Consider the following 72,089-nt stretch of genomic DNA (forward strand, 5'->3'; position numbering starts at 1 on the left):
CTGGTGGGCTACAGTCCATGGGGTTGCAAAGAGTAGGACATGACTGAAGTTCCTGAGCACGTATATATCAATAACAATCTTCCAATTTGTCCCTCCCCTTTTTACCCCATGGTAACCATAGCTGTTTTCTATATCTGTTACTCTACTTCCTGTTTTGTAACTAAGTTTATTTACACCCTTTTTAAGATTTCACATAGAAGTGATACTAAACATGCTAATCACTTAAATCACCATTTCATCCACAACCAGCACTGTGAGGTGTGGATGTCTCTTTTTTTTGGAGATAAAGTTTTCCTCTTGTCAGTTCCCAATAGCCTTCCTGATATGAAATAGAAATACACAGCTGAAGTCCTTGGTTATATCTTAGGGAAAGAGGAATTAAAGCTAAAGCAGATATCATATAGGTCTGAAACCAGGATTTTTAAAAAACAGCCTTTCACCTGTAATTAGCCTTTCTTCCATTACTGTATTGCTATCAATAATCCTTGTTTTGAGATTTTTTAAATATTAAATTATAAAACCTGCTAATTCACAGATAGTACCAGAATTAGACAAGATGAAATATAATTTTTATCATAACTGAAAACATCTAAAGATCTTGAAATAGTTATTCTTGTTTTTCAATCATATTTGACTTCACCAATAAGATTATAACATTATCAAGATCGCCCAAAGACCAATTACAAGATTCAACAGTTAAATACCACAATTACAAAGGAATTAACTATAGAAAAGCATATTAATCCTTAGTATCAATTTCACAGGGCCGTTATTAATTTTTGAGGAAAGATCAACAAATTCAACTAATCTCTAAAGTCTGGTATTTTTAGGTATCAGGACACAGGTAGCAAAATTATAGACATATGCGTGAGAAATACTGTTGTATCTCAAATTGAAAGGACAGAAAATGAGGACTTCTTGAAATGATGTACAGATTAGTTTCCTAGGAAACCGACTTTGAGACGGAGATTTGCCAAAAGAAGTCCATAGGGGAGCTTTCTGAATTAACATCTGTGGGGAGAGTGAGAGAAACTGGGTTGGGCAGAGGGTGAAACTGGTATACAGTGCAGTCACAGTAAGGGTTTCAGCTAATTTTAGGAGGTGCTCTGGAACCAGGAAGACACTTTAGACCACGAAAGTCAAAAGGCTATTTTGCCAAACATAACTATGCATCTATGCATGTAAAGTCGTCAGTTCAGTTCAGTCGCTCAGTCATGTCTGACTCTTTGTGACCCCATGAATTGCAGCATGCCAGGCCTCCCGGTCCATCACCAACTCCCGGAGTTCACTCAGACTCACGTCCATCGAGTCAGTGATGCCATCCAGCCATCTCATCCTCTGTCGTCCCCTTCTCCTCCTGCCCCCAATCCCTCCCAGCATCAGAGTCTTTTCCAATGAGTCAACTCTTCACATGAGGTAGCCAAAGTCGTGTCCAATTCTTTGCAACCTTATGGACCATTGCTTGCCAGGCTCCTCTATCCATGGGATTTTCCACGCAAGAATACTGGAGAGGGTTTCCATGCCCTCCTCCAGGGGATCTTCCTGACCCAGAGATCAAACCCACAGCTCATGTCTCCTGTGTTGACAACCAGGTTCTTTACCATTAGTGCCACCTGAGAAGCTCGGGACTTAACTATACTGAAACTCATTAGATAATGAGTGACTGTTATAGCATTCATACAGAATTTAGGTTAGGAATCATTGACCAGGTCCCCTAATATTGCAAACTGCTCTGGATTACAATTTGGAATTCATATGTGTTGCGGTTTTAGAAATTACTTGAAACTGGACTATGTACTTATTATAGTAGTTTAATATAATTTTTTCTCTGTTCACACTGCGGTTTTTTTTTTTATATAATACTTCGGCATATTTCTCTATTTCTCAAGCAAAAATCTTGGAAGTCATTGTTGTTACTTGCTTCTTTCTCATACCACATTTCAGATACTTTTAAGTTCAAAGCCTGTCAAATGTAACTCCAAAATCTCTCTTGGATTCCCTTTTCTTTGTCCCTGGTAGCTACTTCTTTAATTCAAGTCATTAACTTTTCTTGCCTGGGTTACTGAAATAATCTCCTCAAGGTTTCCTAGATTTGTATCTTCCTGGATATACACAGTGTCTGATTATCATGGTAGTTCCCCCAGCTGGAGGTTTTGAAAACAAAACAAAACTCTTTTTATAGAGTTTTTAGAAAAAACTCCCTTCTGACGTGGCATTTAGTCTCTTTACACATGCTCTTTTTCATAGCTCTTAGGTGGCAAAGAAAATGATCATATGTAAATCTAGCAGTCCATGGGGTGGCAAAGAGTTGGACACAACTTTGTGACTGAATTGATGTATGTATAAATATATAACATCTATAAAATAAGTTTAGTATAGCAAAAAAAGAAAACAGTTTAAGATATTCTGACACCCAGTTCACTATTGTACTAACTGCCATTAGGAACCAATAACAAGCCAAAAAAACACAAGGAATCCTGAGGTTTATATCTTTTCAGGGGATGTAGAATCATTGAAAACAACACTACTCTCAGTCACTGCTGGAGCTTAGAACAGAATTCACCTGAATGATCTTAAATTTGTTGAGGTAGTCTCTGTGAATTTGCTATGAAAAGACTGGGGGAAAGAGTCCAAAATAGAAAAGCAGACTCAAATTCTATAGCTAGATCTAGAGGACAGTCTGGCATGTGCTCTATGTTCCCAGACCAGGTTCCTATTCTGTTACTTCCCTTCTCTTGTTCCATCTACAGTGTGTTTCCTGATGTTGAATACCCTCCAATTCAGAGAATAAACTCTTTTCCTCTTTCACAGAATATTTCTAAATTATTTTCATTCAGAAGTGAAGTTCTTTTTGTTTTTCTATGAGTTTAATAATACAATGATTTTTTTCCCACAGATTCCAACATATACTCAAATAAAATAAGACTGAAATTGTTTATCAGAGGATATCTACTATAGATGTACTGATTTCTAATACATTCTACATCACTCATAATGATAATGATAATAATATAGTTATATTGCTTATTATATATACTAAGTAGTTTTTATGCTTAGCAATTTAGGTAATCATCAAAAAACATATGAATGAAATATTATTTTTATTTCTGAAGATGCAGTGTGTGAAATATTATTATGCCCAATTTATTGATGAGGAACTTGAAGTATAGAAAACTTAAGCAACTTAATCAAAATCACTCAGCTAGAAAGTAGTGACGTCTAAATTGAATCCAGACAGCTTGAGCTCCAGAATGAGTGCTTTGAACACTTCCATCCTGCTGCCTGTGACTGAGAGGGACTATCTTCCTATCTCATCAGGCACAAAAATTACAATAAATCAGGTCAAAACTCTAACCTTAGCCCAAATCTTAAGCAAGCACTAATCCTAATTCTTGATCACAATTTTTTTTTTTCTTTTCAAAAACGTTTGCTAGCAACTCAACATTGCTCCCTCTAAATCATCAGAAACTCTCCACTCCTATTCTTGCCATTTCACATGAGGGCATCAGTCTTACATATCCATAGGTCAACCACTGCACAAATGAATGTGCATCAAACTGCCAGTAGCTTTATTCATTGCCACCATTTATTAAAACACTTTTCATGCAAGTCCAATAGCATAGTTAACATCACTTAAACCACAGAGCAGAAAAAAGTTTATGTAAATGCACACAGCTGATATGAAAGTCCATTGATTTCCTGGGGTTACATATAATGAATTCTCATCACAAATTTTATGTTCCTGAGTTAATGAAAAGAGACTAATAGTAATGACCAGGGTCAGGGACAACACTGGGAAGAATTGCATACAGAATATTACAACATAATAATATTTTGACAACCCAATCAAGGAAGCAAAGTCAATCACCCAATGTATTGCCTTAAGATGGCACTTATTCCAGATCATATAGATTTGGAAAGAACATCAACTTCTTGTCTATTATTCTTCTAAGAAAAAAGTATGAATAGGATAAGAAAGAAAGACTGGGCATGAAACAAGCATCAATCAGAAGAAAAAAATAAATAAAAGTAATTGGGAAAACTGGTTACTCTCCCATTTTGGTATCCAGTCTGACCTAATGGAAATGTGGTTAGATGTGTGGGGAAATTACACAAGCATAGTATGGCCAGGAGTATAAGATTACTATCCAGAATAGCTCAGTTTGATTTTTAGTTACCTCTGCTTCATGTAAAACTGAAAGCTTACAGTAATGCCCTATACCTCAGTAGTTACGTATGTATATTATTTATGCATTTATATTATATAATGTATTAACTAATATCAAGTGCTCAATGCCATGACAAGAAAATAGGAATCTTTAAAAAAATCAATGCTAATTGAATTCAATTTCTTTTGGTCCTTAGGGATATTAATAGAGTCATTCTATAATAAAAAAATAAAGTTAAAACATCTTATATATTTGTAGAGCCCTAACTATTATTTGTATTTTCTATTAAGATAATTGAACTGTGTGAGATGTTATGGAGTGTAAACCATAGTGTTCAGGGTCAAATCAGGAGACAGGAACTGCAGAGTAATTTGAATAATAAATGCTTAATATAAAAGATTATTAACTAGCAACAAGGGATTAGCTGTCAAGGGGATAAAATGAAACTAAAGAGTACAGGAACAGCAGATACAGGGATCAACCTCTGCTCCATAAGACTGAAGTAGAGTACCAATTTGGGAGGGAGAGGCAGTTTCAAAGAAGGATTCCACCCCAAGGCTGAGTTTCAGACCTTGTTGTAGCAGATATGACTGTAGCCCACTTGTTCATAGAGTAATTCATTAAGATGCCACAAGCTAATATCTGCACACATGAAGCTACTCAGTGGAGTGCTGGGAAAAAACAACCACAACAACAACAACAACAAATTCACCTAGAAGCTACCTGAGGGGGACCTACTGAAATTACCAGTGTACTGTCTTGGACATCAGCATTTTTCATCAGGAACTGCCTGCATGTCCATGGAACGCCCCAGGAAGCTGCTCATTGACGAAAACGTTTTAATTCTTTGGGAGTGAATACCACTAAATGTCTGCCTTTACCTATCTTTTCCGTCTGTCTATGTTGTAGCCAAATGTTGCATAGCAAGACAAAAAGAAGATACAGTCGGACAAAGAAGAGAAGCCCCTTAACCTGTGCTGTGTCTCCATGAAAATTTAACTAAGTTAATTTAAAATTTAACTAATTCAAACATTTAAATTAAACTGAGGAGAAATGTTTAAAAGGTCTATCTTAAGTATCACAAGTAGGGAAATAAAGAGCAGAGTTTGAGCTGAGAGACACTAACTGTATACAAATGTATACATATCCATATCCTGGGGAAATGGGATATTGTTTATTGTTTGTTGGCCCTTGTAATTCAATATCAAGAATTTAAAAAGGGCTGATATTCATTTAAGAAATAGAATGAAGAGTGAAAGTGAAAGTCCCGAAGAAACTAACACGACATTGTAAATCAACTATACTTCAACATGTGCTGTGTGTGCTAAGTCACTCCAGTCGCATTTCACTCTTTGCCATGGACAGGCTCCTCTGTCCATGGGATTCTCCAGACAAGAATAGTGGAGTGGGTTGCCATTCCCTTCTCTATGGGATCTTCCTGACCCAGGGATTGAACTTGGGTCTCCTGCATGGCAGGTAGACTGTTTACCATCTGAGCCATCAGGGAAGCTAGAATAATACCATTTATGTTTAGACATCATGTACCATGTAGAGATTATGAGCAGGTGCCCAGCTACTGCCAGTTGCCTTCAGAGGTTAAAAACTGCAAGTATTGCTGGAGACAGCTGCTTCTTCTCTACAAGTTAAATCTGCAGGAAGCATCTACCTTTCATGCTTGCTTCTATGTAGTGTACTCAGTGGTTCAGTCATGTCAAACTCTTTGAGACCCTATGGACTGTAGCCCACCAGACTCCTCTGTCCATGGAATTTTCTAGGCAAGAATAGTTGAGCAGGTTGCCATTTTCTACTCTAGGGCATCTTCCCTGTCCAAGAATCGAACCTGTGTCTCTTGCATCTCCTGCATTAGCAGATGGACTCTTTACCACTGTGCCACCTGGGAAGCCCAGCCTCTAAATAGATGAAAAGCTATAAATCCTCAAGAGTGGAGGGAGAGAAATAGTGTCATTGATTTGACTTCTGGAGGAGTGATCAATTGAGAATAAGAGACTGTTTGGTGTCAACAGGCACTGCACATGTGGGGCCTTTTCCTTGGCCAAAAAGTACCCTCAGTGATATATGCATCAGGTAAACTCTCTCATCTTGCAAGTGCATGAATATATTGGCATGACTAATGTGGAGACCAATGAGCAATACATAGTAAAAATGAGGATGCACTATCCCATTGTTTGCTTAAATCTCAGAGAAACCTTACATATATATATATATATATATATATATATATATATATATATATTTAAAGATATGTACAAGAAAGTATATAATAATGTTCTTATGGTAAAAAAAATGACATTAACATAAATGCTCATTGATAGTAAAATAGATGAATAAATTGCTGTATTCTCAGACAGTGAAATATTAATAGTATAGTGTGTCAGGAACAAATTAACTAAACCCATTCATGTCAGTAGAAATGAACAGTTATCTTTAAAGAAAAAAATGTAAGTTGCAAAATAACATATATAACATTTATATAAAGTTCAAAGTAATACACATACATGGGCTTCACGGGTGTCTCAGTGGTAAAGAAGCAGCCTTCAATGCAGGAGACACAGATTTAATCCCATGATCAGGAAGATTCCTTTGAGAAGGAAATGGCAACCCATTCCAGTATTCTTGATTGGGAAATCCCATGGACAGAGGAGTCTGGTGAGCTACAGTCCATGGGGCATAAAGGAGTCAGATTTGATTTGCAACTAAAAGACAACAATACATATACACAAATGTATATATACACAGTTCAGGACTCTATGGATCAATGATAAATGTAAACAAATAGATATAAATGTTACACACAAATTTCAATAAATGGGTGCCTCTGGGAATGGAAAGAGAATGATATCAAGAATTCATAGTAATCTTTAACTTCTTATGTAGAATTTTGTATCTTCAGCTAGAGGTATATGCACTGACATTCAGTCAATGATTATTTTAATTATACACACCTTTGAAAACTTTATACTATATTTTTTAATTGAGAACATTTTACTCCGGTGTATGGTCATATATTGGTTACTATATATATAATACGCTATATATATCATATATACATCTGGTATTTATATAATATACTATATATACTGGCTACTAGAGTGTTTTAGAAAATCATGATGGAGGAATATCTTTACCCTTTCTCCTTTATCACATCTTCTATGATTATGTGCTTAGACGTCACTTACATAAGGGAAGAACAGGAAATTTGGAGAAACTTCATAGTAGAGAAACATTTCCATGTTACAGATGGGGGGTTAAGAGTCAATAATAAAATGAGAGTCTAGAATACAATCCCCAAGGAACCATGGAAGCACTTCAGAAATTAGATTAAAGGCCCAGCACTTCCTTCCTTCCAGATCTTTTTCATGGTATGACATTAAGATCTCATTAACTCTAGTTGCAAAACTTTACTGAACAAACAGATTTTATTACAGTGAATTGCATCAGTACAGGAACTCTATATAGATTTTATAGCATATGTAGCCATGAGTCAGATATTATAGCAACTATGAACTCTTCAAGAAAAGTTTTATGAAAAGATGTATAGATAGATGGGTAGATTGGTGGATGGTTGAAAATGTAATGTAGTTAAGATGTAGCTCAGAATATCAAGATATAGAGAAAAGTTTATATATAAGTACCTTCCTTATATTTTAGTTGTTAAAAACCAAAGTACAAATTTCATAAAACATATTCCATATGCAAAGTAACCCTATTTAGTAAAAAATACTTGCATTGTAGTATCATTTGTAGTTCAAACGGCTGCTGCTGCTAAGTCACTTCAGGCGTGTCCAACTCTGTGTGACCCCATGGACGGCAGGCCACCAGGCTCCCCCATCCCTGGGATTCTCCAGGCAAGAACATTGGAGTGGGTTGCCATTTCTTTCTCCAATGCATGAAAGTGAAAAGTGAAAGTGAAGTTGCTCAGTTGTGTCAACTCTTAACAACCCATGGACTGCAGCCTACTAGGCTCCTCTGTCCATGGGATTGGCCAGGCAAGAGTACTAGTTCAAATTAATTCCTTCCTTTTTTAAAATGAGAAGGAACAGATATCTCAGTAGATAAAATAGCACACATACCTAAGGGGACTTAAATTTATGCAGCAACCTAAATTTATTCCTTAGCATTCTATCTTGAAGACACAGAGTTGTTTTTTAATAACTCTGAAACAGTGGTGTTTGGGAAAATCAGTCTGAGGGAAAGTAACAAAAGTAAACAATATATGTGTCTATTTACACATATGGTTACACATAATATTTTTATATATTTAATATTATAAAAGTATAAAATTATGCTTTTATATAAAAGTATATTTTATTATTAAAGTATAATATTATAAAATATACTTATATATACTTTTATAGTCAGGGTAGGGCAGGGAATGTAAGAGATAGAGGATTTTGGTTTGCCAGGAGGAAAAATCAAAGATATTAAGATTGTATCTTTAAGTTATATCGGAATAATACATGTGTAGTCAGTGGCATGATGATAAACAGGTATGGAATTGTCAGGAATACTACTTTATAGAGATAAAGGAAGAGGAAGCCTCAAGGTGACAGAGGAATAGCCAAATAGAAGAACAAACACACAAGCATAGGCTGCAGAAACCCAGAGGCACAAGTATAAAGAAGAAGGGAGTGGCCCAGGAGGTAAATGCTCCAGATAGTGTTATAATGACTCAGAATTGTCAAGGGAATTTTCAAGTGCATTCAAGTGACCTCAACAAGACACATTGCAGACAGAACCTAAGAGACAAAAGCTGGATTTTGGCAGATTGAGATGTGGTGGGTGGAAAGGTAAAATGGTGGGAGTGGTAGCAAATGTGGTCAATTCTTGTAAGTGATTTATTAATAGCCGTGAAGGGAAGGAAGCAGGAAAATACACTTTCTTTTCAAGATTAAAGAAGTTACAGATGCTGATGATTAGAACCACCTTTATTTTTTGAACCTGTATACCTGATATTCATGTAGATTTTAGAATTTTAGAATAATTTTAAGAGTTGAAAGGAATCTTAAATGTAAATTAAAATCTTGCCCAATATGAGCATCCTTCCTATACAGGCCACCTTAGAAGATCACCCAGACTCTGCTTGCACACTTGCGTGGTAGGGAATTCACTACTTCGTAAAAGCTCTGGTTGCATTACTACACACCTCTGCCACTTCAAAAGTACCTTCTTAAAATGGCACCACCGATACAATGGACATGAACATGGGCAAACTCTGGGAGATGGTGAGGGACAGGGAAGCCTGGTGAGCGGCAGTCCGTGGGGTGGCAAAGAGTTGAACACGACTTGGAAACTGAACAACAACTAGTAAAACAACACAAGCGTGCTTTGCTCTGAGATGGAGAAGGCTTAGCCTCCTGGCATCACGTGTAGATATAACACTGTGTGTCTTTGGTTTTTCCAGTCTGTCAACCCTTCCCATCATCCAGGTTGTTCTCCTATGGGTGAATTCTAGTTTATGGATTTCCACTTACAAGAGTAGTACATCCATTAAACCATTAAAAGCAACTTTTCAACTGTTAAAAAAAAAAAAAAAAAAAAACACTGTGATTTTAAAGGTACTCATTGCTTTAAAACCTCTGTGTAGCACTCCTAAAGGTAAACTACGTCATGCCTGCAGATATGTGTTACTCATCTGATCTGACAAAATGCCATTCAGGCTACAGAATTTGCATTTGTTTTACTAACACTATCAATGTCAAACCTTGTTGGTGGGCATCTCAAACCTCCTTCACTGCTTGCCTAGTGACCAGGATTGATTTCCATAATATTCAAGGCTATACATGAGAGTGGGCTGAGAATAACATACTCTATCCTTTGTGTTATTTTTTTAGTGTTTGCTATTATACTGATACTGCTTGATTTCTTGTCTTCCTTACTTTTAACCAAAGTAAAATTTGGGTATATACTTTCTTAACAAATGAAACACTAATGATTGCTCAAGAGGTAAAATTGAGTAAGCAAGAAAAACTTAGCTATATATTAAGGTAGAGTCAAACCAAAATAAAAATAACTATCTTCTGCTATGAAATTCAGCCAAACTTGACAGGCTTAGAGCAAAAATAGAAGGAATTCTGGAGATGAATATTTTTCCCTTAAGACATTAAATTTATGGCCTAGAGATAAAATACAGCATTAGAAAATGTAATCAAAGGAAGAAGGAAAATCTTGGGCTGATTTCCAAATAGTATAAGAAAGGAAAAAAAAAAATCACAAAAAAATGTGGGAGGACTGTATCCACTTAGACTCTCAGGGACTTTACCCAGCAACCTTCACCCAACCACCATTCCACCCCTACATGACCTCATGATCAGGTTATTCAGAAAGGTAAAGAGAAGAAATTTTGCACAAAGTGTGTAGCAGATGTGGGTGGGAGAAATGCTGGCAAAACAATTAATGTTGTTGGCAAAACAATTAATTTTGTTTATGTCCATTACAAATAATATCACCACATTCTTTTCAAACAAATTGAATTCTATATATTGTGTACTAATTCAATATTTGTTGGTCAACAAGCTCATTCATTTTTGTATCTATTTATTAAGCATATACAAATTTAACAAGCATTTGGGGGGATATCTATTTTTACTAGTGATCTCTAACAATATGTGGATGTTTGAGAACAAATCAAAAGTATCCTTGGCATAAATGGAAGGAGTATGTCAATGAAGATAGCTTAAACTTTGAAAATGAGAATTATGACCAATACACTTTGGCCAGGCTTTACTTTATGGATCCTTGCCTCACCTCTCCCACTTGCTCTGAAGTTTTCACCATCTGTTAGCCTCTCCTTACTTCTTCCCACTGATATGATGATAGAAGTTGCCTGAAAATCATTAATTATTGGGTGTTGTGTGCTAAGTCACTTCAGTCATATCTGACTCTTTGCTACCCTATGGATTATAGCCTGCCAGGCTCCTCTATCCAAGGGATTCTCCAAGCAAGAATACTGCAGTGGATTGCCATTTCCTTCTCCAGGATCTTCCCAACCCAGGGATCAAACACGTGTCTCGTATGTTTCCTGCATTGGCAGGTGGGTTTTTACCACTAGCGCCACTTATTGTACAGAACATTTAAAGATTTGAAAGAATTTCAGTAATCATTAAACCACCAATTGTGTCTAAGACAGTAAATTGTCTAAGAATTAAATAAAGGACCCAATTCAAGATGTCTAGAGTATAGGATAAATTCAGAAAGCAACAGAGAAGGGATAACAACTTGCTGGAATAAAAACAGTGAATTAAATGAGAGGGGAGAACTATTAGGATGAACAACCTGCTTGTGGATTTCTAGACCAATTAATCAACTATTAGTAATACTCACATATTTGAACTTTCAAAATTAGATTCACTTCCGCATGATCTCTGTCAACATTTTCAAGTAAATTCAGATCTCCTTAATTTCTGTAGTATGTTGGAAAAAGTACCATTGGTGCCTCATTCTTTTTTTCTAATATAAATTTATTTCTTTTAATTGGAGGCTAATTACTTTATAATCTTGTAGTGGTTTTGCCATACATTGACATGAATCCACCATGGGTGTACATGTGTTCCCCATCCTGAACACCACCTCCCACCTCCTTCTCCATTCCAGCCCTCTGGGTCATACCAGTGCACCAGCCCCGAGCACCCTGTATCATGCATCGAACCTGGACTGGAGATTCATTTCATGTATGATAATATACATGTTTCAATGCCATTCTCCCAAATCATCCCACATTTGCCCTCTCCCACAGAGTCCAAAAGACTGTTCTATACATCTGTGTCTCTTTTGCTGTCTCACATACAGGGTCATCTTACCATCTTTCTAAATTCCATGTATATGCATAAGTATACTGTATTGGTGTTTTTCTTTCTGGCTTACTTCATTCTGTATAATAAGCTCCAGTTTCATCCACCTCATTATAACTGATTCAAATGTATTCTTTTTAATGGCTGAGTAATATTCCATTGTGTATATGTACCATGGCTTTCTTATCCATTTGTCTGCTGATGGACATCTAGGTTGTTTCCATGTCCTGGTTACTATAAACAGTGCTTCGATGAACATTGGGGTACATGTGTCTCTTTCAATTCTGGTTTCCTCAGTGTGTATGCACAGCAGTGGGATTGCTGGGTCATATGACAGTTTTTTAAGGAATTTCCACACTGTTCTCCATAGTGGCTGGACTAGTTTGCATGCCCACCAACATTGGAAGAGGGTTCCCTTTTCTCCACACCCTCTCCAGCATTTATTGCTTTTAGACTTTTGGATTGCAGCCATTCTGACTGGCGTGAGATGGTACCTCATTGGGATTTTGATTTGCATTTCTCTGATAATAAGTGATGTTGAGCATCTTTTCATGTGTTTGTTAGCCATCTGTATGTCTTCTTTGGAGAAATGACTGTTTAGTTCTTTGGCCCATTTTTTGATTGGTATTTTATTTTTCTGGAATTGAGCTGCAGGAGTTACTTGTATACTTTTGAGATTAATTCTTTGTCCATTGCTTCATTTGCTATTATTTTCTCCCATTCGGAAGGCTGTCTTTTCACCTTGCTTATAGTTTCCTTTGTTGTGCAGAAGCTTTTAATTTTAATTAGGTCCCATTTGTTTATTTTTGCTTTTATTTCCAATATTCTGGGAGGTGGGTCATAGAGGATCCTGCTGTGATTTATGTCGGAGAGTGTTTTGTCTGTTTTCCTCTAGGAGTTGTATAGTTTCTGGTCTTACGTTTAGATCTTTAATCTGTTTTGAGTTTATTTTTGTGTATGGTGTTAGAAAGTGCTCTAGTTTCATTCTTTTACAAGTGGTTGACCAGTTTTCCCAGCACCACTTGTTAAAGAGATTGTCTTTTCTCCATTGTATATTCTTGCCTCCTTTGTCGAAGATAAGGTGTCCAGATTTATCTCTGTGGTGCCCAATTCTTATAAACATTTATAATAGAGACTTTCTCCCACTCTCTTGGTAAAAATATTTAATGACTAAAAATTTAAAAACTTTATGTTAGAATATAAAAAATTTACATTTGTTCTTCAAATTCTATTATGATTTATTTAACAGAAAAAGAAGAAAACTGGACTAAAGTCTTTGAAGAATAAATTATGTTTCCCTAAAATTTTCTGTGATTGTGGTGTCTATAGATCTATGTTGACCAATACACATGTGGCTATGGAGAATTTTACCAGTGCCTAGTTTAAATTGACTTGCTCTAAAGTTTAAGATACACATCCAATCTTCAAAATGTAGTATAAAAAAGAAAGGATGTAAAATATCTTTTTAATAAATCTCTATGTAATTATATGTTGAAATAATATTTACATCAGTTCAGTTCAGTTCAGTTCAGTCACTCAGTCGTGTCTGAGTCTTTGCAACCCCATGAATGGCAGCATGCCAGGCCTCCCTGTCCATCACAAACTACCGGAGTCTACCCAAACTCATGTCCATCGAGTCAGTGATGCCATCCAGCCATCTCATCCTCTGTCGTCCTCTTCTCCTCCTGCCTCCAATCCTTCCCAGCATCAGGGTCTTTTCCAAGGAGTCAACTCTTCACATAAGGTGGCCAAAGTATTGGAGTTTCCGTTTTAGCATCAGTCCTTCCAATGAACACCCAGGACTGATCTCCTTTAGAATGGACTGGTTGGATCTCCTTGCAGTCCAAGGGACTCTTGTGTTAAATCAAATATATTATTAAAATTATTTTCAATTTTTCCTTGTATTTTAATGTGGCAACCAGAAGATACAAAAGTATATATGTGGTTCACATTTATGGCCCACATTATTTATTTCTTCTTCTCTTTTGTTTTAAACTTCTTATTTATCTGTCTTTATTTTTGGCTGCACTGGATCTTCATTACTTTATTCAGAATTCCTCTAGTTGCAGCAAGTGGGGGCTACTCTTAGTCTGGTGTGAGGGCTTCTCATTGTGGTGCCTTCTCTTGTTGCAGAGCACAGGCTCTAGGCACGTGGGCTTCAGTAGCTGCAGCCTACAAGCTCTAGAGCATGGGCTCAGTAATGGTGACACACAAGCTCAGCCACCCTGTGGCATGTGGAATCCTCCCTGACAAGTAATCAAATCTATTTTCTCTGCATTGGCAAGCAGACTCTTGTCCACTCTGCCAGCAGGGCAGTCTCTGTATTATTTCTGTATTGGGCAGTGCTGATATACAGAACATGTGAGCATTGTCAGTTAGGCACTGTCCCTGATTTGTTCATTGCTAAGAACATAAGTATGCCTGGTACACTGAATATATTAAACAGTTGCTGAATGAATGGGAGGAGTCAAGCTGTTTGGTCTCAACCCACTATTTGACCTTGAAAAGATTGTAAATATACTGGAGAGGACTCTGATCAAGAATTTATCTAGTGGATATTATTCTAGAAAATACTTCACAATGAAAATGTGCTCTGATCAGACTATCTTACTTCACATTTTCATATATACAAATTTCCTTCAAGTCAATATTCTTTGACACAAGACAACTGTTCAAAAAGTATAATCAGAATATTTTGTATTTCAATACTGTGATTGTTTTAAGAAAAAATACTTTGTCTCATCCTTAAATTATGCTTAAAGTAGTAAATAAAACAATATGTGGTCAACAATATGTGAACCGTGAACTTCCAGATGTTCAACTGCTAAGTCACTTCAGTTGTGTCCGACTCTGTGCAACCCCATAGATGGCAGCTCACCAGGCTCCCCTGTCCCTGGGATTCTCCAGGCAAGAACACTGGAGTGGGTTGCCATTTCCTTCCCCAATGCATGAAAGTGAAAAGTGAAAGGGAAGTTGCTCAGTCGTGTCCGACCCTCAGCGACCCCAGGGACTGCAGCCCACCGGGCTCCTCCGTCCATGGGATTTTCCAGGCAAGAGTACTGGATTGGGGTGCCATTGCCTTCTCCACCAGATGTTCAAGCTGGATTTAGAAAAGGCAGAAGAACCAAAGATCAAATTGCCAACATCTGCTGGATCACTGAAAAAGCAGGAGAGTTCCAGAAAAACATCTATTTCTGTTTTATTGACTATGCCAAGTCTTTGACTGTGTGGATCACAATAAACTACGGAAAGTTCTTAAAGAGATGGGAATACCAGACTACCTGACTTGCCTCTTGAGAAATCTATATGTAGGTCAGGAAGCAACAGTTAGAAGTGGACATGGAACAATAGACTGGTTCCAAATAGGAAAAGGAGTACGTCAAGGCTGTATATTGTCACCATGCTTATTTTACTTATATGCAGAGTACATCATGAGAAATGCTGGGCTGGATGAAGCACAAGTTGGAATCCAGATTGCTGGGAAAAATATCAATAACCTCAGATATGCAGATGATACCATCCTAATGGCAGAAAGTGAAGAAGAACTAAAGAGCCTCCTGATGACAGTGAAAGAAGAGAGTGAAAAAGTTAGCTTAAAGCTCACCATTCAGAAAACTAAGACCATGGCATCTGGTCCCATCACTTCATGGGAAATAGATGGAGAAACAGTGGAAACAGTGTCAGACTTTAATTTTTTGGGCTCCAAAATCACTGCAGATGGTGATTGCAGCCATGAAATTAAAAGACGCTTACTCCTTGGAAGGAAAGTTATGACCAACCTAGAAAACATATTAAAAAGCAGAGACATTACTTTTCCTACAAAGGTCCGTGTAGTCAAAGCTATGGTTTTTCCTGAGGTCATGTATGGATGTGAGAGTTGGACTATAAGGAAAGCTGAGTGCCGAAGAATTGATGCTTTTGAACTGTGGTGTTGGAGAAGATTCTTGAGAGTCCCTTGGACCGCAAGGATATCCAAACAATCAATCCTAAAGGAAATCAATCCTGAGTATTTATTGGAAGGACTGATGTTGAAGCTGAAACTTCAGTACTTTGGCCACCTGATGTGAAGAGCTGACTCATTTGAAAAGACCCTGATGCTGGAAAAGATTGAAGGCAGGAGAAGGGAATGACAGAGGGTGAGATGGTTGGATGGCATCACCAACTCAATGGACCTGAGTTTGAGTCAACTCCAAGAGTTGGTGATTGACAGGGAGGCCTGGCGTGCTGCAGTCCATGGGGTGGTAAACAGTCAGACCTGACTGAGAGACCAAACTGAACTGAAGTGAGCAAATAAAAATATACTCAAATTTCAGATGACTAAAAACATGTCAGAAATCTAAAAACTAGAACTGATAAATTAAAAATGGGTGCAAAAATAATAATGACTTCTAATGCTGAAATATAATGCATAGATCACAATATAGATAGTCTGGAATAAGATTGTCAAATTGCAGATCTATTATAATAAAATGATTTATACCTAAATTATGAATAATTCAAAATTCTCTTCTAAATGATGCATTGTAAAGATTATTGTAGAAGGACTTTAACTGAATACTAGACAATGCCAAATTTCGTCACTATGTAAGGTAGCATAATTAAGGTTCATTTTCTGTTAGATTCACATCTTTTATTTTTAGCACAGCAGGCAAAGACTTGCAGGTTTGAACATTAAGTATATATGTGCTTATAAAACATACGCACTGTGAGGTCTAAATGAAAAAATAGCATAATGCAGCATTCAAATGCTTATATGCTGTGCTTAGTCACTCAGTTGTGTCCATCTCTTTGTGACACTTTGGACTATAGCCCGCTAAGCTCCTGTCTGTGGGATTTCCCAGGCAAGAATACAAATACTGGAGTGGGTGCCATTTCCTACTCCAGTCAAATACTTTTAGTGGGCATAGAATGCAGGTAATATTCAGCTTAAGTGCTCCATTGTGCATTGCTATTTACTGAAGAAAAACACAGAAAATCTAAAATTTTCCCCTGAATAGGAATTTAAGAATTGAAAGAACACATAAAGTATCCTCTCTCTTCAAAAGGCAGACATGAAAAACACATAAAAGGAGTATGGCATATGGACACAAAAGCTGAATGAGAGTTTCCCAAGGCCAAAGCTGGAATGATTTGAGGAACAAAATAAATAATATAGTATTGTATTATAAACCAAAGCAGAAAATACACTGCCGTGGGTCCCCACTAGTATAAGTAAATGATTGAATGAGTGAGTACATACATACACATATAAGAACAGATGAATATTCTATGCAGATTTCCAAAAATTTGTATAGATACTCCCTGTTGAGGAGGTGGAGCATAACCTCAATCGCTTAAGTGAGAGTGCAACTCGTGACTTCACTCCAAAATTTATGATAGGGAAAGATGGGGGTGGGGGAGCAGAGTAGCTTTAGAGAGGAGAATCCTGACAGATATTTCCTTTGCCACGTGATCAAGGTCCACATCAAAAACAAGTTTATGCTGATATTGTACACCCTTGATATGATGTGGTGAGAAGGGATGTTCCTTCTGTGATATTCTTTCCAAACTCCATCACCCCAGTAAAACAATGAAAAAAAAAATCAGAAACTCATAAGACATTCTATATGTTATGAAATATCTGACCAATAACTTCTCAAAACTGTCATAAAATATAACAAAAAGCTGAGAAACTGTCAAACTTTAAGAAGTCTTAGGAAACATGATGACTAAATGTAATGTGGAATCTTGAATGGGATCCTAGAACATTAGCCACAATTAAGAAAATTTGAGTAGACTTTGAACTAATGTACCAATATTGATTCATTAGATGTGACAGGTGTACTGTGCTAACATAAATGTGAACAATAAAGGGAACTGGATGTGGGATAAATAGGAACTTTCTGTACTATCCTCATACCTTTTCCATAAATTTAATTTTTTCCAAAATTAAAAGTTAATTTTAAAAAATGATGATATGGCTGTCTATTCTTCACCATCATTTTGCAGGTAGGAAAGGTGGAAAGTAAAAGAAACAACCTGAACATACCTTGAGTTCATTTATTAAATTATAGCAATAATATTACTTTTCTCATTAGCTTGGGAAACTAAATCATGTTATCATGCCTAAAATAGTAACGATTGTACCTGACTTATACAGAATGGGCTCAAAATTATTACTGTTAATGATAGCAGCAGTAGTAGTACTCCCACTCTTCCACAACCTCCCAAAAGACTGGAATTTGCTACAAATACCTGAAGTAAGTGTTTGACAAGAACATAAAGCCAGAGTAATGGCCTATCAGCTGATGATATCAGAATGATGGTCTCCTGAGCAAGGTTACAAGGCTCTTAAAAGTCTGAGTTATATATGTTTAGTAGAAAACATATCTGATTAATAAGAACTTGAAACTTAAAAATAAAGTGATTATTAAAATAAAAATAAAATTATAAAATTATGAACTTCAAAGCACATAAGACATGGGAAAGTGACAGAGTTTCACTGAGCCAATTGTTATTTATTAAGGGCTTTCCTGGTGGCTCAGTGGTTAAGAATCTGCCTGCCAGTGCAAGAGATGCAGGAGACATGGGTTTGATTCTTGAGTTGGGAAGATCCCCTGAAGAAGGAAATGACAACCCACTCCAGGATTCTTGCCTGATAAGTCCCACGGACAGAGGAGCTTGGCGGGCTACAGTTCATGGGATCACAAAAAAAGAGTTGGACATGATTTAGCAACTAAACAACAGCAACAACAATTATTTATTAAGGTTATTGAGTTCCCAGTATTTTGTGCTAGAGTCTGTGAAGAACATATAAAGATGTGTGTGAAGATGTAGTCATCTCACAAGGAGAATTTTACTACTGGTGCATTAGGTGTTAATCTATAAATCTCCACTTTTCAGCACTAGAAAATTCAAAAGATATATAATACCCAATATATCTGGTCAATAATGTACCTTTGAGACATATGAAATGATGTCAGCATCACTAATAATTGGAGAAATGCAAATCAAAACCACAATGAGATGTCACTTCACACCTGTCAAAAAGGCTATTATCAAAATCCTGCTGCTGCTAAGTCACTTCAGTCGTGTCCAACTCTGTGCGACCCCAGAGACGGCAGCCGACCAGACTCCCCCGTCCCTGGGATTCTCCAGGCAAGAACACTCAAGTGGCTTGCCATTTCCTTCTCCAATGCATGAAAGTGAAAAGAGAAAGTGAAGTCACTCAGTCGTGTCCAACTCCTAGCGACCCCATAGACTGCAGCTTACCAGGCTCCTCCGTCCATGGGATTTTCCAGGCAAGAGTACTGGAGTGGGGTGTCATTGCCTTCTCCAATTATCAAAATATCTACAAATAAAAAATGATGGTGAAGATGTGAAAAAAAGGTAACCCTAGTACATTTTTGGTGGATATATAAATTGGTGCAGCCACTGTGAAAAACGTTATGGAAATTCTTCTAAACACTGAAAATAGAATTATTATAAAATCCAGCAATTACTTTCTGGGTATATATTTGAAGAAAACAAAAACACTAATTCAAAAAGATGTGTCCCAATTTTCATGACAACATTATTTACAATAGCAAGATATGGAAACAACCTGTGACCATCAACAGATGAACAGATAATGAAAAGAGGTATAATGGAATATTACTCAGCCACAATAAAGGATGAAATTTTGCCATTTGCAATGCATTTGGACCTAGAGGATACTATGCTTGGTGAAATAAGTGAGGCAGAGGAAGACAAATACTCTATGTTACCATTTACCTTTAGAATCTAAAAAGTAAAGCAAACAAATGAATGTAACAAAGGAGAAGCAGACTCATAGGCATATGGAATAAACCAGTGGTCACCCAGGAGGAGAGGCAAGGGGGAAGGGACAAGACCGGGGTAGAGGGTTAATAAGTACAAACTACTATATATAAAATAAATAAGCTACAAGAATATATTGTACAGCACAGAGAAATATTGTCATTATTTTATAATAATTTTAAATAGTGTATTCTATAAAAAATTGAATCACTGTCATTCCCTTGAAACTACTTGTAATATTGCAAATCAACTATAACTTAATTTTAAAAAAACTAATGTGCCTGAGAAATATTTACAGACTGGAATATGCTGTTTCCAGGAACTCTGATAGTTTGAGTGATTCATGTTTAGATTATGTCAATGCAATGAACCTCTATCCACAATAAAGTCCTTATTTAATCTGTTTGCCTATAGGCCTTTTTTTGTCCTTCTTTATTACTCCTTCTTAAAGCATCTGCAGATCTAGCTACAGATATAAAATTCAAAATCAGGTGTCAACTCCTTCTCCCCTTTTCTCACCTCCATAAGCTTGATTCCCTTATAGTATTTGTCTTATTGCAATACCCTGTTTCTAAACCCCATAAAGAACAAAACGTGGGAGTTTATATGATAAATTAAGAAAACATAAACAAGCACTTACAGGTTACTAATGGTGAATTGCCAACTACCACTAGACTCTCCTTGCTTACAGTTCACTGTAAAGTTTTACACTCTAAAATCTTCTTGCTTCTACTTCTACATGACAGATGTGAAAGAGATTAATAAGGACTCCTATGCTCCATGAAGTTTTAATCTCCAATTGTCCTCAGACTCTCCAATCACATCCTTCATGGCTCCCCTTCAATCTCTCACGTTGTCAATGAGGACAATTCCATTGTCATCATCCTTTTCCTTCTACCTTTTGTGCTGAGAAACCTTTCCAACCTGCACCTACATCTCTCAAAACACAACACTTTCTGACATCACACTGGACTGCCTTTGTGTCCTGGAGCACACAACTAAGCCTTTAAACTTCTGTCCCTTTGCTCTTTGCATCCCTCTTCCCTTCTAGTTTACAAATCCAATTTTAATCTCCTTATCTTTTCTTCCCAGGAATCTCTTTGATTATCATAACAAGAAGAAATGTTGAGCTCCTCTTATATCCCATCATTCTGTATCTATATTTCCACCTTATTTATTATAAGTATGTATGCAGTATATTCTGGAGAAGAAAATGGCAACCCACTCCACGATTCTTGCCTGGGAAATCCCATGGACAGAGAAGTGTGGTGGGCTACAGTCCATGGGGTCAAAAAAGAGTCAGCCATGACTTAGCGACTGAACAGCAACAGTGCAGTGTATCAATCACAGCATTTTGCACATTGCAGCCACTCGACTGGGTAAGAGTAAACTAAAACAAGTTAAGAAAGTAAGACATAAAAAGTGGCGCATATGAAGATGTATTTCAAAGGGAGAGAGGCAGATGAGTGATATTGGTAATATTAAAATCTAAAAAGAGCATCTACCAAGTGGAAAACACTTTCTATTTTTTACCAGGATATGAAAAGAGTAACAAGAAGGATGTCTTCCATTTGAGAGAATTTTTTAGGGAAATGTGTCAACAGAAGAGGGGAAAGTTATAATTTATTGAGAGTGGCAGTGGGGACACAAGGCAAGGAAGGAAAAAGACAGTATGATTTGGGGAAAGATATAAACTACCGCCTGCCTTATTTATTGGAGAAGGCAGTGGCACCCCACTCCAGTACTCTCGCCTAGAAAATCCTATGGATGGAGGAATCTGGTGGGCTGCCATCTATGGGGTCACACAGAGTCGGACACGACTGAAGCGACTTAGCAGCAGCAGCAGCAGCAGCCTTATTTATGCTTCCCTAATGGCTCAGTTGGAAAAGAATCTGCTTGCAATGCAGGAGAAAGTGAAAGTGAAATCGCTGAGTCGTGTCCGACTCTTTGCGACCCCATGGACTGTAGCCTACCAGGCTCCTCTGTCCATGGGATTTTCCAGGCAACAGTATTGGAGTGGATTGCCATTTCCTTCTCCAGGGGATCTTCCCGACCCAGAGATCGAACCCGGGTCTCTCGCATTGTAGACAGGCGCTTTACCGTCTGAGCCACCAGAAGACCTGGGTTCAATCTCTGGGTCAGGATACCCTGGAGAAGGAAATGGCAACCAATACTCTTGCCTGCAGAATTCCCTGGACAGAGGAACCAGGCAGGCTACAGTCTATAGGACTGCAAAGAGTTGGACAGGACAGTGTGACTAACTTTCACTTTTTCATAAACTACCAGAATGGAAGACTGTACATTGGGAAACCATGGGATGGGGTGTATGGATGGGAGAAAGCAGAGCATGAAATTGTCCCTAATATGAGAGGAGGATTGCTAGGGGTTCTATGTCTAATCTTGAGAGGACGTTCCCTAGACTAACATTCATCCTTCAGTGATGAAGAAGCAGGAGGAAGAGTGAAGAGGACCAGCTGAAGAGGATGATGTTTATAGTTGCTAATGATTTCACAGTCTGAACTAGCTTAACAGTTTTTCTCCTTTCTTTTCAGGTGTTGGTTTCAGCTGTAGTTTTCGGCAGTGTTGTGTCTCCTCATGGGCATTTTCAGATAAATTCCTCCTGATGAGCAGCTGGTGAGTCAGGGTTACATCCTCCTGCCTTATCTATGGAAAAATAGATAATGCCTTTTGAAAAGTGAAAAATATTTGCTTCCTGTTAAGGGGAGCTGTATCTCTCCCAGCTGGAATATAACTATGGACAAGAGCCAGAGAATTCTGAGGTGCACACAGATCTAAGTCCATGCAGGAAGGGCATGGATGGAACCTGTCCTTTCCAAACCTGAAAGATTTAATTACCAGCCTCCTTTCTCCTACTACCAGAACTGAACTCCATTCCAGAATGTAAAAAATACCTTCTTTTACTGTTGTTTACTAAGTCATCTCAGAGTCTTTGCAACCCCATTTCTGCAGCACACCAGGCTCATCTGTCTGCCACTATCTCCTGGAGTTTGCTCAAATTCATATCCATTGAGTCAGTGATGCTATCTAACCATCTCATTCTCTGCTGCCCCTTTCTCTTTTGCCTTCAATCTTTCCCAGAATCAGGGTCTTTTTCAATGGGTCAGTTCTTTGCATCAGGTGACCAGAGTGTTAGAGCTTCACCTTCAGCATTAGTCCTTCCATTAATATTCAGGGCTGATTTCCTTTAGGTTGACTGATTTGATCTCCTTGTAGTTCAAGGGACTCTAAAGAGTCTTCAACAGCAACACAATTCAAAAGCATAAATTCTTTAGCACTCAGCCTTCTTTACAGTCCAACTCTCATTTCTGTACATGACTACAGGAAAAACCACAGCTTTGACTATACAAACCTTTTTCAGCAAAGTGATGTCTTTGCTTTTTACTATGCTGTCTGCTCTCTAGGTTTGGCATAGCTTTCCTTCCAAGGAGCAAGCATCTTTTAATTTCATAGTTGCAGTCACTGTCTACAGTGATTTTGGAGCCCAAGAAAATAAAATCTGTCACTGTTTCCACTTTTTTCCCCATCTATTTGCCATGAAGTGATAGGACCAGATGCCAGGATCTTCTTCTTTTTTTTAATGCTGAATTTCAAGCCAGCTTTTTCACTCTCTTCTTTCAGCCTCATCAAGAGTCTCTGTAGTTCCTCTTCAATTTCTGCCATTAAAGTGGTATCATCTGGATATCTGAGGTTGTTATTTCTCCTGGAAATCTTGATTCTAGCTTGTGAGCAAAGAACAGAAGTGAAAGGCAAGGGAAAAAGGGAAAGATATACTCAACTGAAAGCAGAGTTCCAGAGAATAGCAAGAAGAGATAAAAAAAAGCCCTCTGAAATGAACAACACAAAGAAATAGAGGAAAACAATATAATGTGAAAGACTAGAGATCTCTTCAAGAAAATTTAAGATGTCAAGGGAACATTTCATGCAAGGATGGACATAAAGAACAGAAATGGTAAGGACTTAACAGAAGCAGAAGAGATTAAGAAGAGAGCAAGAATACACAGAAGAACTATACAAAAAAAAAAAGATCTCAATGACCTGGATAACCACGATAGTATGGTCACTCATGTAGACAGAGCCAGATATCCTGGAGTGTCAAGTCAGGTAGGCCTTAGGAAACATTACTGAAAAACACAGCTGGTGGAGGGGATGGAATTCCAGCTGAGCTATTTCAACTCCTAAAAGATAATACTGTTAAAGTGCTGCACTCAATAGGATAGTAAATTTGGAAAACAGCAGTGGCCACAGGACTGGAAAAGGTCAGTTTTCATTTCAATTCCAAAGACGAGCAATACCAAAGAATGTTCAAACTACCATATAGTGTGCTAATTTCACATGCTAGCAAGGAAATGCTCAAAATCCTTCAAGCTAGGCTTCAGTAGTAGGTGAACTGAGAACTTGAAGGTGTACAAACTGGATTTATATAAGGCAGAAGAACCAGAAATCAATTGCCAACATTTGTTGGAATATGGAGAAAGCAAGGGAGTTCCAGAAAAATATCTAATTGTGGTTCATTGACTACACCAAAGCCTTTGGCTGTGTGGATCACAGCATACTGTGGAAAATTCTTAAAGAGAGAAGAGTACCAGAACACCTTACCTGTCTCCTGAGAAACCTGTATGCAGGTCAAGAAGCAACAGTTGGAATGGGACATGGAACAATGGACTGTTTCAGAATTGGGAAAGGAGCATGATAAGGCTATATATTATCCTGCTTGTTTAACTTTGCTTTATGCAATGAGTAAATGAAAGAAACTTATGATGAACATATTAAAACATGTTTATTGCTATGAAGCAGAGACAAACATGCAAGCAGCTTTTCGAGTAGTTTTTTGTTTTTAAGAATAAAGGGGATCTTTACATTTTACCTCTGTCAATATATGGGGTGTCTTTGTACATGTACGTATGTGGGTGTGTGCAGTTTGGTGGGAGGTATTTGTAATATGTAAGTTTCCCCAAAGACTTTACTGTTTATAAACACCACTTGAGAACCACTGTTCTAGGAGTTGGGCGTATTTTCAGAGACTAAGTGGGACTTGACACATAAGGACAGCATTTATTTTTGCCCAGTTCCCCAGGCACCAATATTTCATTATCAGAAATGGATATTTTACTAAATCTTTTTATAAGAGTTGTATTTTCCAGCTGTGTTAAGTTCCTCTCAGAAAAACTCTTCAAACATGCCTTCTGGGAGTACTGGCTCCTTTTGCCCTGTTTTTCAGATCCCCTGTAACTACAGAACTCTATCATCACCATCTTGTATGCCCTTTATATTCAGAGCAGTTTAGTTGTCTCTCTGCTTCATCTATTTTTCATCCCCACTTATTATTCAGTGATTCAAAACTTTTCCAATGAGATGTCAAGGTAAGGTACATTATAATGCATATATTATATAAATTTAAAATATTAACTATATTAAATATGACTATTAAATATACATTATAGTACATTTTATACAGAAGAGCAGGGTCACATCAGAATCTTTCTTGTTTCCCACCCCACTTCCTTCTGGCCTCTACAAAGACATGCCGTCTGCAGTTTTAGGAGTGTTCACCCTTTGAGAATACTCCTGACTTTGAGCTCAAAGCTCTAGGCTTATCTCAACTTAGCAGGCTTAGTTGCTGAAATATACCCACTGAGAATATGACTTCTTAAAACCCAGATTCCTATTCTGTGCTCTCTTGTTTCACTGGCCTCCGAACTTCTTATCCACTGGACCCTATATATGCTCACCTGCCTGGGCGGCCAGGACTTGACTTCATCTCTCTCTCACATGCATTGTTGTAACAACCATATGTATCTTATCTAATTGCCTTCCCAATGTCGGCTGCTCTTGGCTTGCCTAGCCCTGCCAGTGCCCAAGTTTAACTCTGATATTGCTCTCCATTTTACACTGATCCTTTTAGCCCTCAGAAATGCAGTCATTAAATACTCTTTTGAATTCTAGTGTGACGTTAACTTCAAATATTTGACTTAAATTGGAAGGGAACTTGAAGATTATACAACCCATCTCTCTTGTTCAAGAGATTAGAAATTGAGGTATAAAAAATGTTTGGCATAGCTAGAAATAAAACTAGAACTTTCTAATTTCCAAGTCAGTGATCTTGCCACTAAATCTTGTTCTTCCCTGTCAGAATACCTGGAGGAAGACACCTGACCTCTTGTGGCCTTAGGTTTTCATCTTCATAGTATAAATACCTTCTAAAATTTCTCTTGAATCAGATCTTTGTGATTCATTACTGTATCAACTCCACTCACCTTTTTTTTTTTAACTTCCAAATATATAGAGAGACTGGTTCTGTGAACAAATGAATTATTGGCTTTTTAAAAAAGTACTACAGAGGACTAATTGCATATTTAGTTCAAAATATTTTTGCAAAATAAAAGATTAAGATGAAAATAAATTTACTCAATTTGTTTTGGTAATTATTGAGAGCCTTAGATGGAATTTCTGCATCTTATCATATGAATACTTTATTAGTGTTTATCAACAATGAAAGTGAAAGTGTCAGTCACTCAGTCCTGTCTGACTCTTCGCTTCCCCAAGGACTGTAGCCTTCCAGGCTCCTCTGTCTATGGGATTCTCCAGGCAAGAATACTGGACTGGGTAGCCATTCTGTTCTCCAGGGGATCTTCCCAAATCAGGGATCAAACCTAGGTCTCCTGCACTGCAGGCAGACTCTTTACCATCTGAGCCACCATAGGTATCTAATAAAACAATATAGGTATATAATAAACAATATGCTGCTGCTAAGTCTCTTCAGTCATGTCCGACTCTGTGCGACCCCATAGACAGCAGCCCACCAGGCTACCACGTCCCTGGGATTCTCCAGGCAAGAACACTGGAGTGGGTTGCCATTTCCTTCTCCAATGCATGAAAGTGAAAAGTGAAAGTGAAGTCGCTCAGTCATGTCTGACTCCTAGCGACCCCATGGACTGCAGCCTAACAGGCTCCTCCATCCATGGGATTTTCCAGGCAAGAGTACTGGAGTGGGGTGCCACTGACTTCTCCGAATAAACAATATAGGTATCTAATAAACAACAATATAGTTATCTAATGTCCTCAATGGCAGGCCCATTTTGGTGATAAAATAGTTCTACTAATCCAAAATTTCAAATAATTTCAACTCTATCAGTAAAACTGTAAACATCAAAGCATCAGGAACTAACAGATGAAGCTCTGCTAAATGTTGTATGGAGTGATGCAAATGGAAGTCTTGCCTGCTGAAAGTTTAAAATTTAATGCTCATATAAAAAGTGACATGACCATAAGTAAATGACATGAAGAAAGCAGGACGTAATTAGGTCAATTCCCATTACATTAAATAACATTACTATAAAGAATCCCTGAAAGACATATTTCTATGTCATAAATAGAAATTTGTGTATTTTAACTAGCTCTAGGACTTAATAATAAAGTACTATTTGCTTAAGAAGGAAGGGGGTTATATTTTGCTACAGTAAATTGCTGCCATTCCTAATGTTCCCACCTAGGGACAAGAAGTTGGAAATGGCAGGGAAGAAAGCAGCACAGAAATTTCAGAATCTCCTCAGATATGGATGCATGAAAAGGGCATGGTAATATGAAGTTATTTGCAGTGGGTCACAGAAGAAATTATCAGAGATGATGGCAAAGGAAAGAGAAATAGGAAGAATGAAGACCAGGAATAACAAGGCAATGCCTTCAGTGTTGTTTGTCTTCATGTCTGATAGGAATACTAACAACATACGGTGCAAATTAAGCTGGTGTTTCAGCATAAAAGGCTAAAGACTAGAAGAATGTTTCTGTCTATTTTAATTGTACCCCACCTGACCTTCCACCATCAAGTGTACAGATTTTAGATACCATCATCCAAAGGTATGGTCTGAGATGAGATTTATTAAATTCATTATTTCAAAAGTGTGGTAATTCTGGGTGAAATAATATTCAGGATGGGTTTTTAGAAATGGGTGATTTAAAATGAACTGGCAAGCAGGTCATTGGCAGTAAGAACTTTTTCTTTTTTTTACTAGACATGTGAAGTAGTTCAATGTCAATATATATAAACAGAAGAAAACTGAGGGTCCTGGGGTATAGCAATTAAAAACTCAGAAGCTGGCATTACTCCACAATCGAAGGTTGCAATATTCTCTGTGGCATTTTCTTAATAGTGTTGCTTATCAGAGCACTTGAACTTTCACAGTTGTTAGTTCTTCATATGTCTAATTTCCTGTTAGGTTATAAACTCCTTGCGGGTGGAGATCTTCCATGTATATATTTGTCTTCACAGTACAGTTCCCAACAGGAAGCAGCCCCCATCAGTGACCACGTTGATTTCTACCTCCTAGAGTCTCTCAAATCCGCCTCCAGCATCAGTGTTTGGTGATGCACTTCACAATCACATCACCTCCTGCCTAGACTACAATATCCTGCATCTCACTCCTCTCAAATCCCTTCTCTTTTTTCCAACAAGAGTGATTTTTCCAAGACAACTGTTATCATTTTTTAAGACTTAACACCCCTAAGAGAACCCCGCCCCTTTCCTAAGAGAAAAAAATACATGTTCCTTGGAATGCAATTTTAAAATTCCCAAGTCAGCCTTATAACATTAAATCCTGTCTCTTCTTTCCCCTTCTTGTTGTGCCATTTCAGTCATCATTTATCCTCCCTGGATATCCATTTCCACTTGACAAATGCCTAATTATTTTTCAAGATAATTCTCTAACCTCTCCTCTAAAACAACACCTCCGCTGGCGTTTACAATATTATAAAAAATGAGTTTGCACACCTTTTGGCACCTTGCTTGTAATTTTTAAAAATAATTTATTTATTTGGCCGCACTGGGTATTTGTTGCTGCACAAGGGTTTTTCTCTAGTTGCAGCAGGCAGGGGCTACTCTTTAGTTGCGGTGTGCCGGCTTCTCATTGCAGTGGCTTCTCTTTTTTGAGGAACATGGACACTAGGGCATGCAAGCTCCATTGTGGCTCCTGGGCTCCAGAGCACAGGCTCAATTGTTGCAGCGCATGGACCTAGTTGCTCCGCAGCATGTGGGATCCAACTGGATCAGGGATCATCAAATCCATGTCTCCTGCATTGGCAGGCAGATTCCTTACAACTGAGTAATCAAGGAAACGTTACTTGTAATGATTAATGTGACGGACATTTCGGACATTTCTAGTGAACACCTGTATCACAGACTCCCCTTTTGGAACCATGATTGTAATGTACCTCCCCATCACTTTGAAGCTAGGTATGGTCATATGATTTGGACAAAAAAATTATGTGAGTGAGAAAGCTATGTGAAGCATTTAATTACCAGTGCCTAACTCTATTTTTCTTTCTTTGCTGAGGCAATAGTGTTAGCACATTTTGATAAGAAATTGCAATACTGAGCCATGTCCTGTGAAACAGTTGGCCTAGAGTGTACAGAGTTCAGGTTTTCACCTGACTGCATTTAAGTCCCTGGAAGTTAGGGTTTGCTTTTTAGTATATCCTAAACGGAACCATCCATTTGCATTTCCTACTCCCAAACTCGCTGTGAATTTCTTAAAAATAAGCACTGTGCTCACAGCATTTCATATAAGGAAGAAGAAAAAAGGGAATGATAAACTGAGTGTGACTAATGTACATGTAGCTCATGTTTCTCTTTAGGGATTATGAAACCTCTTGGAGTTTTATTCTTCTCTGTCCCCACTTGTTCCTGATGGTGTGAAGTCAGTCTGACCAATTCCAAAGTAAAATATGCAGTGCTTCATTTCCTACATTGCTACTTTAAGGTATTATGTTATTATGAAATGAGTACGTAAGGATCCAATTTCACAAGAGTGACTGAGGCGATATGTGTGCATTTTAAGAGCGTAATCAAGGTAAAATTGAGTTCATTTTCCATGAAAATTTCATGTACAGCTACTGAAAGAAATCATTTCTGGCAGAGGCATTTTAAGGGCAAAAAGTTGTAGGTGCAAATAATCTAAATGGTAAATGTATTTGCTCTCTCATCTTGAAGGTAAATTTCATGTTTTTAGCACTAAAAATTCATTAGCACTCTCTTTTCCCTCCTCCTTAGCTCAACTGGACATCAGCAAACCTTTGCATAAAATTTTGAACCATCACCATTGCAAAGGCTTCTTTGATTCACTCCCAGTTCTGCTTGGTTCAGGATTCCTCATATAGAGGATTTGCAGATTCCTCCCGCAAACAACTTTGAGGGCTGGAACTCATTCATCTAAAGATGCTAACTGTAAGGCCTCTGTGCCCTATTTTTAACCCACAAGTTCTTACCATGAATCCATACCTCATTTAAAGGCTTTGTGTACTGCATTTTGGCAATTTGCCAATGCACAGTAAAACTATCTGTATGTGAAAATAAGTAAAGGCTGTCTTGAATTAAGTTGCCAGTTCTAAACTACATTCTAATTTCCTGTGAAACTGTAATAAAAATCACACAGTTTACTTTTCTCATCTGTGAAATAAATTCATCTGAGAAATTTTTTCCTAATAGGATGGAGATACTGAAATTTATAAAAGGAGTCACTTCTTTGATGTACTGAAAACCAGAATACCTGTCATTATAATCTACTGAGTTTCCTGTTAAGATAAATATTAAGTAAATCACACTAAATGTTGGAACACCCTTCTATAAATTGTAAGGACACGGTGTTAAAGAGAGTGACTGTACATACTTCTTCATTTTCAGTACATGTATTTGAAATAGCAATATGAATAAAAAATTTAGTTACTATTACTAAAAATTAAGTTACTAAATATAGTTAATATAGTTACTGCAGTTTATAAGAATGTTGAATAGAACTGACTTGCACATCAGGACTTGAACAAGTACAGTTCAGTTCAGTCGCTCAGTTCTGTTCAACTGTTTGTGACCCCATGAAGCACAGCATGCCAGGCCTCCCTGTCCATCACCAACTCCCAGGGTTTACCTAGAGTTTATCATGTCCATTGAGTTGGTGATGCCATCTAACCATCTCATCTTCTGTCGTCCCCTTCTCCTCCCACCTTCATCTTTCCAAACATCAGGGTCTTTTCAAATGAGTCAGCTCTTCACATGAGGTGGCCAAAATATTGGAGTTTCAGCTTCAACATCAGTCCTTCCAATGAACATCCAGGCCTAATCTCCTTTAGGATGGACTGCTTGGATCTCCTTGCAGTCCAACAGATTCTCAAGAGTCTTCTCCAACACCACAGTTCAAAAGCATCAATTCTTCAGTGCTCAGCTTTCTTTATAGTCCAACTCTTACATCCATACATGACCACTAGAAAAACCATAGCCTTGACTAGATGGACCTTTGTTGACAAAGTAATATCTCTGCTTTTTAATATGCTGTCTAGGTTGGTAATAACTTTTCTTCCAAGGAGTAAGCGTCTTTTAATTTCATGGCTGCAGTCACAATCTGCAGTGATTTTGGAGCCCAGAAAAATAAAGTCTGCCACTGTTTCCACTGTTTCCCCATCTATTTCCCATGAAGTGATGGTAACAGATGTCATGATCTTCGTTTTCTGAATGTTGAGCTTTAAGCCAACTTTTTCACTCTCCTCTTTCACTTTCATCAAGAAGCTCTTTAGTTCCTCTTCACTTTCTGCCATAAGGGTGGTGTCATCTGCATATCTGAGGTTATTGATATTTCTCCCGGCAATCTTGATTCCAGCTTGTGCTTCTTCCAGCCCAGCGTTTCTCATGATGTACTCTGCATATACATTCAATAAGCAGGGTGACAATATACAGCCTTGACATACTCCTTTACCTATTTGGAACCAGTCTCTTGTTCCATGTCCAGTTCTAACTGTTGCTTCCTGATCTGAATATAGGTTTCTCAAGAGGCAGGACAGGTGGTATTCCCATCTCTTTCAGAATTTTCCATAGTTTATTGTGATCCACACAGTCAAAGGCTTTGGCATAGTCAAGAAAGCAGAAATAGATGTTTTTTCTGGAACTCTTTTGCTTTTTTGATGATCCAGCGGATTTTGGCAATTTGATCTCTGATTCCTCTGCCTTTTCTAAAACCAGCTTGAACATCAGGAAGTTCACGGTTCACATATTGCTGAAGCCTGGCTTGGAGAATTTTGAGCATTACTTTACTAGTGTATGAGATGAGTGCAATCGTGTGGTAGTTTGAGCAATCTTTGGCATTGCCTTTCTTTGGGATTGGAATGAAAACTGACCTTTTCCAGTCCTGCGGCCACTGCTGAGTTTTCCAAATTTGCTGACATGTTGAGTGCAGCACTTTCACAGTATCATCTTTCAGGATTTTAACTAGCTCAACTGGAATTCCATCACCTCCACTAGCTTTGTTCATAGTGATGCTTTCTAAGGCCCACTTGACTTCACATTCCAGGATGTCTGGCTCTAGGCGAGTGATCACACCATCGTGATTATCTTGGTCATGAAGATCTTTTTTGTACAGTTCTTCTGCGTATTCTTGCCATCTCTTCTTAATATCTTCTGCTTCTGTTGGGTCCATATCATTTCTGTCCTTTATTTAACCCATCTTTGCATGAAATCTTCCCTTGGTATCTCTAATTTTCTTGAAGAGATCTCTAGTCTTTCCCATTCTGTTGTTTTCCTCTATTTCTTTGAATTGATCACTGAGGAAGGCTTTCTTATCTCTCCTTGCTATTTGGAACTCTGCATTCAAATGGGTATATCTTTCCTTTTCTCCTTTGCTTTTTGCTTCTCTTCTTTTCACAGCTATTTGTAATGCCTCCTCAGACAGCCATTTTGCTTTTTGGCATTTCTTTTTCTTGGGGATGGTCTTGAATAAGTACAACTTCAGATTAATTCAAAGACTTATATTTGGATATCAAATGATACCTTGTATCAAATAATACCTTGTTATATCTTTTGGGAAAGAATGAGTTTCTCTTTTCTGTAAAAGAAGACTAAAATGTACACTTTTAAAAAGTAGAAAATACAGTTGATTTAAGTGACTTGTTTTCTTGCTTTAAATCCTATTAAATATGCATATTCTTTTTATGCTGCAACTCTGAAGAGATGAGAGTCAGAAGGGAAGGCAAAATTAATTTTTCTGAGTTAATCTCTATTAGAGGAAATACTTTGGATCATCTATTTGGGTCATGCAGAATACCTGGATCAGCCATTCTCATGGTATTTGACTTCAAGATAAGGCTATGGGTGTGTCAAAAATTCCTTCAGTTAGGTCAACGGATTAAGCTAGAAATGAATAAGTTAGATTTTTTTAAAGTGAAGTGAATTAGATATGAAAAGTATGAAAGGAACTAAATATCACTTGGTTGTTTTTAAACAGTACTCCATAAGAATACTTTTATTATAAAACTATCATTTGGTAATCTTGATAAAGCCACCTGCTTTAAAAAAGCTACTTTTTTTTTTTTAACACTGTGCAATTGCTTTGGAAAACATACACAAAATCAAGTAAATAACAATTTATTTTTATACATAAAACAGAACTAAATTATAGGCTCAGATAATTATAAGTACATTTTTTTTCACCTATATAAATGTTCATCAGGCTTTTTTAATGTGGGGTATTTGAAACATTTCTTATTCTGTGATAATATGCTCTTCAATGGTAATAATTAGCAAAGACAGTAAGAACTGGAAGACTGCTTTGAAAGTTTTAAGTATGGCAAAAAAAGCCTATCCTATGAAAAATTGCTCATAAGTAAGTAAAATCTACCACATTTATTCTCTATTTACAAGTCATTATCTCTTTTTTAAAAATTTTTGATTGGCTTATATTTGGCAAAGTTTTAGAACTTCTAAATACTATTTTTGCACTGTTATCTATTTACTTTTATCATTCTACATTATAGATTGACTATATAATATAGTGGGTGAGGTTCCAATTTTGCTGACTTCTGTTCTGCCCTTCTTTCCATACCCTGTACATCTGCTTTTGATCAATATGTATTCAGTGTCTACTATTACATCTCTGTAAATAATGTTCACTGCAGAACATCTCATAGAATATATTTTGTTCTGCAGTTATTTTTTCCTTCAAGGTAATTATTGTTTCTTTCTTTTTTTTTTTAACATTAGTTTTGTTTTCTTTGCACAACTAAATAAAATGTCCAGGGAATTCCCTGGAGGTCCAGTGATTAGGACTTTGTGCTCTCACTGCCGAGGCCTCTGGGTTCAATCTCTGCTCAGAGAACTAAGATGCCCCATGCCGTATAGCACAGCCAAAATAAAATAGTCCAGCCTCCTCTAACAGTTCCATAAAAAAATGTGCTGATAATGTATCAATTCTCTTTCTCTTTTTTCCTTAGAAATATTCCATCCAGTGTACTCCAACTCCCTTTCTCCAGTCCGGATTCATTATTTGCTCATAGATTGTAGCATGAATACCACTATTGGCTTCCCCTTTCCTGTGATAGGAAAGGAATCTTCATCACCCCTCCACTGGGTTGATTCCCCTCTTGTCCGTTCTTTTTGGTTTACTTCCTCATTTTAGCAAACCAAAACCTACACTGCCTCCTAGAAAAATAACAAAAAGAGAGATGAATTTTTAGGAACCTATTGCTTGAGTCCTTGGTTGAAATTCATTTTAAAGCAGAATTTTGGCATTGCTTCTAATATCACTGTGGAGGATCCACTGACCTTCCTATTCCATATACTTTGGCCTGTGATTTTTCAAAATAAACATATTAATTTTCTATTTTTCTCTAGAAACTTTTAGGAGCTTCTCAACATCTCCAGTGTTCTAAAATTATATGATTATGTGCTCTAATACGAATCCAATATTTGTATTTCATTTTGATGAACTTTAGATGAATGTATCAATGTCTTTTCTTTTTGGAGAGACGTGTGTGTCAGTTATGAGTATTTTTCTTAAATATTTCTTAGATGATTTTCTCTTTTTCCCATTTCACTCTTCTTCTTTCATGAATGCCATATTTTCCACCCTATCTCTTAGAACATAACTTTTATTTTTTGGACATCTCCCCAGGTGTTTTCTTCATTTCCTTTGTATATCTTTCTCTTTTTTCTTTCCACCATCCTGGTAGAGGTTTTCTTCAAATATCTGATCTTTATTCATTTACATTTGAGAATATGTCACTAAAATCTTCTTCATTCATGGGGCTGTGTATAAATTATGAAGCTTAATTCTAGTGATAGGCGTGCACTAGCAAGGTTTTTCATCCCGAGTTGTCCACAGGCAGCGGGTGTGGATCTTGTCTCTGGTACATGAAGTTCACCAGACAAGAAGATGACAGTCTTCTCTTTAGAGGTGGGGTAGGAGTGTTGGGGACAGAAGTCTCTGTTGTTGCTGGAGAGCTATTCTGAGGAGTAGACTGGACACTCTCCAGCAAAGAGGTGTTCATAAAACCATCTTTCCCACTCTCTTTTGGGCCTTGTGTCTTAGAAATCCGAAAGCTCTTTCATTCCATTTTCCTGAAAATAGACTTCTCAGGCCCTGCAAGTAAAAAGGACGAATCGTCCCCTGGTTATCCAAGTTGGATGTGAAGACCCAGTGTTCTAATTGCTCCATATGGGTGCTTCCAAATGTCCTTTCTGTTTTTCACCTTCTTTTTGTGTTGCATGCTGACCTAATTACTGAGCAATTTTAGGATTCTTCTGTGCAAACAGACCTCCTTCAACATGTGATACTCTCTAGTTTAGGCATGAAGATTCGCTGTTCTTCTCTGCTACGTCACTTACCGGTCTTCCATCTGCTTTTTTTATCTTCATATACTCTGGGACAAGGACACATATGTGTCCTATTTTACCAAATATGCAGTTTGATGGGAACTCTTTAGAAGTACAGTAATTTCTCTTTCAAAAGGTACTATCTTTCAGGTTTTAGTGACTCTGGATACTAAGATATGGGCATGGAAAGTGAGCAGTGATCATCAGCAACCACCTATATGCTCTAATAGGAATAATACATGAGATGAGAATAAACGGAGGATTTGTGCTTCTAAGGATACAGTAGTCAAATAGTCACTTATTTTCCCTAAAGAATGGAACTTGTTTATTCAATGCAAAAGAGAAAAAAAAATGGGAAATAAATTTGACAAATATTTGAAAAAATTAAATGAAAGAGGTTTTTTCTTTTTTTCCTTTTTTGGTATCTATACCTTTTATTCTTAAGAAATAGAAACAAGAAACTGACAGAGCAAGCAAGAATTCACTCATTTCTTGAAAGAACAATGCTTTTTATAAAAATAAGATAGTAGCAAATTGCTAGTTTTTACATAAGTTCAAGTAGCAAAATGCCTAGATGCCATGATGTACTTTGAAAAATAGTATGAAACTTTAATTTAATACATTTTATTTTATGAAATCATGTGATTTTTAAATTGACAGTTTATTTTACTTCCAAGTTTGGTAAGATTTTTTAAACATGAAGCATTGAATCTTTCAAAAAATTTTGTTCAGCTATTGGAATGATTATATGATTTTCTCCTTTAGTTTATTAATTTCGTGGATGATGTTACTGAACTTTTTAAAGTTAAAACATCTTTTCATTTTTAAAATAAACCCAACTGGTCATGATAAAACTCTTTTTACATATTATTATTGATTTTGACTTGAAAATATTTTGTTTTACATCCCTATGCTTGAATGGAATTAACTTGAAGTTTCCCTTTATTGTAGAAAATTTGTATCTGTTATTAATGAAATTGGAGTAATCTCTCTATGTCTTCCTTTTTTTGTTTGTTGGTTTCTTACAAGAGATGATATACGTCTAAATTAGGTTTCTCAAATTATTGATACCATTTATTAGTGGAGCTATCCAAAATAAAGTAGTGAGAATATCTTTGATCATTGATTAGGTTTTCCTAATGTTTTTCAAATTTGTATTCGTTCTTGAATGAGTTTTGATGTTAATTTTCTGATGCAGATATCTAATTCTCTGCATTTGTAGCTTTATTAGCATAAAATCATTCTTAAATACCATTACTATATTTTTACTCTGCAACATCTACTCTAGTTTTCCTTTAGTCTATTTTAACTTGGGATTTATCTCTTACTTGATTAGTGTCACTGAAAATCAATCAATTTTATTCTTCTCAAATGATTACGTTTTCTTTCAATTGATTATTAGATTTTTAGTTTATTAATGTGTATTACTATCTTTTTTCATTCCCCTCTATGTAGTTTCTTTGCGTTTATCGTGTATGTGTGCATGCAATATGACAATTATAAGTTAATTGCATTAAATATATAGCTTTTCTTTATACTATGCTGGTTAATTTAACCACTTCAACTTTTTCTAATATACTCGTTTAAGGTTATATGTTTTTCTCTAAGTATTATTTTAACTGCATTTCAAAACTTTTGAAATGTGACATTTTTCTTTTCAGTTAGTTCAAAAAATTCAATTTCTATTATGAATCTATCTTTGGCTCACCTGTTTTGAGTACTAGATGTTGTCATTTCCTAGCATATCACAATTTTCTAATTATCTCTTATGTATGGATTTTTAGTTTAAATGCACTGTGGTCAGAAAACTAATTTATATTATTTCTTTCTTTTGAAATTTCTTTAGACTTTCTGTGTAGCAGGTAAAAGATGATTTTGAGAAAACAGTCTATGTATGCTTAAAAAATATTTTATACATGTATATCAGGTGAAGTTTGGTAATGACATGATTCAAGCCATTTATATTCTCACATTATTATAAACTAAAGTCCATATTTTATTTGAATTTCCTTGCTTTTGTTTATAATAATTTTTCTCTCCTAGGATTTCATTCAGCATTCCACATTACATTTATTCATCACACTTCCTTAGCCGCTTCTTGGTTATGACAATTTCTCAGTCTTTGTTCTTAATCAAGTTTTGCCAAATATTAGTCAGATCTTTTGTAAAACGTCCCTCAATTGACATCCCTCTGATGTTCTTCTTAGAATTAGACTGAGTGCTATGTTCTGAGAATGTGCGTGCATGCTAAGTTGCTTCAGTCATGTTCAACACTTTGAGACCCTATGGACTGTAGGCTGCCAGGCTCCTCTGTTCATGGGATTCTCCAGGCAAGAAATCTGGAGTGGGTTGCTGTACCCTCCTCCAGAGGATCTTCCCAATCCAGGGATCAAACTTGCATCTTTTATGTCTCCTGCATTGGCAGGCAGATTCTTTATCACTAGTGCCTCCTCGGGAGCCCCTGAGTATATGTATCTGCCTCAGATTCACATGCTGAATCCCCATGGTGATGATACTGGGAAGTGGGACTTTTGGGAGGTGATTAGGTCTTGAGGGAGAAACCCTCATGAATGGGATTAGTGCCTTTATAAAAGAGGCTTGACAGTGCTCCCTTACCCCTTCCACACTTTCAGGATGCAGTATGAAGTTGGCAGTCCACAACCTGAAACAGGTCTTTCACCAGAACCTGACTGTGCTAGCATCCTGATCTTGGACTTACAGCCTCCAGAATTATAAGAAACAAATGTCCACTGTTTATAAGTCACTCAGTGGTATTTTGTTACAGTAGCCTGAAGAGACTAAGCTATTTTTTTATACTAATAATGTCTTTGATGAATATAGGTCTTATTATTAGTGAAGTCCATTTTATCAAGCTTTGCTTTTATGGTTAATGTTTTTAGTGTCCTTTATGAAAAATTATAGACTACTCTTGGGCTCCAAAATCACTGCAGATGGTGGCTGCAGCCATGACATTAAAAGATGCTTACTCCTTGGAAGAAAAGCTATGACCAACCTAGACAGCATATTAAAAAAGCAGACAATACTTTGTCAACAAAGGTCAGTATGGTCAAAGCTATGGTTTTTCCAGTAGTCATGTATGGATGTGAGAGTTGGACTATAAAGAAAGCTGAGCACCAAAGAATTGATGCTTTTGAACTGTGGTGTTGGAGAAGACTCTTGAGAGTCCCTTGGACTGCAAGGAGATCCAACCAATCCATCCTAAAGGAAATCAGTCCTGAATTTTCATTGGAAGGACTGATGCTGAAGCTGAAACTCCAATACTTTGGCCACCTAATGTGAGGAACTGACTAACTGGAAAGACCCTGATGCTGGGAAAGATTCAAGGCAGGAGGAGAAGGGGATGACAGAGGATGAGATGGTTGGATGGCATCACCGACTTGATGGAGATGAGTTTGTGTAAGCTCCAGGAGTTGGTGATGGACAGAAAGGCCTGGTGTGCTGCAGTCCATGGGGTCACCAAGAGTCAGACACAACTGTGTGACTCAATTGAACTGAACTGAAGGACATAAAGATGTTCTCCTACTTTGAAACCTCATTATTTTACCTCTCATAATCAGGTCTGTAATTTATCTGGAATTGATTTTTTTGTTCTTTTACTGGGTAAAGTGAAGTCAAAGTTCTTTGCCCATGCCCCGCCCCCCAATCCCCACCCCTCATCCCCCGCCCCCATAGATACTCAATCAATTTAGGAGCATTTATTAAAGAGGACATCATTTACCAGCACATAATTGTGTTACCTCTGTCATAAGTCTCTTGACTATGAAAGTTTTGATTTGTTTCTAGATTTTCTATCTAGAAAATCAGTAAAGTAAAAAAAAAATCAGTAAGTATACAGAGAGTGTGAACATTGTGATAAAATTGCCTAGTTGACAAGAATAGACCAATGAAAGAGAATATACTTACTGATTTTTTTTTTTTGGTCTGTTAATAATATCAGTTATTCAGAGAGGTCTGTTAAAATCTCTAAGTATAATTTTTGACTTGTCATTTCTCATGCAATTCTTTTAATTTTTATCTTGTATATTTTGTATCTTTGCTGTTAGGCTCATACATATTTTTTTTTAAATTAAATCATTAACACTGTTTTTTTACTTGCTTTATTGCATAGGCTGAGATATCTTGTAAAATGCTTAAGAGAAGTGATTGATATGGGCATCTTTTTTTCTCCTAATTTTGACCTAATTGTTATTATTTAACTGTTAAATATGAATACCTAATATAGATTTTTATAGGTAACCATTATTAGAGCAAAAAGGCTTTTTTAAATTCCTACTTTGCTAAAAGTTTTATCATGAGTGAGTACTGAATTTTTAATCTTGTCAAATGTCTTTTCTGAATTTCTAAAACTAATTTTATATTTTCCTCTGTTATTCTATCTGATGACTAATAGTAAATAATTTTAAAACTTTATGCCAGTCTCTTTACTGGATAAGTTCTACGTTGTTATGACACACCATCCTATCATATTTTTGTAACAATAGCAAAATCTTACTATATTTTAGTAATATTTACTAACATAATTGCTAATTATGATAGCAATTAAAATAATTTGTAAATCATTCTTATTGTTCTTTGCTCTGGAAACTTTCCCATACAATTAATGTTATAGCTATCTGAAATGTTTGGGAAGTCATCATAAAGCTATATGAACTGACGTTTTATGAATTTAATATAGTAAAACTATATGACTTTTTACATTTCTTGTTGCAGGTTTCATATATTTTATTTTTCTAGAAGGTTATCCATTTTATATAGTTTCTACTTTACTGTTAAAACATCATTCATCATATACTTTTATTTTCAATATCTGTAGGATCTTTATTCATGCTTTTTACTGCTGCTAGTAAAGATAATTTGTGCCTTCTCTCTGTTCTGGTGATTAATTAGAATCTTACCATGAATATATCCATTTTACATACTCAAAAGATAAAATTTTTTATTAGTCAATTTTTAATTATACATGTATTTTCTATTTCACAATTTTGTCTTTGTATTTTTTCTCCCTTCTAGTTTTGTTGAATTTAATTTGCCCTTCCATCTTTAACATGCTATGTGAATACCTAAATATAATACATACTTATAAACATGTTTTTATATATTAATTTTACAGTATAATTTTTATTTAAGCACAGATTTAGTCACATTTAAGTGTGATATGTTATCTATCTGTTATTTTAAATTATTTTTCTCACATCCATTAATACGTTTGTCCTATTTTTTAGCTGTATTTTTTTGTTTCCAAATAATAATTGAATGCACAAATATTTCAAGCTGCATTGAAACATTTTCCAAAATTAGGTGCATGTATATTCTACATGTGGGCTTCCCAAGTGGCTCAGTTGGTAAGATTCCACCTGCCAATGCAGGAGGCACAAGAGATGAGGGTTTAATCCCTGAGTTGGGAAGATCCCCTGGAGAAGGAAATGGCAACCCACTCCAGGATTCTTGCCCAGGGAAGACTGAGGAGCCTGACATGCTACAGTCCATGGGGTTGTGAAGAGTCAGATACAACAGAGCAACTGAGCATGTGCACACACACACACACACACACACACACACATCTTCTACAAGCACTTAAAATTGTGTGTTCTGTCATTGTTGGAAACAATGATCTATTCTTTTCAACTAGGCAAATTTATCACAATGTTTACACTCTGCATACTTATTGATTTTTTTGTTTTGTTTTGTTAATACTATCAGTTATCCAGAGAGGTCTGTTAAAATCTCTGAGTATATTTTTGACTTGTCATTTCTCGTGCAATTCTTTTAATTTTTATCTTGTATATTTTGTATCTTTGCTGTTAGGCTCATACAAATATAACACTGTTATATCTTTCTAGTACACTGATCTTTATATCACTATGAAGTTCTGCTAATCATCTCTTGTACTTCTTGTCGTTGCGCCTGTTTTTTCTATGACTGCTCTACCAGTTTTACTTTTGCCTGATAGATCTTTTCCCAATCTTTTTCTTCTAACCTTTCTGTCTCTGTCTTTAAAGGGTCTTTGTCACTAAATACAAGTGTTTTTTATTTTAAATCCAGTCTTTTAATTGGAGCTTTGTGTCCACTTATACTAAATGTATTGTCTGATCTATTTTGCTTCATATTTAGCTTTTATTGTTTCTATTTGTCCCACTTGTTTTATGTTTTTCTCTCCTTGAAATTATCTTATCGTATATCAGTTTTATTTTAATTAGCTTTTTTTGTAATTAGCTTTAAGACATACATTCTTTACAATAATTTCAATGACTGCAATATGGAACTTTGACTCATAATAGTCAGAAATAAATGATTTCTTTACCTCTCACCTGAAAATACATTTACTCTATTTATTCCCCTCCCTCTTATCATGTTATTTTGCCATTACTTTAATTCCTCATCTATTTTATGCAAACATTAATATTTTTTGTTTTATACAATCAATACCTGTTCATATAATTAGTTTTTCTAGAGCTTTAATTTCTTCATGTATTTCTTTGCTTCCAACTGTGATTGATTACATTTCCGTCTAAGAAATTCCATGTGTGGATTTGCTGGCACTAGTTTTTTTTTTAGTTTTTGTTTGAAGGTAAATATCTTTTAATAATCTTAATTTTTAAAGGATATTTTCATTTTTTGTAGAATTCTAGTTTGGTAGCTATTTTCTTCTATTCCTTTAAAGGTGCCATCCCATTGTAAAATCATTTCTTTGTTTCTGTCTAAAAGCTAGTTCTCAATGTCCTTCTAAGTCTCTGCTTCCAAGACCTTTTCCTTTGTCTACTGTTTCTGAGTTTCACTGAGATATGCTTGGATTTCCTCCTATTTAACTTGTTTTGGATACATAGTACTTTTTATTCATGTAACTTGAGTTTCTGTAAGTTGGAATTTTCAAACACTATCTCTTAAAATACTGCTTCTGCCTCCCTCTTCTCTTTCCTTCTATGGCTCCCAGTACATGTGTTTTATTCGTCTTCACTGTGTCCCATATGTCTCTTGCATTTTCTTCTGTACTTTTCACATATGTTTTTCTCCTTCTTCAGCCTAGATTATTTTTACTCACATATTATTTTACTCACCATTACTTTAATCACATATTCAATTTTGTCCAACCTGTAGGTAACCCCATGTGCTGGGTCAATCAATTCCTGTTATTGCTTTTTTAACTCAAGAATTTCCATTTGCTTCTTTTCCATTAGATAACAGTTCTCTGACGGAATTCTTCTTGTTATCTATGTTCTAATCTCAAGCTAAAGCACCTGGATCATCTATGTTTTATTGCTATTGTTGATTTTTCTGTTCCTTTATTTTTTTATTTGTCATTAATTTTTTAATTGAATGCTGGCTATTGTCCATGAAACATTCGATGCCATTGAAGAACATTCTCTTCTTTCAGACAGAATCTATCTTGACCTTTCTTAGGCAGCCTATGAGGGAGCAGATCACTGTTTTCAATCAGGGAATAAGCTGATTCAAGGATGTTGTCACTTTTGATGAAGCATTGTGTACCTCTCTTTGTCCACAGCTCTTCAAGCTAGCTCTTAGGGATCTCTACCTAGAGCCTTTGAGTGTTCACAAAATGTTCTCTTCCCAATAAATGGGATTTATTGATTAATAAATCCCATTGCTGTCTCCTGTTCACCCTTATAACTGCATAGATTTTCAAATGATCTTTTAGTCTCTTTCTCTAAGCACCTTAAGAATTCAGTAAGTGCTACAAGGGGAAAAAAAAAAAGACAGCATTTGGCTCACTTCTTAGAACCTCCCTTCTCTCCTGGATGTTGGCCTCTCAAATCCTGCCTGCACTGGGATGTTTTTACTCCAGCCCTGTCAGATTGCCAGGGCCCTGCTCACTTATCTGGTTCCTGGCAGCTAACCACTGTCTGTCTGATTTTTCAGCTCCTCACCCAGCACTAAGATTTAGCATATTCTTTACAGGATAAAGTATGACAGAGATTTGGGCTCTACTCTCTATGGCTTCTATTTCTCCAGGATCTTGGCCTCTTGGTGTCATTACTTCAATAGTTATAGTCTTTATGACTTCAAGCATATCTTCAAGTTTATTTTACCAGGCTTCTCTTATTGTTTTTAGTGGAAAATTTGGTCTACTATAGACTATTCAATCAAAGTTCACGTCTATGCTCTTAAGAAAAATTTTATTATTTTTTGTAGCTACTTAAACTGTCTTTAGCCAGTGAGTGAAAAAGTAAAAGTTGCTCAGTCGTGTCTGAGTCTATGCAGCCCTATGTAACCAACCTGTATCCCACCAGGCTTCTCTGTTCATGGGATTCTCCAGGCAAGGATACTGGAGTGGGTTGCTGTACCCTTCTCCAGGACATCTTCCCAACCTGGATCCCTTCAATTGCAGGCAGATTCTTTACCACCTAAGTCACCAGGGAAGCCAGTGAGTTGGTCCAAATATTCTAGCTCATCATATTTATTCTAATGCATTTCTATGAATACATAAATTACTATATACCAGTTCCAATACAAAATGGAAGTGGTAGCATCATTTTTTAAAAAGAGTTTCAGAAATTCTCAGTATGTTACTTCTTTTACATAGCAAGTGGCAGAATTTACACTAAGAAAATAATTTCTGACACCAAATCTTAATACTACAATAAATGGGCAAATACTCATGATTGTCCCCCAAAATCAAGCAGTTGAATCATAAATTATTGCCTGTATTTAATCTTCCTTGGACTACAAGGAGATTGAATCAATCAGTCCTAAAGGAAATTAGTCCTAAAGATTCATTGGAAGGACTGATGCTAAAGCTGAAACTCTAATATTTTGGCTACCTGATGTGAAGAGGCGACTCATTAGAAAAGATCCTGATGCTGGGAAAGATAGAAGGCAGGAGGAGAAGGGGATGACAGAGGATGAATAGTTGGATGGCATCACTAACTCAATGGTCATGAGTTTGAGCAAACTCCAGGAGATGACGACAGACAGGGAAGCCTGGTGTGCTGCAGTCCATAGGATCACAAAGAGTTGGACACGACTGAACGACTGAACAACAACAGCAACAAAAATCTTGTTAATATTAATTTGCCACTTTCTCATTCACAGGGGAAGCTACTAGCAATCACTAGAGGATAAATAATAGCAGATGTTTTATTTTAGTGTCCAAATAAAAAGAAGAGCTGTGGTACATATACACAATGGAGTATTACTCAGCCATTAAAAAGAATACATTTGAATCAGTTCTAATGAGGTAGATGAAACTGGAACCTATTATACAGAGTGAAGTAAGCCAGAAAGAAAAACACCAATACAGTATACTAATGCATATATATGGAATTTAGAAAGATGGTAACAATAACCCTGTGTACGAGACAGCAAAAGAGACACTGATGTATAGATCAGTCTTATGGACTCTGTGGGAGAGGGAGAGGGTGGGGAGATTTGGGAGAATGGCATTGAAACATGTATAATATCATGTATGAAACGAGTTGCCAGTCCAGGTTCGATGCGCAATACTGGATGCTTGGGGCTGGTGCACTGGGACGACCCAGAGGGAGGGTAGGAGAGGGAGGAGGGAGGAGAGTTCAGGATGGGGAACACAGGTATACCTGTGGCGGATTCATTTCGATATTTGGCAAAACTAATACAATATTGTAAAGTTTAAAAATAAAATTAAAAAAATAAAAAAAAAGAAGATGTGATGCATATACACAATGGAATATTACTCATCCATAAAAAGAACAAAATAATGCCATTTGCAGTAACATGGATGGACCTAGAGACACACACACACACAAAGAAAAACATTAAATGAGAAAATTCTATCCATCTATCCTTTTCTAGGAAGCAGAATTTTCTTTGTTTGATGTAATTAATGGATGCTAATAAGGCCAGATCTTACAACCCAGAGTAGAAATAACTTGATGACTTCTTTGTTATAGTATGGCAAAAATGTGAATATTCAATTTGTTTATATTCTTATTTTTTATTTTTGGAGAAAATGGTATCAAGATAAATTTAAAATTACATAGCTGATTGTTACCATATATGTGATTAGAATTTTTCATGCATCTTTGTGATATTTCACTTTTAACTAAATACCAGAAATACCATAAGAGTGAAAGGTATAGTTCTTGCTCTCTGGGAACAGTCCATTTAGTGAGTCAAGTGCCAAATGAGTGGTTTAACCAAAAGATATATGAGGACTTATAAAATTTCAGAGAAAAAATTGATCAAGTTGGACTGTCAGTAAAGTAACAGATTTTTAAAATTTTGAAGGACTTAAACTGTCAGGAGACAGAGGGAATGGATTTCAAATATTAACAAGATGCCTTCACTATCTCAATACTTAACACTGTGCCCATTGCATAGAAAGCAATCTCAAAGATTGAGAAAAATAAATATGTCCTGGGTTCTCTAGACTTGAAAAAAAAGTTTCATAAAGATTTTAAAGCAAACTTTTAAGCTTGTTACTACTTTAGAGGGAATACCACACTCCATGTACTTCGCTATAAGGAAAGAAGTGAAAAATGTATCAAAACTTCTGACCATATTTTGGACTTGAAATGTCTATTTCCATCCTGAATCTCAACACAAAATAGGAAGAGAATTGTTTGGGAAAACAGGAGGGTGGTAGCAATAATGTAGGAATAAGGGATAAAGATAATTTTTAAATATCTGACACATTAAAGTAAACTGACTGTCACCTAAAGTTGTTTGTTTGTTTACAAGCAAAATAACTGCAATAAAATTTGTTTTGGAAGAGAAGAAATAGCCTAAAGGTCTATAATACTGCAGAGCAGCTTTCCTTGGTGGCAAAGACCATCTTAGCTTTCAGGAAGAGTTCATGGAAGTGATTTTTTTTTCCTTTAGTAAGACACTAGGTATTCACTGTGCTTCAAACTGTGCAGAATGTCGGGGACTGGTTCTGAAATACATGTAAACGAAGGAGCTAGTATCATAAATGCATGAGACGTTATTTATGTGCTTGAAGAAATGTTATGTCCTAAAATAAACAATAGGATTTTATTTTGATAGTTTCTTTGTCTTGACACTCTTCAGCCATGCTGCACTAAAAACAGAAATATAACCATTTTTGACTAAAATCAAAAGAAAACTGACTCTTTTGTTTAAAAAAAGCTCTGCATGTAGAATAGTGTAAATCACGAGAAAGAAACAATAAAACCTGCATTTTCACATCTTAGCCACTAAAAAATACATGGATTGCAAATGACTTATTCTTGGAAAGAGTGCCTCAAATCCAAATTGAAGCATAACTCTCCATCCAAATAAACATGAAAAAGCTGTCAAATATGGCTCTCAGTCTCAAAGATCACATCATCTGCATTAAAAATGAATGAAATGAGAGAAAGGGAATAACCATCTGCAGTTTAGATTTGTCATTCTTTTGTTATCTTCATGTATTTCAGAATAAAGGGGCTGGCAAAGTCAGAAAAACCTTGAGGAATTCAAAGGGGATTCATGGTTGTAATTTTAAAATTTTAGAGTAACCCATATTTTGGACTAGACAACCATTAAAATATCTTGTTGCCTGGTAGTCATTTTTCTTTAGGCTACAAGCCTGTTTTTGCTACAGCTAAAAGAGCTGTTAGAAGTTATGTACTGCAGATAAGAAGAGAAACAGGAAGAAAATTTCATAATCATTAGTCAAGGACCACTGATCAGAGTACTACTGGGAGTTCCACATCTTTTCCTTGAAACTTTGTCAAAACTAACACATTCTGGAGCATTTAGAAGGGAGCATTCAGCTTAGGTTAAAGTATATCTCAGTCAGACCACACTGAGCCGAATGGTATTTTTAACCTTCTTATTGAAAATTCTTTTATTTAAAAAATTCTCATTTTTTTTTATGTTTTGCAAAATAAAGGTACAATTGCCAAAAGGAACATTTTCCTAATAGGTATGAGATTCCCTAATAATAGTTGTCAAGGGAGAAAATAAACAAAGTACCTAATTCAACAGAAGTTAATATACACCCATGTAAGCCTGCCTGTGTCGGGGAAGGCAATGGCACCCCACTCCAGTACTCTTGCCTGGAAAATCCCATGAACAGAGGAGCCTGGTAGGCTGTAGTCCATGGGGTCGCTAGGAGTCGGACACGACTGAGCAACTTCACTTTCACTTTTCACTTTCATGCATTGGAGAAGGAAATGGCAACCCATTCCAGTGTTCTTGCCTGGAGAATCCCAGGGACGGGGGAGCCTGGTGGGCTGCCGTCTATGGGGTCGCACAGAGTCGGACACGACTGAAGCGACTTAGCAGCAGCAGCAGCAGCAGCAGCAAGCCTGCCTGTGTTCTGTCCCTTCAGTCGTGTCCGACTCTTCATGACCCCATGGACTGTAGCCTGGCACGCTCTTCTGTCCATGGGATTCTCCAGGCAAGAATACAGGAGTGGGTTGTCATATCCTCCTCCAGGGGATCTTCCTGATTCAAGGATCGAACACTTATCTTTTACCTCTCCTGCATTAGCAGATTAATTCTTTACCACTAGCCCACCTGCAAAGCCTTCAGTTCAGTTCAGCTCACTCAGTTGTGTCCAACTCTTTGCGACCCCATGGACTGCATGTAGCACGCCAGGCCTCCCTGTCCATCACCAACTCCCAGAGTTGACTCAAACTCTTGTCCATTGAGTTGGTGATGCGATCCAACCATTTCATCCTCTGTCGTCCCCTTCTCCCATCTTCACTCTTTCCCAGCATCAGGGTGTTTTCAAATGAGTCAGTTCTTCACATCAGGTGGCCAAAGTATTGCAGTTTCAGCTTCAGCATCTGTCCTTCCAATGAATATTCAGGACTGATTTCCTTTAGGATAGACTGATTGGATCTCTTTGCTGTCCGAGGGACTTTCAAGAATCTTCTCCAAAACCACAGTTCAAAAAACATCAATTCTTTGGCGCTCAGTTTTCTTTATGATCCAACTATCACATCCATACATGACTACTGGAAAAACCATAGCTTTGACTACACGGACCTTTGTCCACAAAGTAATGTCTCTGCTTTTTAATATGCTGTCTAGGTTGGTCATAATTTTTCTTCCAAGGAGCAAGCGTTCTTTAATTTCACGGCTGCAGTCACCATCTGCAGTGATTTTGGACACCACCCCCCTCCCCTGCCAAAAATAAAGTCAGCCACTGTTTCCTCTGCTTCCCCATCTATTTTTCATGAAGTGATGGGACCAGATACCATGATCCTAGTTTTCTGAATATTGAGTTTTAAGCCAACTTTTTCACTCTCCTCTTTCACTTTCATCAAGAGGCTCTTTAGTTATTCTTCGCTTTCTGTCATAAGTATGGTGTCATCTGCAAATCTGAGGTTATTGTTATTTCTCCCAGTAATCTTGATTCCAACTTGTGCTTCATCCAGCCTGGCATTTCTCATGATGTTCTGCATATAAATTAAATAAGTAGGGTGACAATATACAGCCTTGATGTACTCTTTTCCCAATTTGAAGCCAGTCTGTTGTTCCATGTCCAGTTCTAACTGTTGCTTCTTGATCTGCATACAGATTTCTCAGGAGGCAGGTCAGGTGGTCTGGTATTCCCATCTCTTTAAAAATTTTCCAGTTTGTTGTGATGCAGAGCCCTACAGCTCTTAAATCAACCATGTTGGCAGATGGAAGTGTGTGTGTGCATGTGTGAGTGTGAGACACTATCGGATCACTTTGCTTCTATCACCATTGTTCTGGCTACTCAAAAAATCCTTCCATCCAATCCAGTTCACTGAGAATACTCATATTCAGCAACTGTCTTTAATAGGAAAGGAAATACAAGGAAACCTGGAATATGCTCAGTTACAGGTATAGGACCTATTGGAACCTGTGCCACAACATGCCCAGAAATGAAAAGTATGCACAGTTGACATCACAAAGGCAGGGAAGAGACAACTGGGGCTGATGCATGTGTAAACATCACCTAGTGCTGGCTTTAAATTGAGCAGCCTTGCAGAGGAGCTTGTATTGTTTCTGAAAGACTAAAAATATATCCTTGGCTATTGCTTGTAATAGAAGAATACACTTACTTTTTTTTCCTATTGGTAATGGAAATTTAAGTATGGACAATAACTATTCTCCCAAGTGCAACAGAAAGAAGGTGCAAAGGGCTGCAATTAGAAACAAAATAATTTACGTATGTGCATAGAGGCAGGTCTCCAAAATTTGCCACAGAATTAGAGAAAAATCTGATTATATAAATTTCCATCCCAGACCAGCTCAATAAGCCACAAAAAGAGATGTAGACACTAGGTTGTGAAGAATGTTACAGTTAATTTTCTCACTGATTTGATCTTTTTTAAGCCAGTTAAGACAAGAAGGTGTTATGACAAAGCAAAGACCAATAAACCTGCATACAGAAACAATTTGTAGTGTGGGATGAGGTAGTTATCAGCATGTTTAGATATATAACAAGAAATAGGCCCATAGAAAGCCATGAATTTAGCAAAAGCTGAAATGGGAACCCATTCCAGTACTCTTGCCTGGAAAATCCCATGGACAGAGGAGCCTGGCAAGTTACAGCCCATGGGGTCTCAAAGAGTTAGGACTGAGCGACTTCATTTTCACTTTTCACATTGTAAAATACACAGACACAAAATATCAGGAATCATACCATGAATCAATTGGAAAGCCATGTATTATCAATATGCAGCATCCATACTCAGAATACAAGTGAAATATATGTATTATTGAAACAAAAACTCCTTTGCCAGAAACATCTTACATTAGTTCTGCTAGGTCAGCATCTACTCCCAAGTGTGCAAAACCATAGACCTGAAAGGTGGATGAACATGTCTAGGACAAATGTAAAAAGAAGCATCAGCCAAATGCCGATGCTGACACAGCACGGAGTAGGATAACAATGGGAACGTTTTGAAGAGAAGCCCCACTGATTTGTCTAGGCCAGTGATTCTGAACTCTGGATGGTTTTTCCCCCTCGATGGACATCTGACAACGTCTGAAAACATTTTTGGTTGTCACAGATTTGGGACATTACTGGAGTTCAGTGAGTAGAAGCTAGAGATACTGATAAACGTTCTACAGCGCACAAAACGGTTCACAACAAAGAATTATCCTTCTCAAAATAGGATTAGTGCTGAAGTTGAGAAAGCCTGGTCTTGCCCAAAAGCAATGTTATCTCAATGGGAAAAGAATGCTCCTGAACATTGCTATTGAGTTTGTCTACTCTACCAGAATGAAAACTTCTTACAGGCAGGGAATTTGTCTACATTGTTCATTGCTTAGAACATTGTCTGGCACACAGTAGGCACCTATTAAATATGTAATGAATGAATGAGAGAGTAAGAAAACACAGCAGGAGACAACTTGGCAGTTATCTGGTTACAGTGAAATGTTATCTTAAAAATCCTAGCGTTGTCTGATCATCCCAGGAAACTTGTAAAAGGATCTAGTACTCAAAGAATAGAATAAATAGTTATTATCTTTAATTTATATAATTTTATTCAGTAACAGAAAAGAAGAAGATATTTGTCCAAAATGTTTGTCAAAACACTCCACTGCAAACTTCTCTCTCAGGAAAAAAAAAAAAAAAGTGTTACAAAGGAATATTTTAACATCACCTTGACTGTCACAACCAAAAGCTAGCTAGTGAGTAGGATAGCATTTAACAAGCAAATAATTCTTAAAGTTTGCATATTCTTAGCTGAAAGAAGAGACTGCATCTTTTGGAATTGCATCCAAAAACTGCATCTTTAAGAATTGTTTCTTTGCTTTTCTCTATTCAGCTTTTGAATTGTGTAAGCAAATGATTTTTTAATCAGTCTACTTGTGTTTAAGAAAAATCACTCTGCAGAAAAATAAAGTAACAATTTATTAAAAAATCAGCAATTTATAAATCTATTTACCTGTTTAAATGAGGTAAATTTGTTGCTTCATATTTATATTTTATTTGATTGATTTCCTAACTATCCCTTTTATCTGATTTGTTATTGTTATTCAGTTGCTAAGTTGTGTTTGACTCTTTGCAGCTCCATGGACTGCAGCACACTAGGCTCCCCTGTCCTTCGCTATCTGCTGGAGTTTGTTCAAATTCATGTCCATTGAGTCAGTTATGCTATCCAACCATCTCATCCTCTGCCACCTCTTTTTCCTTTGGCCTTCAATCTTTCCCAGCTTCAAGGACTTTTCTAATGAGTCAGCTGGTTCTTCATTTAATAAATATTGGCCTTTTTTTTTTGATATTTTTCTGCTTTTGAGTTATCTAAAATATAGAGGAGGCTTCCCTGGTGGCTCAGAGGTTAAAGCGTCTGCCCGCAATGCAGGAGTCCTGGGTTCGATCCCTGGGTCGGTATTTTTCCTCTCCTCAATGAATATAATGACTGAGCTGAATATATTTTTGACTATGATTTTTCAGAGAACATTAAATTATTATCCTTTTTATGATGGAAGTCAGAGAATGATTCCTAAAGAGATCATCTTGTCATATCACTTCCAATAGACTAAGTCTGGTTTAGTTTCAGATAGCTAAAAACTGGCACTACTTACCTTGTTTATAGTTTCTTTTGCTGTGCAAAGGCTTTTAAGTCTAATTAGGTCCCATCTGCTTGTGTTTTTATTTCCACAACTTTTAGGAGATGGATCATAGAAGATCTTGCTGTGATTTATGTCATAGAGTGTTCTGCTTCTGTTTTCATCTAAGAGTTTTATGGTTTCTGGTCTTGCATTTAGGTCTTTAATCCATTTTGAGTTTGTCTTTGTGTATGGTGTTAGGAAGGTTTTTTTTTTGAAGTTTAATAAAGTTCAAAGGACTTTAATATTAATTAAAGTATTACTTGAGAGACACAGTTCTTTAGAGACACAATTCTTAATTGTGACATCAGTCAAAAGACATAATGGTATGAAAACATAAACCTAGCTAATCCTGGTTCAAAAGCAGACCCCTATTTGCTACAGTAGTAGTAGTTAGTTGCTCAGTTCAGTTCAGTTCAGTTCAGTTGCTCAGTCGTGTCCGACTCTTTGTGACCCCATGAATCACAGCACGCCAGGCCTCCCTGTCCATCACCAACTCCCGAAGTTCACTCAGACTCACGTCCATCACCGAAAATAAATATTTTTAAGTCACTTTTTAAGTCTAAGTTCACTCAAACTCATGCCCATCAAGTCAGTGATGCCATCCAGCATCATCAAAAACGCCATCCAGCCATCTCTTCCTCTGTCCTCCCCTTCTTCTCCTGCCCCCAATCCCTCCCATCATCAGAGTCTTTTCCAATGAGTCAACTCTTCACATGAGGTGGCCAAAGTACTGGAGTTTCAGCTTTAGCATCATTCCTTCCAAAGAACACCCAGGGCTGATCTCCTTCAGAATGGACTGGTTGGATCTCCTTGCAGTCCAAGGGACTCTCAAGAGTCTCCTTCACCACCACAGTTCAAAAGCATCAATTCTTCGGCCCTCAGCTTTCTTCATAGTCCAACTCTCACATCCATACATGGCTACTGGAAAAACCATACCATTGACTAGATGGACCTTTGTTGGCAATGTCTCTGCTTTTCAATATGCTATCTAGGTTGGTCGTAACTTTTCCTCCTGAGTGGTGTCCAACTCTTTGTGATCCCATGGACTGTAGACCACCAAGCTCCTCTGTCCATGGGATTCTCCAGGCAAGAATACTGGAGTGGACTGCCATTCCCTTCTCCAGAAGGAAGTATTTTAATTTCACTCTTTTATACATGGCTATCCAGTTTCCCCAGCACCACTTGTTGAAAAGACTATCTTTTCTTTGTATCAAAATGTCTACAAATAAAAAATGCTGGAGAGGGTGTGGAAAAAAAAGGAATCCACTTACACTGTTGGTGGGAATGAAAATTGACACAGCCACTATGAAGAACAGTATGGAGATTCTTTAAAAGAAGAAGAAGAAGAAAAAAAAAAAAAACCTAGAAATAAAACTACCATATGATCCAGCAATCCCATTACTGGGTGTATACTCTGGGGAAACCATAACTGAAAAAAGACACATGTATTCAAATGTTCATTGCAGCACTATTTAGAATAGCTTGGACATTGAAGCAACCTACATGCCCATCAACAGATGAATGGATAAAGAAGCTGTGGTGCATAAAAACAATGGAATGTTACTTAGCTATTCTAAGGAATGCACTTGAGTTGGTTCTAAAGAGGTGGATGAATCTAGAGCCTATGATACAAAGAGAAGTTAAATCAGAAAGAGAAAAACAAATCTCATATATTAATCCTTATATATTGAATCTAGAAAGATGGTATTAATGAAGCAATTTGCAGGGCAGCAGTGGAGATGCAGACATAGAGAACAGACTTCTGGACACAGCAGGGGAGGGAGAGGGACGGATGAATTCAGAGATTAGCATGGGAACATATACATTACCATATGTAAAGTAGATAGCCATTATGAATTTGCTGTATGACTCAGGGAGCTCAAACCACTGCTCTGACAACCTACATGGGTCAGATGGGGTGGAAGGTGAGAGAAAGGTTCAAGAGAGAGGGGACATATGTATCCGTATGGCTGATTCATGTTGATGTATGGCAGAAAACAACACAATATAGTAAAACAATTATCCTTCAATTAAAAATAAATACATTTCAAAAATAGGCATTATTTAAAGTTAATGGCTTAATTTAGATACTAATTATACCCTACTATTAAATATATTTTAAAAATGGTTCCTCAGTCCATCTTTGTATTACCCATCCATTTTATAAAAATTTTTGGAAAATCACTAGGTTTTGAAGAGAAGCACAGCATATTCAAAAGCAGAGACATTACTTTGCCAACAAAGGTCAGTCTAGTCAAGGCTATGGTTTTTCCAGTGGTCATGTATGGATGTGAGAGTTGGACTGTGAAGAAAGCTGCATGCCAAAGAATTGATGCTTTTGAACTGTGGTGTGGGAGAAGACTCTTGAGAGTCCCTTGGACTGCAAAGAGGTCCAACCAGTCCATTCTAAAGGAGATCAATCCTTGGTGTTCTTTAGAAGGACCGATGCTAAAGCTGAAACTCCAATACTTTGGCCACCTCATGCGAAGAGTTGACTCACTGGAAAAGACCCTGATGCTGGGAGGGATTGGGGGCAGGAGGAGAAAGGGACGACAGAGGATGAGATGGCTGGATGGCATCACCGACTCGATGGACATGAGTTTGGGTGAACTCCAGGAGTTGGTGGTGGACAGGGAGGCCTGGCGTGCTGCAATTCATGGGGTCGCAAAGAGTCATGACTGAGAGACTGAACTGAACTGAACTGACAGGTATCTCTCTGAAGCCCAGAACCCAGACCTACACGAGTGACATTCATGGTAGGAAAAGGTTAACCGAGCCCTGTAGTGCCTGAACCTGTGTCAGTATAAGGGCTGACTTGGAGCCATCCACTCTTCTTTTCCTAATTATGATTTATAATCATGGATGCTTAGTCTTTTTTAATATTTAAATGGTTTCATGTATTCCACTGGTTGTTTTAATACAGTTTTCTCTTAAGTATTCCACATTGATTGTAGCCCTTAATTGCTTGGGATAGTTGTTGAGAGGTTGTTTGTGTGTGTATGTGTGTGTCTTTGTTTTTCAGTAAGGACTCAAGAATGTTTTATTCCCTAAATGATACTGTATTTCAGAATGTCTGTCTGTAGCTTTTACATGTGTGTGTCATGTGGTATGAGTCTATCCTCTACTATTACACTTTCTTTTGTTTCAGGATTGTGTAAGTACTGTGCTTCATTGTCTTTTGGCATTGAATGTGTGGAGAAATCTGAGACCAGCTTGATTTTCTTTCTTCTTCATAGAAAAAAATGTTTTCTTCTAAAAGTTCACTTTCTTCTCTTAAATTTTGGTATCTCTGCATTAATAGTTCTCTATTTACTAGAACAAGAACACAACTTTTACTTCTGATGAGCGTATTCCATTCAGTAGTATTTCTTATATTATATCTCACTATTTTTCACTATTCCATTTGTTTGGCTTTCTACTTCTGGGATGTTTATAGCAGATTATTACTGTTCCATACATATATTATCTATGTATGTTTTTTTCTGTCCTTTTCCTCTGTGCTTACCTCAGTTAGAACAAGCTGCTTTTCTTCTGTATCATTAATTAATTTTTAAATTAGCTATATCTGGTTTGTTCTTTGACCTTTTAAACATATCAGTTAACTTTCTAAAGTTGCTTGGGTTTTTTGTTTGCTTGTTTTTCCTTTTCTTTTTTTAAAAAAAGTATTTATTTTTAATTGAAGGATAATTGCTTTACAGAATTTCATTGTTTTCTGTCAAACCTCAACATGAATCAGCCATAGGTATACATATATCCTCTCCCTTTTGAACCTCTCTCTCATCTTCCTCCCCATCCCACTACTGTAGGTTGATACAGAGCCCCTGTTTGAGTTTCCTGAGACATATAGAAAAGTCCCATTGGTTATCTATTTTACATATGGAAATGCCTGGAGAATCCCAGGGACAGGGGAGCCTGGTGGGCTGCCATCTATGGGGTCGCACAGAGTTGGACACGACTGAAGTGACTTAGCAGCAGCAGCAGCAGCAGCAATATAAGTTTCCATGTTACTCTCTCCATACATCTCACCTCTCCTCCCCTCTCCCCATGTCCATAAGTCTGTTCTCTATGTCTGTTTCTCCATTGCTGCCCTAAAAAATAAATGTGTCAGTATCATTTTTTTTAGATTCCATATATATGTGTTAGTATATGATATTTATCTTTCAATTTATGACTTACTTCTCTCTGTTTAATAGGTTCTAGGTTCATCCACCTCAATATAACTGACTCAAAAGTGTTCCTTTTTATGACTGAATAATATTCCATTGTGTATATTTACCACAACTTCTTTATCCATTCATCTGTTGATGGACATCTAGGTTGCTTCCATATTATAGCTATTGTAAATAGTGCTGCAATGAAAAATGGGATACATGTGTCTTTTTCAATTTTGGTTTCCTTAGGGTATATGCTTAGAAGTGGGATTGCTGGGTCATATGGTGGTTTTGTTCCTAGGTTTTTAAAGAATCTCCATTCTGTCTTCCATAGTGTCTGTATCAATTTACACTCCCACCAACCATGCAAGAGCGTTCCCTTTTCTCCACACCCTCTCCAGCATTTATTGTTTTTAGACTTTTTATGATGGCCATTCCAACTGATGTGAGGTGATATCTCATTGTAGTTTTGATTTGCATTTCTCTAATAATGAGCAATGTTGTGCATCTTTTCATGTGTTTGTGAGCCATCTCTATGTCTTCTTTGGAGAAATGTCTGTTTAGGTCTTTTCCCACTTTTTGATTGGGTTGTTTGTTTTTCTGGCATTGAGTTGTATGAGCTGCTTATATATTTGGGAAATTAATCCTTTGTCAGTTGTTTCATTTACTGTTGTTTTTTCCCATTTGGAAGGTTGCCTTTTCACCTTGCTTATAGTTTCCTTTGTTGTACAAAAGCTTTTAAGTTTAATCAGGTCCCACTTGTTTACTTTTTTTAATTTCCATTACTCTGGAAGGTGGATCATAGAGGATTTTGCTTTGATTTATGTCATTGAGTGTTCTGCTTATTTTCCTCTAAGAATTTTATAGTTTCTGGTCTTACACTTAGGTCTTTAATCCATTTTGAGTTTATCTTTATGTATGGTGTTAAGAAGTGTTCTAATTTCATTCTTTTACATGCAGCTGTCCAGTTTTCCCAGCACCATTTATTGAAGAGGCTGTCTTTGCCCCATTGTATATTCTTATCTCCTTTGTCAAAATAAGGTACCCATAAGTCCATGGTTCCAAACAGGAAAAGGAGTACATCAAGGCTGTATATTATCATCCTGCTTATTTAACTTATATGCAGAGTACATCATAAGAAACGCTGGGACAGATGAAGCACAAGCTGGAATCAAGATTGCCAGGAGAAATACCATTAACCTCAGATATGCAGGTGACACCACCCTTATGACAGAAAGCAAAGAAGAACTAAAGAGCCTCTTGATGATAGTGAAAAAGAAGAGTGAAAAATATGGCTTAAAACTCAATATTCAGAAAACTAAGATCATGGAATCTGATCCCATGGCAAATAGATCGGGAAATGGTAACAGACTTTATTTTGGGGGAGGCCAAAAATCACTGCAGATGGTGACTGCAGTCATGAAACTAAAAGATGCTTGCTCCTTGGAAGAAAAGTTATGACTAACCTAGACAGCATATTAAAAACCAGAGACATTACTTTGCAGACAAAGGTCCATGTAGTCAAAGCTACGGTTTTTCCAGTAGTCATGTATGAATGTGATAGTTGGACTATAAAGAAAACTGAGCACCAAAGAATTTATATTTTTGAACTGTAGTGTTGGATAAGACTCTTGGGAGTCCCTTGGACTGCAGGAAGATCCAACCAGTCCATCCTAAAGGAAATCAGTCCTGAATATTCATTGGAAGGACTGATGCTGAAGCTGAAGCTCCAATACTTTGGCCACCTGGTGTAAGAACTGACTCATTTGAAAACACCCGGATGCTGGGAAAGATTGAAGGTGGGAGGAGAAGGGGACAACAGAGGATGAGGTGGTTGGATGGCAACACCAACTCAACGGACATTAGTTTAAGTCAACTCTGGGTGTTGGTGATAGACAGGGAGCCCTGGCATGCTGCAGTCCATAGGGTCGCAAAGAGTTGCACATGACTGAACGACTGAACTGAACTGAACTGATAGGTGCATGGGTTTAATTCTGGGCTTTCTATCTTGCTCATTTGGTCTATATTTCTGTTCTTGTGCCAGTATCATACTGTTTTGATGACTGTAGTATAATGTGAAGTCAGGAAAGTTGATTCCTCCAGCTCCATTCTTCTTTCTCAAGACTGCTGTGGCTATTCAGGGTCTTTTGTGTTTCCATATGAATTGTGAAACTTTTTGTTCTAGTTCTGTGGAAAATGCCATTGGTAATTTGATAGGGATCACATTGAATCTGTAGATTGTGTTAGGTAGTATAGTCATTTTCACAATATTGATTCTTCCTACCCAGGAACATGGAATATCTTTCCACCTGTTTATGTCATCTTTGATTTCTTTCATCAGTGTCTTGTAATTTTCTAGTACAGTCCTTTTGTCTCCTTAGGTAAGTTTATTCTTAGATATTTTATTCTTTTGTTGCAATGGTGAATGGAACTGATTCCTTAATTTCTCTCTCTGATTTTTTATTGTTAGTATAAGAAATGCAAGTGATTTCTGTGTATTGATTTAGTATCCTGCAACTTTGCTAAATTCACTGATTATCTCTAGTAATTTTCTGATAGTATCTTTAGTTTTCTATGTACAGTATCATGCCATCTGCAAATAGTGAGAGCTTTACTCCTTTTCTGATCTGGATTCCTTTTATTTCTTTTTCTTCTCTGATTGCTGTAGCTAAGACTTCCAAAACTATGTTGAACGATAGTGATGAAAGTGGACACCCTTGTCTTGTTCCTGATCTTATGGGGAATGCCTTCATTTTTTCACCACTGAGAATAATGTTTGCTGTAGGCTTATCATATATGGCCTTAATGTCACTGTTTTGATGCTCAGTTTTTTCTGTTGTACTTGAAATTTTCATTAATTTCAGTCTGTATCTACTATTTTATGCATGAGCTCCTTTATCTTGAATTAATATGCTTATTCAATTCTTTAATAAGGAGCTCTCTTTGGAAATTTTCTTTTTTCTTAAACCTTTTTCCAGATAGATACTTAATCTATTTTGTTTGTATTTTAGGTTTCTCCCCCTACCCCTCCAGTTTCCATGGTGGTGTGTTCACTTATTTGCCATGCTCTTCTTTTTATTTTCCTCATGTTCCAAGTAGAATGATCTGTCAGGATCATATATGTGCTCTGTAGATAGTGAATGGACTCTTATTTACCTCATTCACAGCTTGAGACCTGGTATACTCTCCCTTCCATCTATAGGCTGTGATTTGAGAACTTTGTTTTTTATCCCCCTCCCTTGCTTTCTGTAGCCTCAGGATATGTGAGCAACACACAGAGAACTCAATATTGGTCATTGAGTGCAAATTTCCCTTTTAAATAGGATTATATTGTAAATACTTATTGGTTGACTTTTAAATTTTTTCTCAGTTAACACTGTATCTTAAAAATAATTTCATATACGTCATTCTTTCTTTGATAATTAGTTGCATAAAAAATTAATAAAGGTATATGGATGTTTACACATGCATGTTCAGTCGTGTCCGACTCTCTGTGACCCCACAGGCTGTAGCCTGCCAGTTTCTGCTATCCATGGGATTCTCCAGGAGTGGGTTGCCATTTCCTACTCAAGGGGATCTTTCCAACCCAGGAATTGAACCCACATCTTCTGCTTTGGCGGGTGGATTCTTTAGCACTGAGCCATGTGGGAAGCTGTTTTAAAAAGATTTGGTAATGTTCATAAGCATACATAATTAAAATTATTGGAAAATACAAATTCAAAGTTATGTCCAGGGGAAAAAAACAATATTAACAGAAGACTAGGAATTATATAAAATAATTAAAAGTTAATGACATAGTCATTGTTGGTGTTGTTCAGTTGCTAAGTCATTTCTAACTCTTTTTGACTCCATGCACTGCAGCACACCAGGCATCCCTGTCCTCCATCCACTGTCTCCTGGAGTTGCTCAAATTCATGTCCATTGAGTCAGTGATGCTATCAAATTATCTCATCCGCTGTTTCCCCCACCTCTTGCTGCCCTCAATATTTCCCAGCATCAGGATCTTTTCCAGAGAGTCAGCTCTTTGTATCAGGTGGTCAAAGTACTGTAGCTTCAGCTTCAGCATCAGTCCTTCCTATGAATATTCAGGGTTGATTTCCTTTAGGATTGACTGGTTTGATCTCCTTGAAGTTCAAGGGACTCTCAAAAATCTTCTACAGGACCACAATTCAAAGGATCCATTCTTTGGCACTCAGCCTTCTTTATGGTCCAACTCTCATATCCATATGTGACTTCTGGAAAAACCATAGCTTTGACTATATGGACCTTTGGTGGCAAAGTAATGTCTCTGCTTTTAAATATGTTGTCTAGCTTTTTCATAATTTTCCTTCGAAGGAGCAAGCATTTTTAATTTCATGGCTGCAGTCACCATTAGCAGTAATTTTGGAGCCTAAGAAAATAAAATCTATCACTACCATTTCCCTTTCTATTTGCAATGAATGATGGGACCAGATGCCAAGATTTTAGTCATGAATAGTGAAAGTCACTTGGTCGTGTCCAACTTTTTGTGACCCCCATGGACTATAGCTCACCGGGTTCCTCTCCATGGAATTCTCCAGGCAAGAATACTGGAGTCAGTAGCCTATCCCTTCTCCAGGGAATCTTCCCCACCCACTGATTGAACCAGGGTCTCCTGCATTGTAGGTGGATTCTTTACATGCTGGGCTACCAGGGAAGCCTAATCTTAGTCACACCATCATCTCAATTGTCTTGTTTTTTATAACATATCTCTAAGTATCCTGTACTATTTGAAATGCAGAATTAATTTCCTTACAAAAGATATTTCAGTATGTATTTTTCATTTGTAAAAGCATTACTATTTTCTCAGCAGCATTTTTATTGCTATTAATATTGACAGAAGTACTTTAATAAGTTTGAGATTATTGTTTATATTTTATTTTAAATAAATAATAGCTCATTAACACTTAAAAATGCATTTTCATCTCCCTTTACATAAACTTTTTGGTTTGCATAATTCAGTTTTTTTCCACTGAGCTCATCTGTGTACATACATATGAAAACATATGGGTATCCGGTCCACCTTTCCTCTCCAGATTTTACTTATTGAAAATCTGCTTATTTGCCTTCAAATGCCTTAATAGTACTTCTCAGGTGGCACTAGTGGTAAAGAACTCACCTTCCAATGCAGGAGACATAAGAGATGTGGGATGGATCCCTGGGAAGATCCCCTGAAGGAGGAAATGGCAACCCACTCCAGTATTCTTGCCTGGAGAAGCCCATGGACAGAGGAGCCCAGTGGGCTACCGTCCTTGTATGCACAGAGTCAGACACAACTGAAGGGACTTAGCACATATGCACGTATGCCTTTATAGTGAGGACAGTCACAGATTGCCTAATCATGAGGGCAAAACTAAGGCAAATAACTTATCAGTAAAATCTTCCCGATAATAAAACAACAAACTACCATATCTTTAATCACATACTGAAACACTGCAATTGTAAAGAGGATTGACTGTAAGTTGGAGTCATGCACAGCCACATAAATGGATCCCCTCTTGTTAATGGTCCTCACAGAATTTTCTTATAGAGTCTTCCTTGACATAAATTTCCAGCCTATAAATCCTAATTATCGCTAACCCTTCCTATTCACTAGAAACAAATCTGTCTCTTATTTCTCACAAACTTGGTAAAATCTTTGCCCAATAGTTATAGCAACTGATGGTGTTAAGAGGCAAACTGAGGCATTTAAAAACATTTAAGAGTTTATTTGAGCAAAACTCTATTCTAATTGGGTGGCTCCAAACTGAAAGTGGTTCAAAGTGCTGCCCACCCAGCCCACTGCCCCAAGAGGTATAGGGGAAGTGAGGAAGCAAAGAAAAGAAATTACTGGTTGATTACAGCTTAAAGTTCAGTTGGTTGGTTGTGATTTGTTGTCTCAGCATTTTGGCTTCCTAACCATGAGGCCTTTACAGGCTTAGGTATTGGGTTGTTTATATGCCACCATGGCATTAGAGTCACCTCAAACTAATGACCTCCTTTCTTAATTAACATTGGGTAATTCAAAGATGCCTCTGACCTGATTTCCTTTTTTCTAATTGTATTGTGGATAACGTAAATTCCACCTTTTCTTTCACCCGTGCTAACCTGTATGTATTTTATTCTACCTCAAACAGTGGATTTCCAACTTGCTTACAAATTTACTTGAAAGTGTTTTAATTATTATTTAATTTTCTCAGGAACATTTTTTATCCTTAATATTATTTTTTTTCCTCCCTCATTCTATTTATTATACTAGATGCCTCAGAATTCAACAAATTCTCTTAAGGTAGTGATCAGGTCTCACAAATGCAGAAAAACATACACCACAAATTTCAAATAAAATTCTAGGGGAAAAAAAAGAGCCTATCTGTGCCTCCTATCTATGCAGTCCTTGAAAATATTCATATTCCCCAAATCTCTCTGTCAAACTTATGTGCATATCTTATTTAATATCTTTTCTTTCAAACATCACTATGATAAATTTGAAATAATAGTATTTGATACTACAATGTTTATTTTACAAATTTAATTTTCTGTATTGATTTCTAAAATTTCAAATCAGGTATATAATCACTTATATTAGAAATATCATTTATATATATCCATATCCACATATGTGTGTGTGTGTGTATATATATGATCCATTTTGGAAGACCACATATATTTATTGACTCTTTTTAAAACAAGAAATATACAGGTGACCTACAAATGAGTTGTAATTTAAAAATGAACTCATGCATTGCAAATGCCACATAAGTATCTTTCTGTTAAGAAAACAATAGCAAATGAAGCAACTGACAAACAACTAATCTCAAAAATATACAAGCAACTCCTACAGCTCAACTCCAGAAAAATAAATGACCCAATCAAAAAATGGGCCAAAGAACTAAATAGACAGTTCTCCAAAGAAGACATACAGATGGCTAACAAACACATGAAAAGATGCTCAACATCACTCATTATCAGAGAAATGCAAATCAAAACCACTATGAGGTATCATTTCACGCCAGTCAGAATGGCTGCGATCCAAAAGTCTACAAATAATAAATGCTGGAGAGGGTGTGGAGAAAAGGGAACCCTCTTACACTGCTGGTGGGAATGCAAACTAGTACAGCCACTATGGAGAACAGTGTGGAGATTCCTTAAAAAACTGGAAATAGAACTGCCTTATGATCCAGCAATCCCACTGCTGGGCATACACACTGAGGAAACCAGAAGGGAAAGAGATACATGTACCCCAATGTTCATCGCAGCACTGTTTGTAATAGCCAGGACATGGAAGCAACCTAGATGTCCATCGGCAGATGAATGGATAAGAAAGCTGTGGTACATGTACACAATGGAGTATTACTCAGCCATTAAGAAGAATACATTTGAATCAGTTCTAATGAGATGGATGAAACTGGAGCCTATTATACAGAGTGAAGTAAGCCAGAAAGAAGAACACCAATACAGTACACTAACGCGTATATATGGAATTTAGAAAGATGGTAACAATAACCCAGTGTACGAGACAGCAAAAGAGACACTGATGTATAGAACAGTCTTATGGACTCTGTGGGAGAGGGAGAGGGTGGAAAGATTTGGGAGAATGGCATTGAAACATGTATACTATCATGTATGAAACGAGTCGCCAGTCCAAGTTCGATGCACGATACTGGATGCTTGGGGCTGGTGCAATGGGACGACCCAGAGGGATGGTATGGGGAGGGACGAGGGAGGAGGGTTCAGGAGGGGGAAAACATGTATACCTGTGGTGGATTCATTTCGATATTTGGCAAAACCAATACAATATTGTAAAGTTTAAAAATAAAATAAAATTAAAAAAAAAAGATTTTAGATAATAAAGTAAAATGAATTCATTCTAATTGTGAATAGTAACATCATAGAGATGTGAAATGGGCCCAGGACAGGAGAAAGGAAGTGAAGATTAGGGTCCACACTGAATTTAGCAACTCTTAAGGGGGGAAAAGCCATTTGCAGTGTTTCATGGATAGGTGAGTGGCGCAACTTTTAATGGACAATAATCATGGCCAAAATTCTGTGACACTATGGTCAAGAATGTACAGAGTACCATTGGTTCTGTGGTGAGGGAATCAGAGATGGTCAGAGCTCGATTAAGTGTCCAAGGAAAGAAGCAGCAGGATTCAGGGAGTATGGAGCTAGTACCATATGACCCAGCAATCCCACTACTGGTCATATACCTTGAGAAAACCAAAATGCAAAAGGGCACGTGTACCCTAATATTCATTGCAGCACTCTATACAATAGTCAGGATAGGGAATTAACTTAAATGTACAGATGAATGGATAAACATGTGGTACATATATTTAATGGAATATTAGTCATAAAAGGAATGAAATTAAGTAATTTGTAGAGATGTGGATGGACCTAGAATCTGTCACACAGAGTGAAGTAAGTGAGAAAGAGGAAACCAAATATTGCATATTAATGCATATATGTGAAATCTAGGAAAATGGTACAAATGAATCTATTTTAAGGGCAGGAATAGAGATGCAGACATAGAGAATAGACACATGGAGAGGGAGGGCAGAAGAGGAGGGTGAGATGAATTGGGAGAGATGAATTGGGAGATTAGTATTGACACATATAGATCACCATAAGTAAAATAGCTAGCTAATGGGACCCTGCTGTATAGCACAGGGAGCTCAGCTTGGTGCTCTGTGATGACCTAGAGGGGCGAAGGAGGGGTGGGGGGGGGAGGGAGGCTCAAGAGGAAGGGAATATGTGTATACACAAAGCTGATTCACTTTGTTGTACAGTAGAAACAAACACATCAGAGATGGTCAGAGCTAGATGAAATGCTCAAGGAGAGAAGCAATCATACTCCAGTAACATATGAAGTTACTGCAAAATAAAGGCTATTTAAAAAATCAGGAACAGGTACCAGCAATTGTGGTAAGGTTGAAACCTAAGTATATATTTTGTCAGCGAAACCTAAATATATTTTTGGCTTTGATATCCAAATAAAAATAAGGCTGCTGCTGCTAAATCTCATCAGTCATGTCCAACTCTGTGAGGCCCCATAGACAGAAGCCCACCAGGCTCCTCTGTCCCTGGGATTCTCCAGGCAAGAACACTGGAGTGGGTTGCCATTTCCTTCTCCAATGCATGAAAGTGAAAAGGGAAAGTGAAGTCGCTCAGTCGTGTCTGACTCTTAGCAGCCCCATGGACTATAGCTTATAGCCTACCAGGCTCCTCCTTCCATGGGATTTCCCAGGCAAGAGTACTGGATGTAGGTTCTAATCCCTGGATAGGAGCTGTCTATATTTGGCTCCCCCAGTTCCTTCAGAAACAAATGTGTTAACTCTTTGAGCACTGGTCTTTTCCCCTGTAAATAGTCTCCTCTATCCACAAATGCATATTCAACTTACCTTGCATTCTAAGATATTAGCTATCATGTGTTAACTAACATTTGATAATTCATCATTAATTATATATATCAGTTAATTTACCCATGAAGTAGAAAGTTTTGATCAACGTTCTATCAGTAACAGTGTCTCTCATTTAAGCACTGGTTTTTCTGGATCTATGCTTCTCCTAAGCTAACAAGAACTTTCAGTTAGTTAACTGACTTTTGTTGCAGTTCAGATTTTCATTTTCATTAGTTCTCAAGAAACTCTTTTCCCTACACAACCAAAGGAATTTCATTTTCATCAGCATGTCTAATTTTTTAAACTATGTAGAGACAAGAAAATAGACTTTGGAATTAAATCATCTTTGATCAAATCTCACCTATGCCATTCAATTGATGTGTGACTTTGTCCAGTCACTTCATCTGTGTAAGACCTTCCTTTACTCTCACTTGTAAAGCAGAAAACCACATTCTATGAATTTTTCAAAGATTGAACAGGAAATTTACTATATATTAATCACCTAGCAAAAACCTTAGCACATAATAAGAACTACAGATCTCTTAGATTTTGATCTACTTCCTTCACTTCAACAATATTTAAGCCAAGGGATTTGGAATATTCCTTAAAGTTTTTGGAAACGGAATTTAACTTGCACATTTCAAACAAAATATATTTCTGACAGTTTTTTGTGTGCTTTGGTTCCTTACAGAAGGAGAATCTGATTTATACCTGCTTGAATTCTCAAGCAGGAGACTCAATAACGATTTAATAATGATGACATTAGTTGTGGTGCAACACTTTAGGGAAAATCAGGGTTGAAAAATTAGCACTGTACAAAATGGGAACATTTTTACCATGCCAAATAAATACGCAAAGTTGTGGAGACCAACAGCTTAGCACATAGCGCTATATCCACCATTAGTTGTATTTCCACAAAGAGTGAGATGAATTCTCAGAATATTTGCTCCCAGGGAATATCAAATTTACCTCTGTGAAAAGGCAAACTCTAATCAAATGTTTTTAAAATATGGGTAGAATTTCTTCTTGGTTAAAATAAATCTCAGAATTTTAATAACTATCTTAGATTTCCAGAAAAAGTCAATTTAAAGCACCATATAAACATAAATTAAGTGAACACTATTTTAGTACATTGACTTACATAGTTTAGGAAATAACAGAAAGTTTTTATTTATTTATTTTTTTGATTAACTTAGGTTGAATTTATTTCTTTTTTCTAATTTTATTTTATTTTTAAACTTTACATAATTGTATTAGTTTTGCCAAATATCAGAATGAATCCGCCACAGGTATACATGTGTTCCCCATCCTGAACCCTCCTCCCTCCTCCCTCCCCATTGTGCGTGCATACTTCTGACACTTAGAGCCATAATACCATGTGTTCCTGTAGTTAAAATACACTTACATTCTTTGTTTTCCCCAAGAGATAAGTAGAGCTCATAGACAAAGTGTATTTTAATAGAAAATCACAGAATTTTGACACTGTATAATATAAGCATGGAGAACGAAATGGCACCCCACTCCAGTATTCTTGCCTTGGAAAATCCCATGGACGGAGGAGCCTGGTAGGCTGCAGTCCATGGGGTCGCCAAGAGTCGGACACGACTGAGCAATTTCACTTTCACTTTTCACTTTCATGCACTGGAGAAGGAAATGGCAACCCACTCCAGTGTTCTTGCCTGGAGAATCCCAGGGACGGGGGAGCCTGGTGGGCTGCCGTCTATGGGGTCGCACAGAGTCGGACACGACTGAAGCGACTTAGCAGCAGCAGCAGCAGCATAATATAAGCAAATGTGTTTCCTCTTCAATGGTGTCTGTAAGAAATGGCCAACATGTCACAGAAAGTAAAAGTGTTTTAGTCATGAGAAAAGCTTAGTTTATCACTAAGGAAAGCTTAGTTGATTGAAATTGATTGGTTTGCCAGTCAGAAAATAATTTATCTTTTCTAAATTGATAACAAGTGACAAAATGGTACAGTTAGTAAAATGTGTATGAGTTAAGACATAACTTATGTTGTATGCTCTGCATTAGGCCATGTGTCTGCATCTCCTGCACACCTACTAATCTAGCTGCGGGACAGTGGGGCAGTGACTGCAAACCTCCACAGTCTGTGTGTCTAAATTTTAATCCTGGATCCACTGCTTAATAGCTATGTGACCTGGGTTAAGTTTTTTCTTCACTCTTCACCTCAGTGTCCTTGCTCGTGTAATGGAAGCAATAAAAATATATCTTATAAGGATGAAGTGATAACTAAAGTGCTTACAACAGCACATGGCATAACAGACACATACTAATCAGGCTTTGTTATTATATTCTAAACTGTATGTAATTTAATAAGCTATGTTTAATTACCACAATAACTAAAACTGTCTAAATCCACCCTGTCATATAGTTGCTACCTCTTAACTGAGAGCTTTTTACCTTTTCATACTGTTCATGGGGTTCTCGTAGCAAGAATACTGGAGTGGTTTGCCATTCCCTTCTCCAGTGGATCATGTTTGGTCAGAACTCTTCTCTATGAACCGTCTTTCTTGGGTTTCCCTGCAAGTCATGGCTCATAGCTTCACTGAGTTACTTATGCCTCTTCACCACAGCAAAGTTGTGATCCATGAAGAAATGGCAGAAAGTGAAGAGGAACCTTAATTCCTCTGGATGAGTATGAAAGAGGAAAGTGAAAAAGCTGACTTAAAACTCAACATTCAAAAAATTAAGATCATGGCATCAGTCCCATCACTTCATGGCAAATAGAAGGGAAAAAAAAGCAGAAACAGTGACAAATTTTATTTTCTTGGGCTCCAAAATCACTGCTGATGGTGACTGAAGCCTTGAAATTAAAAGATGCTTGCTCCTTGGAAGGAAAGCAATGACCAACCTAGACAGCATATTAAAAAGCAGAGACATTATTTGCCAACTAAGGTATGTATAGTCAAAGATATAGTCATGTGCAGATGTGAGAGTTGGACCATAAAGAAGGCTGAGCATCAAACAATTTATACTTTTGAATTGTGGTGCTGGCAAAGACTCTTGAGAGTCTCTTGAGCTGCAAGATCAAACCAGTCAATCCTAAAGAAAATCAACCCTGAATATTCATTGGAAGGACTGATGCTGAAGCTGAAGTTCCAATACTTTGGACTTCTGATGCAAAGAGCTAACTCATTGAAAAAGACTCTGATGCTGGGAAAGATTGAGGGCAATTGTTGAAGGGAGCAGCAGAGTATGAAATGATTAGATAGCATCACCAACTCAATGGACACAAATATGAGCAAACTCTGGCAGATAGAGGAGGAGAGGGAAGCCTGCTGTGCTGCAGTCCATGGGGTTGAAAAAGAGTCAGACATGATTTAGTGACTGAACAATAACAACAGAGAACTTGATCTGATTTCTCTGACCCAAAAGAGTTTTATTCCTGAACTTCTCATAACGTTATTAGGCTATTCTAAAGAGTGTATTTTTTTTTTTTATTATTCTCTGTTTAACAAGTAAATAGTTTCACTGTTAGGAATGGGATTATGATACATGTTGAGCACAGTAATATTTATCCATTTTCCTATATTCCTAATTAAACATTTTTACTCTCAATTTTCTGATTCCTTTTCTTCTTTTTAAATTTTTACTACAGATGGTTGGTAAATCCTTATTTCCACTTTTCAATTATTATCAATAGTTTGATCACTTTTTGAATTTTAATCAGAGAGTCAGATTGTCTCAAACCTCACATTTAACCTTCCTGTCCTCTTTCTCATTAAAAAATAATAATAATAAATAATTACCTTTTTCTCAATATAAGGTAAATTTCCCACAATTACTTTATATTCATGGGCTACTATAGACAATACTTTCATACATGTTCATTTTAAAGTGACGTTAGTTTTCTAGAGGGAGAAAAGACAAGCATAATTAACGTAAAAATTAGAATAACTCATTTGGGTTCTACAGAAGGAAATGCAGATAAGTTCATTATGCAATACTTAGCATAATGTCTAAGAGGGGATGGGCTATATGCAAGTTGTGAAATGATTTTTGGAACTCTGAATATAATACATACTCATTACAGAAAAATTTGGTAAACTAAGGAAAATGTAAAGAATAAAACACAGTTTATTCATTCTCCTTCTATGTGAAACTAACAACAATTATTAACTTTGAATTGTACATTCCAGATTACGAAGATAGATAACCAGATTTTGCACATACATCTCAGAACTTTTTTTCTTCTCCATTAATTAGATCCTGTAATTATATTTGCCTTTGTCAATACAGTTTGTTTTAATATATGATTTTTTGTATTTAAATAATATTTAGCTGTGGGGCAATCATACACTTTAACTGTTTTCCTCGTGTTAAAAATACATATTCTTATTTCAATTAATTGGCTTAATAAGTAATTCTTGTTATATAATTTCCATATCTAAGTGCCCTTTTTCTGATTAACTGTTGTCTCTCAGTCCTACACATGTTGCCCTGTATTGCTAAGTTCATGGGTCTGAAACTGCAGTTACCAGAATCCTTTAGCTGATGATGCATGCATGCATGTTAAGTTGCTGCAGTCTTGTGAATCTTTGTGACCCTATGGACTGTAACCTGCTAGGCTCCTCTGTCCATGGATCTCCAGACAAAAATATTGGAGTGGGTGCCATGACTTCCTCCAGGGAATCTTCCTGACCCAGGGATGGAACCTGTGCCTTTCAGGTCTTTCGCATTGACAGGCGTGTTCTTTACCACTGAGCCAGTAAGGAAGCCTTTAGCTGAAGATTTCTTGTTATATTCTGTCAATAGAAAAGGCTGGTGGGAAATCTTAAGATAAAGGAAAAGAGAAACTTCATAATTCTATTTCCTACAGTGTGGCAGTTGCTGACTATTGCTGAAAATTGTCCTAGTGATAAGAAGAGTAATAATTTTTTCAGTGGCTATGGCCTTGGACAAAGAAGCATCTCTTTAGTAAATACAGACCCAACTGTGACAGTACCTCCAACAGCACAGCAGCAGGTGCAGACTAATATCCAGGGACTTGCCTAAGTGCCTATTTCGAGATCTCATCCCTTCTTTCTTTTGCTTTTCATCTCCCTCTGTGTTCTTTTCTGCACTTTATCCTTACTAACACTTTCGTAACTATTAATATTATACTATATTAAATTCTCTCCATTTCAAACACATTAATTTCCCTTTTCTTGATTGGAGTCATAAAAATCTGTTTTCTTAGGAAAGATTCATAGAAGTGAAATTCATAATTCAAAGGGTATAAAATTTAATGTGTTTTGAGGTTAAGACTTTCTAAAATTTTGTAAGTTCTAGATCTAAATCCATACACAATGTAAAGCATGAACATGCATAGGAGGAAATAAATATAAAGAAACAAAGACACATATATGGCAGAAAAAAAAAAAAACCAACACTTCTCTTTTTCTTTCAGTCTTCACTACCCAGGATGATATTCAGAAAAAGTAACTTCTCAGCATATTTTTTGAATGAACGAATTCATAAATGCATGCCATCATTTAGTATACAAGAAATTACTGATAAGAGATGCAATAATTCCTCACAATCACAAAGAAAATTTTTTATAAATAAAGAGTTTGCTGTAATTGTCATGTGTTGAAAGAGTATATTAATATTACTGTGGTTTGATTGTATGCATTCAAAAGATAGGCACAGTTAAGAAAATGATTGTTATTTTGCATCATGCAAGATCATGCAACTCTGGCCTCTGAAAATAAAGCTTCTAAATTGAAAATTCATAGAATACACAATTATGAAAAAAAGTAAAGTTGACAGGGAAGACTTTAAATAAATACTATGTAAGTATAGAGAATTTATTCATCTACATAAAAGCTATAACTTATAAATATATAACAATTTATATAAAATGTACTACATGTGGCCTAGGAGCATATTGGCGCATTTAAATAATCACCGCTTATTAAACAATGTTCAATGCTACCTGTAATGAAAAAATGAAATACACACCATAAAAAATGACAAAGGAGACGTAGTACAAAAGTCACTGTTTAGCTACATGATGAAGACAAATTAGGAGATACAAACGTAGAGAAAAGATATATGGATACAGGGTGGGAGAAAGGATGGTAGGATGAATTGAGAGAGTAGAATTGACATGTATACACTGCTGCTGCTGCTAAGTCACTTCAGCCGTGTCCGACTCTGTGCGACCCCATAGATGGCAGCCCACCAGGCTCCCCCGTCCCTGGGATTCTCCAGGCAAGAACACTGGAGTGGGTTGCCATTTCCTTCTCCAATGCATGAAAGTGAAAAGTGAAAGTGAAGTCGCTCAGTCATGTCTGACTCCTAGCGACCCCATGGACTGCAGCCTTCCAGGCTCCTCCATCCATGGGATTTTTCAGGCAAGAGTACTGGAGTGGGGTGCCATTGCCTTCTCTATGTATACACTACCATATGTAAAATAGATAGCTGGTGGGAATCTTCTGTATACCACAGGGAGCTCAGTTCCATGCTCTGTGATGGCCTAGAGGGGTGGGATGGGGTATGTGGGAGGCAGGCTCAAGAGAGAGGGGATATATGTATACATACAGCTGATTTACTTTGTTGTACAGCAGAAACTAACACAATATTGTAAAGCAATTGTATTCTAATTAAAATAATTAAAA

Source organism: Bos javanicus, chromosome 11 (assembly GCF_032452875.1).
Source record: "Bos javanicus breed banteng chromosome 11, ARS-OSU_banteng_1.0, whole genome shotgun sequence".
NCBI lineage: Eukaryota > Metazoa > Chordata > Mammalia > Artiodactyla > Bovidae > Bos > Bos javanicus.